The following is a 72089-nucleotide window of genomic DNA, read 5'->3' as shown; positions in this document are numbered from 1 at the left end:
CCTAAAGAGAACAGATACAAATATCCAGCGACTTTGAGGATTACATTTTATAAGCACTATTTATTGAAGAAATTTAGAAATATTTTTGCCTAAGCAGTGTTTTGTGACAACTAGTCTGTCGACTATCTGCATCACAATGATCTAGAGTGCTTCGTAAAATTTTATATTTTCTGCTCACAGTGGCTCACACCTGTAATCCCAGCACTTTGGGAGGCTGATGTGGGTAGATTGCTTAAGCTCAGGCATCCAAGACCAGTCTGGGCAACATGGCGAATTCCCACTTCTACAAAAAGATACCAAAATTAGACAGGCATGGTGACACACGCCAGTAGTCCCAGCTCCTCAGGAGGCTGAGGTGGGAGTGAAGCAGGATATTTCCCTGACCCCTTCATGGGCCTCGTGACAGGGGTGCCTTGCTTACTCATTCAGCCCGCAGCACTCCACCATTGCAGGAGGGAACATGCAGGTAAGTGGATGCAGGAGCCAGGATGAGCACTTTTGGGCACCAGCATGAGCGAACTCTGTGTGGGACCTTGCAGTAGCATATAGTGGGGTGACCACTTCCCCTGAAGCCCCAGAGGGAGTGTTACAGCCAGTGCTTTTTTACCTCTGCCATCCGTGGACAGCTTAAGTGATAATAGCTCAGTGGGCCCTCTTGTATCCACATTCATGGCTCCAAACTCTTGTCCAGCATCCAGGAAAAATGACGTCACATGAACAAATTGAATATGGTAAATGGGGGAGAGTTTATTGAGGATGCAAGTGGCTCTCAGTGGGATGGGGATTTGAAAAGGGGATGGGGCAGGAAAGCAATCCTCCCCTGAAGTCCAGTCATTCCCTGTCAGACTCCTCTTCAAAGCTATGCTGTCAGGCTGTCCCTCTGAAGTCAAGCTGCTTCTCTCTGACATCTAATCATAGTCTCTGACTTCCAACTGCTTCTCCCCTCTCTGCAAGCTGAACCTGAGGTTTTTATGGGCACAGGATTGGGGGCAGGATGAACCATGGATGGTTTTGGAAAAGGCAACATTTGAGAGGGAAAGCAGGGTTGTATATTCTCACTCTGGGTCGTGGTATCAGGCTTTTCAGCTTGAGGGTGGGGCCCTCACTGGGAACCTGCCCTCTTCTGCCCCGAATTTTACTGCCTCCTGACCCTATCAGGAGGATTGCTTGAGCCCAGGAGTTTGAGGCTGCAGAAAGCTGTGTTCACACCACTGCACTCCAGCCTGGAAGACCCTATCTCAAAAAAAAAAAAAAAAAAAAAAAGTGTTTTTATAGGATTCGTAACAGACCTATTGAATGTGAGTCTTGGAAGATGGGACCAGGAAATCATGTCTCACCTGCTCCCTAGGCAATTCCATTGCGAATGAAAGCTTGAGAACTAAAGTTTTCAGAAGTACCTGACAACATCCTTCAAATATTTGGAAGTATTCTTATATGTAAAAATGAAAAAATTCATTTTGTGTGGCTCCACACTTGATCTTAGCCAAAAAGCCGAGAAGTGATTCGTTTTGTGTTGCTCATAAAAACAACATAGATAAAAGAAAGAAGGCATAGGAATGGATGAAATCTATAGCAGGAAAGTGTTCGAGTATGGGAAAGATAAAATAATAGATATAGCCATCAACGGGATTGTTTTGCAAAATAATGTGTCCTTAAAAGTGTTCACATAGAGAGGATGGGGGCTCTGATTAAGGGATGAGATAGCAGGGATTCTAACAATGAGTGGGAGATTGAACAAAGGGACTTCTCTAGTCCCTTCAAGCTCATGCATTTGATGAGTTTATACTAAAAGTTTCACATTAGTCTGATTATGCCATGGTCTCCGAAGTTGATAATCCTTGTCTCTTTGTCTTTCCTTTAATTAGCATACATTTGTAAGCAACTACTTTGTACTAGACACTGTGCTATGGTGGAGGAATACAATGGTCAGCAGGCAACAGTGTTCCTGCCTTCATGAAATTTATAGCATAAAGAGGGAAATAGGTAAAGTACAAGGTTAGAGTGCTAGGTGCTGTGGTGAAGGAAATAAAAGATGTGAAGGGAACATAGAGAAGAGATACCTTATCAGACTTGGAAGTCAGGAAAAGCTTTCTGGAGTGGGTAATATCTAAACTGAGAACTAAGGGATTACCAGGAGCTATAAAGAGAGGGAGAAGCCCTTGCAAAGTCTGGGAGGAAAGGTATAGCATGCCCATTCATGCAAATGAAAGTGGTTTGAATGGCTTAGAACAGAAGTGTCAGGAGACATAAAATGAGACCAAAATGGTATATATGATCAAAATCTCTCTGAGTCTTAGATTTTATCCCAAGGACAATGTGGAGTTATTGAAGGGTTTTAAGAAAGGAAACAGGTCAGGCGCAATGGCTCATGCCTGTAATCCCAGAACTTTGGGAGGCCAAAGCGGGCAGATCATCTGAGGTCAGGAGTTCAAGACCAGCCTGGTCAATGTAGCGAAACCCCGTCTCTATTAAAAATACAAAAAAATAGCCGGGAGTGATGCTGGGTGCCTATAATCCCAGCAACTTGGGAGGCTGAGGCAGGAGAATTGCTTGAACCCGGGAGGCCCAGGTTGCAGTGAGCAGACATCACGCCATTGTACTCCAGCCTGGGTGACAGAGCAAGACTCTATCTCAAAAAAAAAAAAAGAGGAAATAAATTGATCAAATTTTCAGTGTACAAAAACCATTCTTCAGTGAGGAGAAAGTATTGGAGAGGAGGTGAGACTAGAGGGCCAAAGACAGATACGAAAGGCCTTTTTCAGTAGTTCAAAGGAAAGACAGTATTGCTAAGATGAGTGAAAGGGTATTGGAGATGGTGAGAAGTAAATTATCTGATAAATAGTTAAAAGCAATTATTGATGGGACTTGGTGACAGAATGTAAGGGCTAAAGGGAAAAAGGAGTCAAAATGACTCTCAGGTTTATGGCTTGAGCAGTTGGCCAGATGGTGGCACCACTGAGAGGGTGAACCAGGAGTAGGAGGCTTTATGCAGGGAAAATGGTCGTGATGAGTTAGATTTTTAATATAGAGAATTTGAGCAGCCTATAAGACATCCAGATTCTTCCTAGGCAATAGAAAGAAGCTGGGTATGTAAACAAGAGAGGGATCTGAGCCAGAGATGTAGGTTTTAGAGTCATCAGCTTTTGGAACTATGTGAGTGGATAGGCTCACCCAGGGAAAATGTATTAACTGAGAGGGGAGTCTAGGACACTTCTCTTTGAAAACAATTAAGCTACCAGATAAGAAAGGAGAGCATGCCTAGAATGTCCAGATTTTTTTTTTACTAATTCGTTTGTATTGTTATATCTCTTTCTGTGAGTCACTGAACTCTAATTACACGGTATATATTAGAATGCACTCTTTGTCCCATTTGACTAGTTGCTTTTATGATAATTTCCTTCATGCACATAACAATCTCTTGCTCTGACTTTCACCAGCAGTGTTCTGGAATTCTACCTGCTTATCTAATACCTGAGTGTAATGCCTGGAACTAGTGAGGGTCCTCAAATGGTGGCTGTCTACTATCATGATGCCTTGTTTCTCTTGGTTCTGATATGCCACTTTACCTCTCAACTTTTATGTCGTTTTCAGTCCTGGATGAACACCACTGACCCTGGGTTTTCTCCTCCTTTGCATAATGAAATTTCCATTTGCCTCAGTGCTTGGTAATGGTTTCAATATTCCTTGTAATTCTAATTCTGTGATTATAGTTTCATCCAAACCCAGAAGATTAATACAACATAATTTTAAAAATTCTAAAGTTAGGCCAGGTATGGTGGCTCATGCCTATTATCCTAGCACTTTGGGAGGCAGAGGTGGGAGGATTTCTTTAACCCAGGAGCTCAAGACCAGCCTGGGAAACATGAGACTTTATCTCGACAAAAATAAAAAATGTAAAAAGTAGCTGGGCATAGTGGTGCACACTTGTAGTCCTAGCTACTCAGGAGGCTGAGGTGGAAGTATCACTTGAGGCCAGGAGTTGAAGGCTGCAGCAAACTATGATCATGCCACTGCACTTCGGCCTGGGTGACAGAGTGAGATCCTGTCTTTAAAAATAAAAACTCTAAAATTGTATTGATATTAAATGCAGAAAATGTATAATTCAGGATATTAGGAAATACATTGCGTACAACCTTCATAATAAAAGTCTTTGAAATTTAAGTTCTAATTAAAAATAAAAGGAAGGTGAAACATCATAAACAAGAATACATTTTAATGCATTTTAAGTGTTTTCATCACCAGAAAATAACATGAGCTAATAGATATGTTAATGAGCTTAATTTAGCCATTCCACAGTGTAGATGTATATCAAAACATCATGTTATATACCGTCAATATATATTTTTTTATTTATTAGTTATACAAACTTCTTTAAAAGTTCAACAACTAAAAAAAAAAAAGAACGAATACTACAAAATTTAGTAAAAGGAAAGAAATCCTGTTAACTAGTATTAAAACTGATGGAGTACAAGTTTGGGTTCAGTTTCTTTTGTACATTAGATATACCAAAATCTTTACAGGGCAAAAGCAGAAGATTTGGAAATTATGATGATGTGAAATGAATGAGGGAAAGATGGATTTGGTGAATTGCTTTGTTATCCTTGAGGCAGTGAATGAGTCTATTTACCAGCTGTCCACCTATTTTCCTAATGTATCTGTTGGGCATTTGCTGTAAAGATGAAAACAAATAATCGTCTTACCAATGCAGGTGAAATTCTGAATAAATGGCCTAAATAAAAGTAATTAATATGGGAAGACAATTAATAATGTTACGTAACACTTTGCTGAATTGTGTATATTTAATGATTTAATCTCTAAAGAGAGACATAGAGCAGTTCATAGACAGAGGATTTAAATTTGCACAGACCTAATACTAATAAAATTTTTAATTTGACCAAAGGTAAAAATAATTGAAATAATTAGAATCAGAAAAAGACATAAAGGTTTGACAGTCCATTGGTTAGCTCAACGTCATAGATCAGCTTTAGAATACTATTGCAGATGCAAAATCATAATACGTGAATATAGATTTATGTAAATATTTGAGAAGTGTTGGATAATATATAAGAATATCTAATTGTATAATTATGACTATTATATAATAAGTAAAGAATTAATCCTATTTTTGTCCTCAGCTTAGAACTGAATTCATTCCATAACCTTTAATTAAAATAGTCTTTGAAAGATAAAAATACATGTTATGGTAAAAATAATAGCATAATTACATTAGCCTAATATTATCAAACCTCTTCATAGAATAGGTTTCACCGGTCTATCAACTGAATTACACAATGAATCCCTAACAAAGAAGATCCTCCCAAGAGCATAAATAGATTTTAAATTCATTGTTTTAGAGTATAGCAATGACCACAAAGTACAAGAAGATCGCATGAAGGATCACACTTACCAAATGAAAGGGTGTAGGCAGAAATAAGTCTTTCTCCCCAAGATTTAATATGTCTTCCTGAGAAGAAGAAAAACTAAGCAAGTCTCCCTTTTCCTTATCTGTCATTTCAATCTCGAATATAGGCCTTATTGTCAGGACTAACTAACAACCAACTAACATGTAGTATGTCTGCACTATAAGATCTTTAACAAAGATGACATAGCAACTGCGGCAGAGTGTAGAAGATAATGAAACAAAAATGTGTAGCTGAAATGCTGCCAGAAAATCTTTGATAAATTAAGCTTAAATCCCATTTACCTGTAACAGAACTAGTTCTGGAAGTCTGCAGATACGTGAAATATATTTTTAAAATTATGTTCTTCTAGCCATCTGATTTGGCAATGCAGTGTCCATGGTAACTCTCATAGAGTGGTTTAGAGATTCACCATTAAAAGGCTTGCACATTGAAATATAATGGTGGGTCAGCCACAATACTTAGTTTCTGATAGTTTCTGTAGTTCAGTTTCCGATCTTCAAATCAAGCTTAAACCATTCTACATCCTTAGAAACATACTGTCAGAGGAACGTATGGAACTAGTGAGCCACAAATAGTAGCTGTCTTTATTATCATGATGCGTTGTTGATATATATAAATTTTGATTTAATCCACAGCAATATAAATTTTCTATTATTACAAAGCATAGCCAGTGGTTAAGGGGTAGAAAAAGTAAAAACATGAAAGCATTTTAAAATCTAAAATGATCTCACAAAATGTCAGTATATATAATGTTGTTATCATAAAATGCAAATTTTAAAAATGGGAATTTCTATTCATATCCTCAAATGGCCATTTTGGTTTTTTGTTCTTGATTTTAAAGGAATATAATGTGGTTGTATTTTTAACTTCAAAACTGCTAACGTTTTTTGGTTATCCTTTCAGCAGTAAGAAGATAACTAAATTGAAGTAAGACAATATTTAATTTACTGGGTTGAACCTAAAGAAATCTGTCATGGTTCCTGCTTATAATCCTTCCTTGGCAGGCTGTGTATGATAATTTGAGAAAGTGATTAAATGCATGAAAAATATCTCATTGGTTCATTGGTCATTTAAAAGCAACTGACCTTTACTTGGCCTTTAATCAGTGAGTGAATTCAGTGAGATGTGACTAATCCCAGAGGAACAGCTTTTGAATATACCTTAGTGTGGGTAAGAGCTGGCAGAAACTCAGGATACATTTAGCTAAAATTAAGAATATGAAAGTCTTAATCCTTTAGTAGTTTAAATGCATTATATACATTTTAAAAGAATAGATGTCTTCCATGTGAATTTTATTAGTCAACAGAACTGTAGGCTAGAAATACAATACACCCCCAGAATTGTTAGACAAGGTCAAGCAATGTTACAGTCTGAACTGCAAATTTGAAAGAACCAACACCAAATGGATAACATTAACCACCTGGGCAAATATTCTCAGAAAAATAGCCCATATAAGAGACAATCTCTGAGCATGTTGCCAGTTTGATTAGGGGTTCTGAGTCAGAACCACCTCCTTTAAAAGAAAATGTTGATTTCAAACATAACAATGGCTTATAATCAGTCTATCAGGAAGAAGGATTGAAGTGGGAGTGGGAAAAAAGTTTTGATGACTGACAGAGCAATACATTAAAATAAGGGATTCAGATTATAACAATATGTCCATTTCTCCAGTACTGTGCAAGAAAGGAGATTCCATTCTTGGCAACACCATCCCTATAGAGGCAATGGATGCAACTGATGATCATAGTTGCTTTATAGTAGCCCATTGAGATAATTCAGTTCTTCCTGCTATCTCTAAAGGAGAATTTTATTTTGCAGGGAGGCTGAGGCAGGAGAATCACTTGAACCCAGAAGGTAGAGGTTGCAGTGAACTGAGATCATGCCACTGCACCCAGCTTAGGGCAATAGAGTGAGACTTCGTCCCAAAAAAAAAAAAAAAAAAAAAAAAAATGCTTTTCATTGTGAACATTGCCTCCCAAGTCTTTGATGGGTAGACTGTATGCAGTGTGACTCCCTCCCCCATACATATTAACACTCTGTAAGACACAACCTAAGCAGCTACCAAGGCTCTTTCTGTACCATCCTATGTAAAATATGGATATACTTGAACTGCTGCCCTGCCATAGAGAATAGATATCTATAATTCCATTCAAGGGAAATGTTTCTGATCTACAAAAGGATCTATGTTTTATGTAAAATTACGTGTATCCTGCTTTTAGAAAACTCAGTAACATATATAAGCAATGACACCAAAAACAGAAATTAGAGAATGGGTAAATTATTTATTTTAAAAGTCGTTCTCTTATGGTTTCACTGTGTGTTTCTCTTAAATAAGAAATTACTCTGATAGGTTTCAAATATGAGTCAGTTACAACTTTTTAGACATGTTTCTTATACATACTGTATGTAAAGTGAGATATAAGTTGAAAATATGTAGAACATTTGACAATCTTAATATCTTTATTTTTCTCACATTCTGCATCTATTTGTGCTCCTTCAAAATTTATTCCAAATCTAACCACGTCCCACTACCCTGTTACAAACTACCATTATCTCTCACCTAGACTCTTGTAATAGCATAAGCAGATCTATTTCCTGCTTCCACTCTTGCCCCCTAGAGTCTGTTCTCAATGCAGCAGTCAGAATGACTCATTTACAACAGAAGTCAAAGTATTACACTCCTCGGTTCAAAACCCTACGATAGCTTCCTGTCACAGTCACATAAAAAGCCAAAAACTGTATGATGGTTCGAACCTTCACCGCTGTAAGAAATGTTCTCCTTTCCCTCTTACTATTCTGACCCCATGTCCCTCTACTTTCTCCTCCCTCACACTCTACTCAAGCTACTTTAACCTGTCCCCCTAACACACCAGCCACTCACCCAACCTCAGGGCCTTTGCATGTGGCTATTCCTTTTCCCTGCGAAACTCTTCCGCTAGATTTCTCCATAGCTGACGCCCTCATCTGCTTCAGACCTTTGGACAAATGACACTTAGCATCAAGGTCTTTCCTGACCCTGCTATTTAATCTAACAACTTTCCCACATACACTTCTTATCTGCCTTCATTATCTCTCCATCTCCCCTCACTAGAATGTAAGCTGCACAAGGGCAGGGATTTTTTTGTTCTTTGATCACTGCTGTATCCACAAAACCTAGAACACTATCTGACTCAATAAGTATTTGTTAAATGAATGAGCAAAGTACATGAGATGATGCTTCCAGCTGAGAGAGTTCCTTCTACATATGCTATATATGTTAATGTGCTAAATAATTCACTGTGTTAATACGGAGATAACATTTGCTAGGTTATTCTTTCAACCTCTACCACTAGACATTATTCTTAAGCATATTCTACCAGTGATTTCTTTCTTATTGCGAAGTGTGCACACTCCGAGAGCCTGCTCTCTATTGCTTCTGCATTGCAGAGCAGTGGTAAGGGCTGAGAGCCAAATTCATGTTCATGGAGAGCAATTCTAAAACTGAATTTGTTTTTTCATTTTTCACTGAAAAACTTGGTCTACACATAATGACTGTGTTTGTGTATTGAGGATAGATATCTCTCATTTGAACACAAAATGTTTAAATAAATATTTATGTAATGTATATTTCAAATTAAGCATATGGTTCACAAAAAGGAGTCAAACTCACATAGAGTTAACTATACTCCTCATTCTCCCACACAAACTTAACGAAGGTAGCTATAAACAATCCACCAGTTTTTAGAGAAAAAGGGGAAGCCTATAGGAAACCTTTCCAGGTGAGTGGAGTTAGTAACCAGTTTGCTGTGTTTGAGTAAAAATATACTTGTTTATTAGCTAGTATAGACAGTATAACTTAAAGTATGCATTGATGGCATTGCACATGCTACAGCAGATTTATTAGTCACAAAACTAAAGCAGTAACAACATCTAAAACACAAGTATTGGCTCTTATCAAAACCAAAGAATAGATCCAAGGGAGTTTAAAACCAAAAGCTAAAGCTAAAGATGAAGGCATTTATTTGTTATCTTTTAAAGGTGTTTCAGTTCATTTACTTTTACTTGCTTCCGTGTTCTGAAATATGAAAAGCAGCAGATGCTGCATCTATTTTAAAGCATCGGGTTAGTATGTAAGGCTGCTATTATGGTAAACTCTTTTTGTATTGAAAAATCAGGACAATGGTGAACGAAACTTAACAAAAGCACTTGAGCATGAATTAATACTTTCAGTGGGATACCTAAGGAAAGAAAAAAGAACATTGTTATTATTATTATACGGTACTTTTTATACTAGCGGAGAAACCACAAAATGTTCCCTCCTGTCCTTTGCAGAAGGTTCTTAACAAAGAGCTCATATACTCCTAAAAAAAATCTCGGATTTCCCGAACATGCCTAGATGTACAGCAGGTAATGCTTCACCAAGCTTATGAAAGTAGATAATTTATCTGAATATCTGAATGCAGAAGTACAATGGACAGGATTCAGCTCAAAAAAGGAAGCAGTCACATTAATAAAATGTGTAGCTCTCCTACCGAATGTAACTTTTTACCCAGTATACATAGGATATTTGCTATAACAACTATGGAAAAGTATGATGGAACTGAACAATATGTTTCCTATTTTTTTTAATGTCTGTTTCTTCAAATTTAATAAAAATAGGATTGTTTAAATACCATGTCTGAAACATGACTTTAGGGATAGATACTAAATTATGAAATTTGAACAAAATGTTTAGGTAACAGGATGTCTTGGCCAAATAGATTTTCTGATTAAATGTAGGCTGAACTAAATTCAGTTCTCTTCAAATCTTTGATAAATAAAAATATTCTAAATAATATTTTTCTTTGTTGAATTAATTCGTGCACCAAAACTTAAACTTTTTTAATGTTTGAACATGTGATACATTTTAGAATCATGTCGGTCAGCAATCACTTTTCAGTAGTCTAGATACAGAAGATGAAAGAATGATTGCTTACAGTGTCAACAAATCGAAAAAAAAATCTCTGACAACAGGTTTATGGTGATATTTCACTTTCTTTCCCAAGTGAAAGATAGCAAAGTACCCTGATTAAGTAATTGGAAGTTATAATTAAGTGTATAATTGGACTGTAAGATTTTCCATATATAAAGAAAATGAATTGAATGAAAGGAATTCGAATATTTCACAGTTAGGCATTTTAATCTTTTTTTTTTCTCACTCTCCAAATTCAGGTTTGTGAATTTTCTGCATACAGCTAAAACAGAAGCTATGTGCCTGGCCGCAGCTCTGCAGTTCCGGATGTTGGTCCAAGTCAGGCTACATGCTGAGTGCCAAACAATTCACCAGCTGTGTATCAGAGTGTATGAGCACAGGAGAATCTGCCACAAACTGTTCCTATTCATTGCATGGGAAAGATAAGGGGGAAAAAAAAAACAGAGAGAGAGAAAGAAAGAAGGAAATGCATTTTTTTTTTTTTTTTCTGGTCTCTATCAACTCTTTAGGAAGGACCTCAATGGCATCTCTTCTCTCTGTCTGAGCTTAAATAATGGAACCCATGAAGCTGGCAACTCTAATGAGAAAAAAAAAGGCTGGGGGGTAAAGAGAAGGAGTGAAGGAAGGCACCTTATCAAATGTAGTGTAAAGAGAAAAGAAGCAAAGACAATCGCTGTAGACGGAGGAGAATATGTGAAGCATTTTTCTCTTGAAAAACCTTACCATGAATCCATGATGATTTGTGAATTGATTTAATAAATATAGAAATGCATATTTTAATGTGATGGAAAAAAGTACAAAGAATAAAAAAGGGGCAGGCTCAGGTCATTACTTGCCCAATTTCATGTTTTCGATGCATTTATTTTTACTTCCCGTTTATTTGAAGGTAGGTAGTTCAAAATGGTAGCAAAATGTTCATCCCAAACCGAAACTTCTTAGCTAAGTTTTCTAAATGTTAAGATGTTCTAGGTACGTTTTGACAATGAAAGAATTAAAATGTCCCATAACCATGTTTTTCTCCTAAGATTTCCTTGATGGACAATGTAATGTGACTCAGAACATCAGTTTTTTAGTCCTGTTCCAGCAATTCCTAGTTGGGTGTCATGGGGAAAATAACAGATTTCTCAGTAGCTAAGTGTTCTTTGTCCCTAAAATGACAGGGTTGGACTGGACCACCCTCAAGTTTATCTTTTCCAGTGTAAAATTCTGTACTATTTTAGAATTATTATTCCTATTTTTAAGTTGGGCCTACTTGATATAGAACAAGAGAGGGAACTGGAAGAACATGAGTTAGAAAACCAAAGCCAGTTTAGGCTGGGAGAAAAAAGTGTGGGCTTCAATTATCCAAATGTACACAAATTAAGAGATATAATTTCTGAAATTTCCCTTCATTTTATAGTGTACAATTGTACTACTTTGTAATGTAGATAATAATATTCAGAATGTCACCATTTAGAGGAAGCTCAATTTAAAATCTTTTACCTGAAGATTTAAAAGTACAAAATAACATTAAATATACTCAGAAAGCAAATGTTATGTTAATTGGTAGCACCATTCAAGGCAGACTTGCTTTCCCAGAATTTTAGCATAAGAGCATTTTCAAAGTCACACAAACCTAGGATGTTTCACACTCTTCACTTGTGATATTTAGTTACTATGATAGGACGTATTTTTTAAATGTCTTAGTTATTATGATGTCTAACATGCTTGATGCAACTTGAATTCCAGGTTTAAAACTAAATGTTCCTTTGTCATTATGAAAATGAATAATGCCAAAAGGAATAAATTTAATAAATAACTTTTTCTGACATCAAATTTAAGATAATAAAAGTAACACGTCTTATTGAAAATAATAAACTAAATTCTTTTTGAGACTTAGTGAATTTTGTCTTTGTAAAAATAGACAAAGTAACATAAATATCTCACTAGAGGGTGTTACTGTCTAAAAATTAAATATTAAAATATGTTGCTTTCAATACAAATGGCATTACGTAAAATAAAATACAGCATCACCTCTCAAGCCTTATGTTTACTCTTCTGCACACAGAATAGGTCATTATGTCTATTTATAAAAATTATCTGAGTGAGCCAAAAAATGACATTATGCATATTGGTCAAGAAAATTATATTTCAGAAATAGTTACCAGTCTCAAGTGTGTTAAACCTCAATGTTATAACTCATATACAAAGATCCCATTTTGTTTTTTGTTTTCTTTTTTACTTTTTGTTTTTAATTTTTGTAGGTACATGAGATGTTTTGATACAAGCATGCAACATCAAATAATTTTATCATAGAGAATGGGGTATCCATTCCCTCAAGCATTTATCCTTTCTGTAAAGGTGTAATTTTATAAACTTGCATTTATAAATTAATATTTATAACTTTATTTTCTTCAATAACATCTTAATGCCTTGTATATTTATTTTCAGGAAGAATCTTTATTTTTCTTTTTTTTTTCTTATTTAAGTTGTTTATTGTAAGATAATTTACAAATATCTTGTCTTCGGTAATTCAACAATGGAGAAACAGTTTTTTTTCGGACAGACTGAATCTTTATTTTTCTAATGTTGTTTCAAATTTTCAATAATGGAAATTATTCATGTGGAAATTAGGCATATTTTGATAAAACCCCTAAGGATAAATAAAATTGTTAAGTAGGGAAATACTATTTGTTGTATTTTTTAATATGCTACTGTAAGAGTGTAGATTTGTTGTACAACAATGTGAATATGTACAACACTGCTGAACTGTACACTTAAAAATAGTTAACTGTACACTCAACTATTTTTGTTGTTGCCTCTAAATCCCATGTTGAAATGTAATGCCCATTGTTGGAAGTGGAGCCTGGTGGGAGGTGTTTGAGTCATGAGGGAGGTACATTAAGAGGATAATTTTTTTTTTTTTTTTTTTTTGCAGTGACTTTATTTTAATGGGTTTTCAGGTGTACAGAAAGGGGTCCTTTAGATGGGGTTGTGTCACTAGTCAACCATCTTCAGTGTGGAGTCCTAGTCACTATGAGTTTGTAGATCATGAGAATTCATTCAAATTGTCTCAAGAGGATAACTTTTATGTTATATGTTTTACCACAATTTTTAAAATAAATAAAAATAAACAGTTTACATTTCTAAATCAATCGATGTTTTTATAATGTTCTCTTCATATTAAATGAAGTATGGGATAATCTCAAATTTTATTTTTTTCTATAAAAAGTATATGGCATTATGTCAATCTTTAAACAATTATTCTAACTAAGGAGAAAAAAAGCATTGCACATTTAACTTTGTGTATGTGTAACCCCTTGAAAATCTGGAAACAAATAAGGTAATACTGCTCATTTAGGAGGTAAACTAGCCCAAATTGAGAAAGATCTGGTGATCTGGTAGGGAGACAGCTTTGATTTTGAATTTGGATATTGTATAAAATTTGTGTAATAAAGGCGAATGTTAGTTTAAATTCAAACAGCTTCCGATGTGTATCAGAAAAATCACAGACTTTCCATCAAAATCTTCTTGCCATGTCATAAATATTTGTGTGAGAAGGGGATGCTAAAAGACATATATAAGGAATAGGGAATATAATGTAGGTTCCATCTTATAGGCAAATGTGTATAAAAGGATTTCCAATCATGTGGTAGACCAAAGGCTAATATCCACAGGATTTAAAGAGCTCCTAAAGTCAAGGAAATCTAAATATCCCAGTTGAAAAATGGGTGTAGCATGTAAAATGTATTTTGCAAAAGGAAAAACAGCAAATAGCCAGTAGACATGAAATTAAAAAGTCAGCCTCCACTGGGCAGGGTGTCTCACGCCTATCGTGTTGTCACTTTGAGGGGCTGAGGCTGGAGGATTACTTGAGCCTGGGAGTTCGAGATCAGCTTGGGCAACATAATGACACCACGCTGCTAATTTATTTTTTTAATTACCCAGGCATGGCGGTTGATACAGTTTGGATGTTGTTGATGCATGTTGAAATGTAATGCCCAATGTTGCAAGTGGAGCCTGGTGGGAAGTGTTTCGGTCATGAGGGAGGATCCCTCACAGCTTGACGCCATCTTCACAAAAGTGAATGAGTTCTCAAGAAATCTGGTTGTTTAAAAGTGTGTGGCACTTACATACCCTCTTGCTCCTGCTCTCACCATGTGACACCCTGCTGTAAAAAAAAAAAATGTAAGAAAAGTAGTCAGGTGTCATGGCATGTATCGGTAGTCCCAGCTATTCAAGAGGCTTAGGTGGGAGGATAACTTGAGCACAGGAGTTCAAAGCTGCAGTGAGCTATGATCCTGCCACTGCACCCCAGCCTAGGCAACAGAGCAAGACCCCATCCATAAAAAATAAAAATAAAAAATAGAAATTAAACAGGTATGTTGATATATAATTTACATACGGTACAGATCACCTACTATATACACTATACCCATTACTGAAAGTCTCCAACTATTATCATTGAATTTTCTTTCTCCCTTCAATTCAGTCAGTTTTTGTTTCATGTATTTGGGGCACTGTTGTTATGTGCATACATGCTTGTGATTGTTTCTCTACACCTTTATACTATAAGAGAGAATTTTTATTCTACTCTCTGATTCTATAGCATATTGGTCATCAGTCTATTATATGACTTTTCACAATTCTCTGTTATTTTAGGATTTTGTATTTGTTGCTCTCCCTACTGTGTCTCAGTTGTCTCTGCACTAAAGAATCTTGTGTGATCTAAGAGACCAAAATAGACGCCCCTTTGTCAACTAAGATGCACCCAAAGGTTAAGGAAACAAAGTTATAGGTCAAAGGTTCAGGGCCTGGTTGGAATGGCAGATTTCTAAATTCCTACAGCTAAACTCCCCAACAATAGGAGCTATCAGCTACAACTCTGATTGGACACAGAACCAGCCATACAGACATTTCTTTTCTGATAAGCTAATAGAAACCTTAGGCCAGTTTCAGCCCTACTATAGAGGCTGAACACATACTGCTTTTTGTGTCTTAGAGTTCACCTTTCCATGTAAAGAAAGCCCTGCCCCAAAGTGAACGTGGGATGTATGTTTACACAATCCACATGTACTTGGCTCCCCTCATAAATATGTAAAGCTTTCCCTTCAAACCTACTGAATATGAATGATACTCTGAATATGTATGAGGCTCTGTTAGGCATAAAATCCAATCTGTCCTTCTCTTCTCCAAAGAGTGAGCACCTTCAGTGCACGATGGGGATGTTCTCTTTCCAGCTTGCAAACCGGCATTACCAATGAAGCTCTCCTTTCTACTATTTAGCCGTCCTGGCAGCCTTTTGGATGACACTAGCAAACCATCAAGGAGATAATCGGTAGTCAATCCATGTTTGTGAAATGACTGGATGAATGCCATTGTTTTATATTTAGCCTCAAAGATATTCTTGCCGTGTTTAGCATTTTGAGTTCAATATTCTAACACCCTACTGTCTTAGTCTGTTTGTTTTGCTGTAACAGAATACCTGAGGCTGGATAATTTATAAAGAAGATAAATTTATTTGGCTCCTGGTTCTGCACTCTGTACAAAAAGCATGGCCCTGGCATCTGCTCAACTTCTGGTGAGGGCTTTCGTGCTGCATGAAAACATGGTGGAGAAGGTCAAAGGGAAGGCAGGCACATGAGAAAAGAGGGAAAACTGAGGGGTGTCTTAGCTTTATAACAACCAACTCTGCAGGAAGTAATCCATTCCCATGAGAACAAATTCAGTCTGGAGAAAGTGAGAACTCTAGAATAACACCCAAGCCACTCATGAGGGATCCACCCCATTGCCTTAAAACCTCCCACTATGCCCTACCTTCTTCTCCCAACACTGCCACATTGGTAATCAAATTTTGACATAAGCTTTGGTGAGGAAAAACAAACCATTGCCAAATCAGAGCACCAACTTTCTCAAAGGCAACTTAAAAAATGCAACCAACCATTGAAAATGTCAAGTAGAAGCCCAGCAAGGTGGCTCACACCTGTAATCTCAGCACTTTGGGAGGCAGAGGAGGGTGGATCACTTGAGTTCAGGAGTTTGAGACCAGCCTGGCCAACATGGCAAAACCCTGTCTCTACCAAAAATACAAAAATTAGCTGGGCATGTTAGCACGCACCTGTAATCTCAGCTACTTGGGAGGAGGAGACAGGAAAATCGCTTGAACCTAGGAGGTGGAGGATGCAGTGAGCTGAGATCATGCCACTGCACTCCAGCCTGGGCAACAGAGGGAGACTCCATCAAAAAAAAAAAAAAAAAAAAAAAAGGAAATGTCAAGTAGAATTTGGATAAAACTTCCCCCCAAATTTCCTTCATACATTTCATTATATCCCATATGCAATTCATTTGTGTGAGAGGATTAGCGTAGTTCCAAAGGGAGAGTTCTGCTCCTTTCTAACTTCTTGTATATAGTTACAACATTTTTACATAAATGATTTCATTTCTCTTGGTGTGTTTAAAACACTTCATTTATTTTATTCATTTATAAGTAAAATTGTACATATTTATGGTGTGCAACATGATGTTTTGGGTTTTTGCTCAGAATCACTTGCTTCCAGTTATGTTTGTTTTTTTTTGTATTTTTTGTTTTTTTAAATAATATTTTTTATTGATGCATAATAGTTGGACATAGTTTTAGGATGCATGTGATCATTTAATACATTCATATAATTTGTAAATATCAAATCAGTGTTACTTGAAATATCCATCAACTTAAATATTTGTCTTTTCTTTGTGTCAGAAACATTTTAATTATTCTCCTCTAGCTGTTTTGAAATGCACAACAGATCATTGTAAACTGTAGTCACACTACTGATATATCAAACTTTTATCAAAGGTCTTAAGTCTTCTATCAAACCATATGTTTGACATGATGCTTTTATATATTATTTACCTGATTTTAAATTTCAACACCACTCATGAGTTCAGTGAGATGTCAGGAGTAAGAAACTGGAACAGAAAAAAATACATAGCAGCATTAAATATTTGCTCCACTTATATCTATTCTATTTGCTATCTACCATTAGCCAGGTTTGTAATCTAGAATCGCAGGATAAGAGAAATAATAGATGCTTTACTCTCTAGAAAAATACTTATGCAATTTTGAGAAATGTGAACATGAGCTTTGACAAAAGTTCAGAGTTTGCTCCCTTTAAAAGTTATATAATCATCTCTTTATATGATTGTATATGTATACTGCTAAATATTTGGAAACTTGTTTGGCTACCTAATAAGCAGCAGAAATTAATACATAGAACATGTTTGTTTAAAAATCACCTTAAATAAATAATGCAGGCTGGGTGCAGTGGCTCATGCCTGTAATCCCAGTCTTTTGGGAGGCCAAGGTAGGATGATCCTTTGAACCCAGGAGTTTGAGACCAGCCTAGGCAACATAGTGAGAACCTGTCTCTGCAAAAAACAAAAAGTTAACTATAGGCATGGCAGTGTACACTTGTAGTCCCAGTTACCTAGAAGACAGAAGCAAGAGGATTGCTTGCTGTGGTGAATCATGATCACACGACTGCACTCCAGCCAGGGTGATAGAGTGAGACACTATCTCATATATATATATATGTGTGTGTGTGTGTGTGTGTGTGTGTGTGTGTATGTGTGTGTGTGTGTGTGTGTTTAAAAACAAAAGGAAATACAGCATCTTGAAAAGAGTTTTTTTAATCTAATAGTATAACTAATAATCTTGTTTAAAATATTAACCTTTAAAAGAAAGTTTCTTTAGAAACCTTATGTTTGAAACATATACAAATATTTCTACAAGATCACAATCCACATTTTTTCTTGCGGAAAATTCAGCAACTAAGTTCTAATAAAATATTTCCAAGAAAGCAAGATGTCTGGACTGCATGCTATTAAATTAGGAGATTCAAAAATCAGTTAAGGTAATCAATCATATCAACAGGCTTAAGAAGATCATATGAGTACATGCAGAAAAAGCATTCAACAAAATCCAACACTGATTCATAATAAAAACGCTTAAAAAACTAGTGATAGAGAAGAACTGCCTCAACTTGATGAAGAATAGCTACAAAAAACCCACAACTATTAAAGTGGGTGGGGAAAGAGGGAGAAGGCAAATTTGCCTGGTTCAATTCCCTGTATAACATCGTTTCTTTCCTTCATTTTCCTTTTCCTCTCCTCTCCTCCCTTCCCCTCCCCTCCCTTTCCCTCCCCTCTTTCTTTTCTCTTTCTTTCTCTCTTTCTTTCCTCTCTCTGTTTCTTTTCTTTCTTTCTTTCTTTTTCTTTCTCTTTCTTTCTCCTTCCTTCCTTCCTTCCTTCCTTCCTTCCTTCCTTCCTTTCTTTTTTCTTTCTTTCTTGTTGGTATCTTGCTCTGTAGCCCAGGCTAGAGTACAGGGGTGCCATCGTAGCCACTGTAGCCTTGAATTCCTGAGCTCAGGCCATTCTCCCAATTCAGCCTCCTAAAGTGCTGGGATTAAAACAGCATTTCTAATGTGATCCTACCACACATTTCAACTATCCAAAGATAGAGGTGCAATGTGTGATTATATAACAAAACTGATCACAAGTATAAACACATATTCCAAACACTCTTTCTTCTTTTGCCCATCAAACATCAGAATGCTGACTATGTGTCAAATGCCATGCTGGAAATATTGGTGACATAAAGATGAGTAAGACTTAATTCCCCACCATTGAAGAAGTCACAACTTAGTAGGAGTTGAGGGGATAGATTCATTTATTTATCATTCACTTACTCATGTGTGCATTCTGAGTTTAAATCCTGGCATTGTCACTTACTAGCTTTGTGACCTCAAAGAAGATAGTTAACTTCTCTATCTCTCAATTTCCTCATATGTAAAATGGAAGTAAAAATAATATTCAAGGCCAGATGCTTCTTAACAGTATGTGCAGCTGGGTATAGTGGCTCATGCCTGTAATCCTAGTACTTTGGGAAGCCGAGGCAGGTGGATTGCTTGAGCCCAAGAGTTCAAGACCAGTCTAGGTAACATGGTGAAATCCAATCTCTACAAAAAATATAATAATAAAATTATCAGCCAGGCATGGTGGTGCATGCCTGTGGTCCCAGCTACACGCGGGGCTGAGGTAGGAGGATTGCTTTAGCCCAGGAGGACAAGGCTTCAGCAAGCTGTGTTTGTGCCACCGCACTCCAGCCCGGGTGACAGAGTGAGACCCTGCCTCAAAAATAAATACATAAATAAATGAATAAATAAATAAAAATATCCATTTAATAAAGCTGTTTACAGAAAGTATGTTCTTAACAAATACTACTTACTATTATTGTCATCAGAGTACTAGGTGCTGGTTATTATTATCATTAAACTACTAGGTTAATCCTTGACTTTTGGAGTTGCAGTCTAGTGGGGGCAATGCACAACTGACAAATTAATATGAAATACAAGTTGTGATACAATGAAGGTAAATATGCAAATAATTCGTATACAACATGACATATGCTATAGTATAAAAGGGATGCATAAAGTGCAACAGGAGTTCAGAGGAGGTAAAAATTTTCTTTGTCAGAAGAGATTTGGTAAGGCTTTACAGAGGGGGTGACATGTGAGATAGGATCAGAAGAATAAATAAGTAGGGGCTTAAGTTGGAGAGAATGTTTGAGAGCATTCCAATTAAGGGGACAGTTTGCGAATGTGTTCAGAAAACAGTATTACTTTTTATGCGGATAAAGCATGATCATGAAAACATCATGCTCTTACATGGTTGGGGTGGTAGGGAGCGGCAGGAGAAGCTCTGAGGGACAATGAAAAAAATATTATGGGTCATGTTGTCAAAGAGTCCTAGGTTGTTATGCTGGTATTGTTACTTACAAGGGATAAAACCTTGCACAACTTACTTACACTTCCTCATTCTTGGTTTTCTCATTTTAAACATAGGGTTAGCTGCCCTGCAACCTGTTGCTTGGCTATCAGTCCCCAATCGCCCATTATGCAGTATTCAGAGCTGAGCCCAATCTCTCTCCCCCACTGGCTTTTAGGCTTTTAGCAGCCTGAAGCCATAGTTTGTAGTTTCTGTTTCCAGTAATAAGCAGAAAAGAGGGATGAGGAAGGAGTTTTACTGGCTCAACCAGAAACAGAAACTAAGAGCCCATGACTATCTACATTCTCTCCCTTGGACACCCCTGCAAAGGCACTAGGAAAGAATTCATCCTTGACTCTTCCTAGCTCCTGGTGGTTGTCAGCAATCACTGGTGTTCCTTGGCTTGTAGCTGCATCTCTTCAATTGCTTCCTCCATCATCGCATGGCCTTCTTCCCTGTGTGGCTATGTCTCTTTTACGGCTTTCTGACCAAGACAGCAGTAATTGAATTTAGGACCCACCCTAATCTAGTATGACCTCATCCTAACTAAGTACATTTATAAAGGCCTTATTTTCAAATTAGATCACATTTTGAGGCTCTGAGTTGACGTGAATTTTGGGGGGACCCAATTTAACCTAGTACATCATGGAACTGGAAAGCTCAATTGCGATCACATTGTGAGGGGACTCTTGCATGTTTGGTTAAATGTTTTTTACTTTTGTTATGCAATAGGAAACTATCAAATGCTTTGAAACAGTGGGACGACCATGTCAGACCTTTACATTTAAAACATAATCCTGAAGTGTTAAGATGGCTAAATGATCTAAAGTACCAGAATTGTAGAAATGCAGTGGGGAAATAATAGTCTTTTTTTTTTTTCAACAAATGCTGACTCAATTGGAAATCCACATAGATAGAAATGAAATTTTACTCCTACTTATTTCGTATAAATAATCAATTCTAGGCAGATCGTTTTTCACATGTGAAAGGTAAAACAATAAATTTTTTAGAACAAAACATAGGATATTACCATCATGATCTAAGGGATAGGCAAAAATTTCTTATCAAATAAAAAAGACCTAGCTGCAAATGCAAAATTGATAAATTGAATTTCACTAAAATTAAGAACTTCTGTTCAGCAAATGAAAGCATTAAGAGAGTAAAAAGGCAGGCTACAGCCTGGGAGAAGATATTTGCCACATGCACAGCACTCATGCGGAAGATATCAAGAATGCCTACAAGCCAGTAAGAAGAAGACAAAACCCAATACAATATGTGCAGAGAATTGAGCAAGTACTTCACAGAAGAGGCTATTCAAATGCCCAATAAGAGCATGAAAAGATGTTTATTTAACATTACTACTTATCAGAGAAATATAAATTTAATTCATGAAATGATATTATTACATACCCACCAGAATACACTAGAAAGAAGGGAAGAAAGATTGACAATACCAAATGTTGGGGAAAATGTGGAGAAATTTGCAATTTCATACATTGGATATGAGAGTGTAAGTTGGTATAATCATTTTGGAAAACTAATAGTATCTACTGATGCTAAACATACATGTAACTGATGGCCCAGCTATCTGTCAGTTCATCAATCTACCTATCCACCCACTGAGGAGAGAAATTAATGCATATATTCCCCCAAAAGACTTCTTGTACACAAATATTCATAATAGCCATTGATATCATAAAAATAGATAAGATTGCTCAGGAGGAATACAATGAAGCTGCTGCTAGTAATAATAATAATAAAAGTGATCATTCGTATTTACTGAGTACCTTCTATGTGCTAGATGCTTTATATCCCTTAACTTTAATCCTAATAACCCTTCAGGATAGATAATAATCCTGTTTTACAGATGAAGAAATTAAGACTCAGAGGTGACCTAGGCCCTGCAAATTATAAGTGGGCAGAGCTTGGAATTAAATTTAGTTATCTTAAGTCCCTTATTCATTCTAGCATATCATACTACCTCCCCAATTTAAAGGTCTGATATAATCATGACAGATTTATTTACTTCTTTAATAAGGCTTTATTTTATTTGTTCTTATGATATAAGCAATTAAAATCAAGAAGTCTGAAAATACCAGAAAATAGAAACAAAAGTAATAACGCCTCAGTTCATGAACCCAAAACATTTGTTACCATTTGATGTATTTGTAAATCTCTTTTTTCTGTAAATGTCTAAATATAATTGTAAATAAGGTATTTTGTATTTAGCTCTTCACTTAAAATATAAGCATTTTCATTGTTGTTGCAAACCTTTCATAAGCATTATTTTTAATTAGCCATTTTGCAAAGGATCCCAAAATTCACATTATATGGTACTGTATTTTGAAATTTTACTTAACAATATAAAGTTCATGTTAAAATTGGGGTTCTTTGGCTGTGAATTAAGCCTATCACATTTTGCTGTGGCATTGAGGTTGGCTACAGTATTCCTCATCTGTTAACAATAACCTTTCATAACATCGTTTTTTAAAATCTGGATAAAATTACCCCCAAGTCAATGTCAACTACTAGGGCTGTAGTGATAATCATGAAATTAGGGAGGTATACTTTATATTTAAGTAACAACAACATTAGGTAGGTATTTAAAGCCATGCATTAAAGTTTTTTTTTTAGTTACATAACCAGACACTTACAAATCTGAGGCAGAAAAGCAAGAAAAAAAATTATACATACACACACACACACACACACACACACACTTTTGTTACAATTTGATGTATTTGTAAATCTCTTTTTTCTATAAATGTCTAAATATAATCGTATATGGAGTATTTTTTATTTAGCTCTTCACTTTTTTGCTATGTATGGATTTTAACCTTTATTTTTTATTGATCTATAGTAGTTGGGGGTACATGTGATTTTGGGGGTACATGTGATAACATTGATCTTTTCTTTGTGTTGGGAACATTACAAACCTTCCCATCCAGCTATTTTGACATATAAAAAATTATTGTTGCTGGACCCGGTGATTCACGCCTGTAATCCCAGCCCTTTGGGAGGCCAAGGCGAGTGGATCATGAGGTCAAGAGATTGAGACCATCCTGGTCAACATGGTGAAACCCTGTCTCTACTAAAAAAAAAAAAATTAGCTGGGCATGGTGGCGCGTGCCTGTAATCCCAGCTACTTGGGAGGCTGAGGCAGGAGAATTGCCTGAACCCAGGAGGCAAAGGTTTCGGTCAGCCGAGATCATGCCATTGCACTCCAGCCCGGGTAACAAGAGCGAAACTCCGTCTCAAAAAAAAAAAAAAAATTATTGTTAACTATAACTTTCTACTGTACTATCAAATGCTAGATTCAAATTTTTTAATGTAGAAGTGTGGCTAGAAGGAAATAAATGAAATGTTTAAAATAATTTTCGAATGTTTGATTTTATTTAGTTTTTGTTTTGAGCTGGAGTCTCACTCTGTAACCCAGGCTGGAGTGCAGTGGTACAATCTCAGCTCACTGCAGCCTCCGACTCCTGGGTTCCAGCGATTCTGCCTCAGCTTCCCAAGTAGCTAGGATTACCGGTGTGTGCCACCACGCCTGGGCTAATGTTTGTATTTTTAGTAGAGACAGGGTTTCATTGGCCAGGGTGGCCTTGAACTCCTGACCTCAGGTCATCTGCCCGCCTCGGCCTCCCAAAGTGCTAGGATTACAGATGTGAGCTACCATGCCCAGCCTATTTATTTACTTTTTTATATGTTCCAGAGTGCCTACAAAAATATCAATAAAACTGATCATTTAAATTTATAATTTAAAAATTCAGGTATTTTTGAAAAAGGAAGAAATAGGAGTTTTCCTTAAATATCATTGGAACATGTATTTATGTAGGGATCAACTGATTACCAACAGAAGAATAAATTAAGCTTATCTTAAAAAACACACAACCAACAGTAGAAATTATTTTATTCCTAAAAAGTGTTAGCCAAAAACAATGTAACCAAGCTCTTTCTCAAAAGAACTGAACCTTGGCCAGGTGTGGTGGCCCATGCCTGTAATCCCAACACTTTGGGAGGCCTAGGTGATTGGATTGCTTGAGGTCAAGAGTTTGAGACCAGCCTGGGCAACATGGTGAAACCCCGCCTCTATAAATAGAAAAATTAGCAAAGTGTGGTGGCACACACCTGTGGGCCTGGTTTTGCAAAGGAAATCTGCCTAAGAATTGCTAGTTAAGGCCAGGCACGGTGGCTCATGCCTGTAAATCCCAGCACTTTGGGAGGCCGAGGAGGGCAGAACACCTGAGCCCAGGTGTTCAAGACCAGCTGGGGTAACATAGGGAGATCCCTATCTCTACAAAAAAATTGAAAAAATAGTGAGTTTAGTTTTTTACTGAAATATCATAGTGTTTAATCTCCATTCTAGGTACTTAAAATCGTTTATGTTGCTATTGCCTCTCTCTAGTGCAATGGTTAACTATGTGTTCCTTTATTATGATGTTCATTTGTATTTTAAAAACATAAGAAACTGAGAATAGTCTTAAGCCATGTGATTGAAATAACTAGCCAGAGAAGTCTCTGTGTGCCTGTTTCTTCTGCAATATCAGATTAAAAGAAAGCTCAATAACCACTGAACCTAACCCATTGAAGTAGGCAGTAGTCTAGCTTCTGCTTTAATATACACAGTGTCAAGAATGTCAATTCAATGCAGCTTCTCCCATTGTAGTTTTGTCCCATTGTTTTAGTTTTAATTATTAGAAAGTTTGTCTCTATATAGTGCAGAAATCTGTTTTCCTGTAATTTGGGTCCACTTGGGGTAATGCTGCCCTTTTCTGCCAGACCAAATAATAAATTCACTCCTTTTTCCATAAAATTACTTGAAGACAGTTATTATGGTCCCCTGAGATTTCTGTTCTATGAGCAAAATTTCTTCAACCATGCTTCAGATGATACGATTTAAATCTCCTCACAAACCTGGTTGATTTTCTTTGGTTTCGCTGTAGTTTGTCCGGTAACAAATGGTGCCCAAAACTGAAGCAAAAACCAGTGAAGTATCTCCTTCATATTTCTTTTGATGCCAGTAGAAACGGGGTTCTTAGTTGAATGTGACAAATCCTAGCTGCTTTAAACACAGAAGAAATGTATTGAAAGTCTGTTATGTTACATATCTCAGGGAATAGCCAGGATCTCTAAAGAATCAAGCTTAGGAAAAAGGGCAGGAACCAAGAGAGGCGAGAAATTTATAGTTTCAGCTAAAATCACACCTTAAAACGAACCTGAGGAGGCGACCACTGCCAGACACTAGATACTGTGATTTGCAACACTGCCACTGCTGCCTGAAGAAACTGGCTTTTGCTGCTGCCACTGCTGTTGCCAGAATGAATTTCACACTGCCCCTGCTTCTTTTCGTTTTGTTTTGTTTTATTTTGAGACAGGGTCTTGCTCTGTCTCTCAGATTGGAGTGCAATGGTAAGATAATGGCTCACTGCAACCTCTGCCTCCCCGGCTCAAGCGATCCTCCCACCTCAGCCTCTGGAGTAGCTAGAACCACAGATAGGCACCATTATGCCCGGCTAATTTTTGAAATTTTTTTTTAGAGACGGAGTCTCACTTTGTTGACACTTTGTTGGCTGTCCTCGAACTCCAGGACTCAAGGAATCCTCCTGTCTCAACCTCTCAAAGTGCTGAGATTGCAGTCTTGCACCACGCCAAGACTGATGTTTTAAAGGGCTCACTTTGATTTCTGTGTGGTTTTGCAAGTCTGTCCCTAGATGCTAGATTTGTGCTCGGGCTCTTCAAATTTGAGAGGACCTATATGAATGAAGGCAAAGAAGTCCAACTAAGAGAAGTGAAAGTTATGCAAGACCAAATTAATCAAATAACAAGCAATCTCAAGCAAAGCATGATGTCTTTCAAAGTTATCTCCTGGCCCCATCTCTACTATGGCTCAATTCTGAAACCTAGGGAGAAAGGAAATTCATTATTTCCTTACGCCCTTTTCTTTATTTTTATTTATTTGTTTCAGACAGAGTCTGGCTCTGATGCTCGGGCTAGAGTGTGGTGACGCCATCTCAGTTCGCTACCATCTCTGCCTCCCGGGTTTAAGCAATTCTCTTGCCTCAGCTTCCCAAGTAGCTGAGATTACAGGTACGCGACACCGTGCCCAGCTAAGGTTTGTATTTTTAGTGCAGATGGGGTTTCACGATGTTGGCCAGGCTGGTATGGAACTCCTGACCTCAAGTGATCCGCCTGTCTCAGCTTCCCAAAGTGCTGAGATTACAGGTGTGAACCATTGTGCTGGTTTCCCTTTACTTCATTTTTAATGTGTCTCTGTTTGCTAGTTCCTTTCTCATGACCTATAAGCATCTCTACCATCAAAAAAACCAAAAAACAAAAAAACAAACCACCCTATGCTACCTTGGGTAAAGGTAGAAGTTACAAGCCTGATTTTTAGAGCCAGACTGCATGGGTTTGAATGTAATTCCAACATTTACTACCTCTGTGTCCTTGGGAAATTTTTTAAATGTCTTTGTGCCTTCGTATCCTTGCCTGTAAGAAGGAGATAATGCTATTTCCCATGGGGTTATTGTGAAGATTACATTATTGAATATTTGTAAATCTCTCAGAACAATGCCTGGCAGATAATAAATGCCATATGTGTTTGTCAAATAAAAATTAGTTATTTTTCAGGTTATATCCTGCTATAACTCTGCCGAAAGTAGGCACCAAACCTCATAATTACTAAATTTAGTGAATTAGTCAGTTCTTAGCTCATTTGACCTTCTATCAACCTTGACAAGATGGACATGTTGGTTCCTCCTGGAGTTCTCCCTTAGTAAATGAATACCTCTTTCCTGGTTCTACCCATATCTCTTTGATTCTTTTTTTTTTTTTAGATGGAGTTTTGCTCTTGTTGCACAGGCTGGAGTGCAATGGCACATGATGTCGGCTCACTGCAACCTCCACCTCCCAGGTTCAAGCAATTCTCCTGACTCAGCCTCCTGAGTAGCTGGGATTACAGGCATGCACCACTACGCCAGGCTAATTATTGTATTTTTAGCAGAGACCTGGGATTACAGGCGTGAGCCACTGCACCTGGCCGTCTCTGATATTTTCTACTCTATGTTCTTTTTAATTTTCTTGGAGTTCTATCTTTGATCCTCTTTCATCCTCACATAATACCTGACAGAAAAATAAATCTGACAGAAAAAAAAAAGCCCCTAACCATTAGCATAATATATTTTAAAAGTCACTCCACTAATCTCTGTTGATCTCTTTAGACTCATCTCTCAATACCCACCACACGCAATTAATAGAACTTTCTGGAGTGTGTTAGTAGTGCTGCTTCCTCTGCCAAGAAATACCATTCCCAGCCCTACAATTATTCCCTAATTTTTCAGGATTTAAATACATTTTTCTTGATTCCTTAGGTGAATTTTCTCCTTTGAACCCCAAATATATTTTGTACATACCTGTGTCTCAGAACCTAACACAATAGGACCTCAGTATTTGTTAACAGACTAAATTACAGCACCTACATTAATATTTTGCATTAATTTATTGTCTTCAGGCAATTGTATATGCATGGAGAAAAAGATTTATTTATTAATCATTAGGTCTCAGGTGCTAAGCATTTACTTAAATGCAATAAATAGTTAAATTTACATTTCAAAATCTCTTCAGACATTTATTTATGCTGTGACTTCTGTAACAGCTTGAACATGTTTTCAGCTTTGAAAATGTATCAATTTGATGTTTATTTCTGTTGAAGAGCACGAGGCAAGAGTTCTCTAACATTTAAAATGGTGTTGATTGAGCAGTATCAGGTGGTAAGAGGAACACTTACATTTTTCCTAAGAAATGTGATAGACACATCTTTAAGGTCATCGAACAGCATGTGGCAGCCTGGGCATGGTGGTGCATGCCTGTAATCCCAGCACTTTGGGAGGCCAAGGTAGGAGGATCACTTGAGGGCAGGAGTTTGAGATCAGCCTGGCCAACATGGCAAGACCCCCCATCTCTACAGCCTGAGAGGAGTCTGGGAGGTTGAGGCTGCAGTAAGCCATAATGGCATGCCAACCTGGGCAACAGATTGAGGAAAGAAAGAAAGAAAAAGAAAGGAAGGAAAGAAAGAAAGAGAAAGAAGGAAGGAAAGAAAGAAGAAATAAAAAGAAAGAAAGGAAAGAGAAAAAGAAAGAAGCAAAGAGAAAGAAAAGAAAGAAAGAGAAAGAAAGAGGACGGAGGGAAGGAAGGAAGGAAAAAAAGAAAAGAAAGGAAAAAGCCAGGTGTAGTGAGGGAGGGAGGCTGCCGCACGTGGAAAGAAAACAGGAAGGAAGGGAGGGAGGGAGAAAGGAAGGAATGAAGAAAGGAAGGAAGGGAGGAAGGAAGGAAGGGAGGAAGGAAAGAAGGAGAAGGCAGGCAGGCATGTAAGCATGGGTGCAGTGGTATGAGGGAAGCTGAGGCAGGTGGATCACTTGAGCTCTGGAGACCGGTCTAGGCAACATGGTGAAACCCCGTCTCTACGAAAAATACAAAAATTAGCCAGGAATGGTGGTGCGCGCCTGTAATCTCTGCTACTCGGGAGGCTTAGGTAGGAGATTCACTAGAACGAAGGAAATGGAGGTTGCCGTCAGCCGAGACGGCACTACTGCACTCCAGCCTGGGAGACAGAGGGAGATTCCATCTCGAAAAGAAAAGAAAAGAAAAGAAAAGAAAGCGTATGGCATTGCAAGCCTGTGAATTATCGCTAGATGCTAAATTTGGGCTCGCTCCCGGAATTTGAGAGAAGTAAAGCACCCCTTCCCCCCTTAAGTCAAGAATATAAGGTTTTATTCTCCAAGAATGGCAACAACAAAGAAGAGAAATGGGTTCTAGGAACTGTGAGAGGCAAGGGTTGGAACACCACATACGCTAGAAACTCGTGGCCAACTGGATAGTGCTCTGGGTCGGGACTATATTTTTAGAAAGGGGGGATGGGGTGGGAGATGAGCAGGTCTTTTCTCTTTTTTTATTTTTTCTAGTGAGTCAAGCTCCTGATAGGAGATTCAGTGAGGGTTATACTCCAAGCTCCACCCCTTGGGCCTTAGCAACAGCGAAGGAAGAGGCTGCGATTGGAGGACCAGGTTAGCCCAAGATCCTGCCCCTTCCCGCGCCGTGTGGGGGCGGTACACGCGCGATAGTTCCGAGTGTGGACACCGAGGAGATGACTTCGCTTCAGAAGCGAACACTTTCTGAAAAAATGCCGGCAAAGCTTCCCAGTCGGAAAAAGGTTAACTTCCTAGATATGTCTCTAGGTATGTAGATCTCGGATTCCACTCCCCACTAGTTTGGGCTCGCTGGTCTTGAGCGCAAGACGTCGGCATAGCGCTGACTAGCAACGGCGGCGTCGGAGGAACACATCCATTTGAGGAGAGGCTTCCCCCTCAGGGCACCCCGCACCTCCCCCACCCTGAAAAACCTTGGAACTGCTTGGCCCCATCCCTCCTCTTCTCTCCTTCTTCTCACCTCCAGGCCTCTCCTTTCAAGTGGGGAACGCTGAGGGAGGCTGACAAAAAGCGTGTAGGGTGTAAGGATTGCTGAAAGGTGCAGGCGGGGAAAATATAAAGACCGCTATTTCCTTGTGTTTTACTCTCCGAAGAACTCATCTACTGGCCGCCTTCAAACCAAGTGCTCTTCTCAGTCCAAGCGGATGTCATAAATCACTAGATTGCAGGGCCAGGAGGAGCAAGCCTTAGGCTATTTTACTTGGGATCCCGGTTTGGGCGTGCCAAGAGCTGGTGGGTTGGTGTATCTGCTTTGTTGGCTGGTGGTTATTCGAAGGGGTGGTTGGTGCGTTTATTTGCTTGTTGGCTGGTGATTATTCGAAGGGGTGGTTGGTGTGTTTAATTGTTGGCTGGTGGTTATTTGGTCTGGATTGCCTTTCTTTGCTGGCTCTCTCTAGTCTCTAACCTCAGACCTCTACACGGAGAGTGGAGCCTTCAAAAAAAAAAAATAAACCCTTTGTCAAGGCCCCTAACCTCCTCCCTTCGCACCAAACCCAGAAAGAGTGGATTTTGCTTGGACCAGTTTCTCTGCTATCATCCATCTTAGAAATGGGGGAGGTAGGGACGGAAGAGACATTCCAAGCAAGAAGGGAAGTGAGAGTCAGCTGGGTGTGGTGGCTCACTCCTGTAATCCCAGCTATTTGGGAGGCCGAGGTGGCAGCTCACTTGAGACCGGGAGTTCGAGACCACCTGGCCAACATGGTGAAACCGCATCTTTACTAAAAGTACAAAAATTAGCTCGGCATGGTGGTGCGTGCCTATAGTCCCAGCTATGCGGGAGGCTGAGGCAGAAGAAGTGCTTCAATCTGGAGGTGGAGGCTGCAGTGAGTGGAGATCACGACACTGCACTCCAGCCTGGGTGCCAGAGTGAGACTCCATCTCAAAAAAAACAAAAACAAAAACAAAAAGGAATGAAACAAAGAGGGGCGCGGTGGCTCACACCTGTAATCCCAGGAGGAGGAGGTCAGGCTGGTCTTGAACTCCCGACCTCAAGTGATATGCCTCTCACATCTCAGCCTCCCACAGTGCTAGGATTACAGGCTTGAGCTACCGCGCCCAACCCAAACTTTCTTTATAGTGTCCTTTGAAGTCCCGAACTTTCAAATTTTGAAAAAATACAGTTTATCTGTTTTTTGCTGCTGTTCATGCTTTGCTGTCATATCTAGAAAATCATGAAGATATACTTTTGTTTTCTTCTGAGAGTTTTTTAGTTTTAACTCTTAAATTTACATCTTTGATCCATTTTGAGATATGGGGTGAGTTAAGAGCCAACTTCATTCTATTGCATTTTAGCATATAATTGTTCCAACACTACTTGTTAAAAAGACAAATTTTCCTCCCATTGAAAGTTCTTGATTTCAATTGCTTTCTTAATTTCAGTTTTGGATGGTTCATTGCTGGTATATATAAATAGAATTAATTTTTGCATATAGATCTTATATCCTGCAACCTTGTTGAACATGTTCATTAGCGCTATCTCCCTCCCTTTCTCTCTCTCTTTCTCTCTCTCTCTCTTTCTGTGTGTGTGTGTGTGTGTGTGTGTGTGTGTGTGTGTGTGTATCTTTAGGAATTTCTGCATGCAAGATCATGACATCTGAGAACAGAGATAGTTTTACTTTAATCTACTTGCCTTTTATTTCTTTTTCTTGACTAATTGCTCTGGATACAATTTCTAGCAAAAAGTTAATTAGATACGGTGAGATTGGACATCCTTGACTTGTTTCTGATCTTAAGGAGAAAACCGTTAATCATCATTTCACCTTTGGTTGGGTTTTTGTAGATACCCTTATGAGGTTGAGGAATTTACCTGCCTCTCACTTTACCTCTGAAGGGGAATGGCCATGAAAAGTAATTAAGTCTTTTTTGTTGTTGTTGTCTTTAAGGTGTTCTTAGCACTCTATTTCAAGATTGGTATCAACAGTCTTTCCTCTCCTAAGACATGGTCCCTGTTGATCCCATACTGCTACTTCCACCCACCCCAACTTCGTCACAATTTCTGAAATATTTTGTGGAATTAAAATAACTTTAAAAAAATAATATTTTGTCACTGGCCAGGGCTGGGACTAGGGTGAGGTAAATGAGGCACTTGGTTCTAGTATAAAGTTCAAGGAGTCACAAACAGTTTGTTAATAGGGATAATTAATATTTTAATGAAATACTTGAAAAATTAAATGGACAAACTGTAGCCATTTGTCTGGCCACCTGTTTTTGTAAATAAAGTTTTCTTGACCTAAGAACTAGAGTGAAGCAAGTGAAGGAGGGCTGTGCAAGTACAGAGTCTGATATGATCCTTTTTTTTTTTTACAATGGGGTCTCACTGTCACCCAGGCTAGAGCATAGTGGCACGATCACAGCTCACTGCACCCTTGACTTCCTGAGCTCAGGCAATCCTCCCACCTCAGCCTCCCAAGTAGCTGGATTACAGGTGTGTGCCACCATGTCCAGCTAATTTTTTGTATTTTTGTAGAGACGAGTTCTCACTATGTTGCCCGCATGGGTCTCGACTTCTTGGCTCCAGAGATCCACCCACCTTGACCTCCCAAAGTGCTAGCATTACAAGCCTGTGCCACCACGTCAGGCCTTTGAGCCTATCTTTTTAAAAAAAACGTTTGATATCTTGTTCATCATGGATTGGTTTTGCATTGATTTTCATTTTTGAAAATATTGTGAGGTCAGGCTCCGTGGCTCATGGCACTTTGGGAGGCCAAGGCAGATGGATCAACTGAAGTGAGGAGTTAGAGACCAGCCTGGCCAACATGGTGAAACCCCGTTGCTACTAAAACTACAAAAATTGGCTGGGCATGGCGGCGGGCCCAGGAGGCGGAGGTTGCAGTGAGCCGACATCGTGCCTGGGCAACAGAACTAGACGCAGTCTCGAAAAAAAAAAAAAAAAAAAAAAAAAAAGATAAAAAAATGAAAATATTGTGTTAAGATACTTTAATCTTGATTACTGAGCTTTGGGGGGCCTCCTTGAATTTTGTACGTGAAGTGAATTCCTCACTTACCTGCCTTGTCACTGTGACCTAGAAGGGAGAAAAACCCAGAACTGAAGGAAATTTATAGCACTGTGGTAAAATTTCATCTTCCTGCACTTTGTGTTGATTTCACTGATGTTTTGCAAATGTTAACAGAAAAGAAAAAGCAAAACTGCTAAATACCTAAAGCAATGGGTTTATCTCAAAATTCAGAGAAATAAGGGCCATAGTTGCAGAGTGGCCTGGTCCCAAAAATGTAGTAGTTGCGTGACCTTGTGCAAGTTGCTGTATCTCTTGAGGCCTGAGTTTCCTGATCTGAATAAAAACTACATCATAGAGTGGTTGAAGATTAAATGAGATAATATAGGTAATGTTCACAAAGTATGGTGCCTGATGTGGAAAAAGCTGAGTAAATATTTGCTATATTTGCCCCAGAAAGTGGGCCTAAATCCTCACTTTTGGGTAGCCAGCAATTTGGCAAGCTGGAGAAGTTACCTCAGGATTTTGAAGTTATCAAACTTCAGAGATGTGATAGACTTGAGAGAGATTAAAAACCATCCAGGCGACAGATGGTGTTTAAACAGCTCACGTCAGTTTCTGGGAGACTGAGGGAGATGGTAGTTTGGTGTAACTTGAATAATAGTGAAGTCAACGGACTTAGGAGGCACTTACATTTTAATAAATGGTTACAGCTGGAAGGATCCTGGAGCATCTGCTTTAGGAAGGATTGGTTTAGTTATTTGAAAGGCTAAAGAAAGATGTTGAGTTGCATATGGTAGATTAGTTGGACTGTGAGATCTCATAGTCATCGAGTTGTAAAAAATCAGGTCACTGCGTTATCCTTTTAAATGTTGGTTCTCTATATCCATATTTATACCTTTTTTAGACAGATGAGAATCCCAGTTTTGATCATGTCAGGAGGAACGGCAAAACTTTTGACTAGTTATCACAGGCTCTTGCAGTTTATTTGTTTATTTTATTTTTATTTATTGTTTTGAGATAGTGTCTCTGTCGCTGAGGCTGGAGTGCCGTGGCACAATCATGGCTCACTGAAGCCTGGACCTCCCAGGCTCAAGCGAACCTCCACCTTTGCACCAGAGTAGTTGGGACTCTAGGTGTGCGCCACCACACCCGTCTCATTTTTGTATTTTCTTTGGTAGAGATGGAGTTTTGTCATGTTGCCCAGGCTGGTCTCCAACTCCTGGGCTCGAGCTATCCTCTCACCTTGGCCTCCCAAAGTGCTGGGATTTTGTGAGCCACCGAGCCAGGCCAAGGGCCTTGTAGTTTGAAGGCAAGAAAAATACATCATAAACAGCAGCAAATACATGTTGCTTTCTATGATGTAATGAGAAAGCCATACTTTTTCCTGATGAATTTCCCCATGTTTTTCTCAGTGAAAATAATACTTTGTAACAATGCATATCTTTGATTTTAGGTAACTAAACATATGCTTTAGAAAGCAGTATTATATTGGATGCAAGGTTATTACTTCCATTGTAATAACATGCTAAAGTGGGAAAAGGCTCTATAGATTTATTTTTGTTTTTGTCATCAGTAAACATACCCAAAGGTATTTTTTGTACAAATAAAAAAAAATTAGAGTCTTTGTTTTTTTACAAATAAAATGCAAAAATAAGACCAAAATTCAAACTAGTAACAGTAAAACTTAATAGGAACTGCACTCCTCTGTTCATTGCGTTTACCTAAAAGAGACTGAGGCAAAAGTGCTGGAGTTAGAAAGAAAAGAAGTCTTTCTGCCTGCTAGATATATTGGACCATGAAGCCGCAAATATGGAATATCCACTCTGTATTCTGTGCTAGGCACTTAGTACACTGATAAATAAACAGTGGTCTCTTCTCAAGTACCTCATTATCTAGTTGGAGAGACAGCTAAGTAAGTATGTGCAATTATATATTGTTTTAAGTATTCTGGAAGTATGTATAGTCAGAATCTTTCAGAAATTGAGAGGAACTTAAGTCACTGACATTTTTTGAGGTTTCCAGTGTTTTAAATATTTTAAAAATGGCAAAACAAAAATTGTGGTGTATTTTACATGTTTATAAATATAAAATAGTGCCTCCAACCCACTGTAAAATAAAATGCAATATGCTTTTCACAAGAAAATTAATTACGTAATTTAAATAAAAGTGTAATTATTCATGTGGCCCCTCAAGCAGTGTGATCAATTTTAAACTGTTTGAGGAATACTGTCTTTCTACAGTCCTGACAATTTATTTCTGAGACTAAGTATATCAAGAATTTGAATTTAAGGCTCTTTGTTGAGGCCTGGATCAAATGGCTCTCCATGAGAGATTGGCTAAGTGTTCTCTAGGTGGATTCAGTGGAGAATATAATTACAGACAGCAGAATGAACAAACCCCATGTCTCTATAATGGTATATTCTGAGAACAACAGAAAAGGACATGAGACTCTGGAAAAATACTGTAGTATTAAGGACGCTTTCTTCATAACCTCATAGCCCGTGTTGGAAGGGCACTTAGACAGCTTACCCAGGTTCATAGGCATTTGCTTTCTCTTCCATATGAACAGACTGAGCAGCAATTTGATTTCATCTCTAAATCGTAGCTGGTGAGATCTACCCAATTCCATTACAATCCAACAAATCAAATGGTGGACTCTGGAATTACAAAGTCTAAGGATTAAAATAATATATGATTTCACTTTAAAAAAAAAAACCCTGCAACACATTCCAGGGTATGGATAATTAGATAACATTTTTAAAAATAAGTTTTAGACCAGACATGGTGGTTCACACCTGTAATCCAAGGAGATGTCAGCTATTTCAAAGAAAATCAGAATCAGATTTTTTTCTTATTATTTTAATTTTTTATTATTTATTTGTAATTTTTGTGGGTACATAGTAAATGTATATATTTATGGGGTACATGAGATGTTTTGATACAGGCATGCATGCAGTTGCAGTGTAAAATAAGCACATCGTGGAGACTAGGATATCCATCCTCTCAGGCATTCATCCTTTGAGTTCCAAACCATCCAATTACACTCCGTATTTAAAAATACATGGTTATTATTGACCGGAGTCGCCCCGTTGTGCAATCAAATAGTAGGCCTTATTCATTCTTTCTATTTTTATCTTATTGTACTGACTATATATTGAAAAGTTGTTGTAGTTATTATTTTTTATTGGTTCATCGTTTAGCCTTTCTACTTAGGATGAGAGTAGTTTATACACCACAGTTACAATGTTACAATATTTTGTGATTTTCTGTGTATTTACTGTTACCAGTGAGTTTTATACCTTCAGATGATTACTTATTACTCGTTAATGTCTTTACTTTCTGGCTGAAGCACTCTCTTTAAGATTTCTTGTAGGACACATCTGGTGTTGATGAAATCCCTCAGCTTTTGTTTGTCTGGGAAACTTGTTATTTCTCCTTCATGTTTGAAGGATATTTTCACTGGATATGCTATTTTAGGGTAAAGTCTTTCCCTTCAGGACTTTAAATATATCAACCCACTCTCTCCTGCCTGTAAGGTTTCCACTGAAGGGGCTGCTGCCAGACATATTAGAGCTCTGTTCTTCGTTAGTTGTTTCTTTTGCTGCTTTTAAAAAGGATCCTTTCTTTATCCTTGACCTTTGGGAGTTTGATTATTAAATGCCTTCAGGTGGTCTTCTTTGGGTTAAATCTGCTTGGTGCTCTATAACCTTCTTATACTTGGATATTGATATCTTCCTCTAGGTTTGAGAACTTTTTTTTTTTTTCTTTGAGACGGAGTCTGGCTCTGTAACCCAGGTTGGAGTGCAGTGGTGTGATCTCGGTTCACTGCAACCTCCACCTCCCAGATCCCAATTAAGCAATTCTCCTGCCTCAGCCTCCTGAGTAGCTGGGATTACAGGCATGCACCACCATGTCCAGCTAATTTTTATATTTTTAGTAGAGATGGGGTCTCACCATGTTGTTCAGGCTGGTCTTGAACTCCTGACCTCCTGATCCGCCTGCCTTGGGAACTTCTCTTTTATTATCCCTTTGAATAAACTTGCTTTGAAGCTCAGGCTGGAGTTTAGTGGCACCCTCGGCTAAGTGCAACCTCCGCCTTTTGGGTTGAAACAATTCTCCTACCTCAACCTCCCAAGTAGCTGGGACTCCAGGTGCACACCACCATGCCCGGCTAATTTTTGTGTTTTTAGTAGAGATGGGGTTTCACCATGTTGGCCAGACTGGTCTCAAACTCCTGATGTAAGTGATATACCAACCTCGGCCTCCCAAAGTGCTGGAATTACAGGCATGAGCTGCCACTCCCAGCCCCTTTGAGTAAACTTTCTGCCCTTATCTCTTTCTCGATATCCTCTTTAAAGCCAATAACTCTCAGATTTGCCCCTTTGAGGCTATCTTCTAGATCCTGTAGGTGTGTTTCATTGTTTTTTATTATTTTTTTCTTTTGTATCCTGACTGTATATTTTCAAATAGCCTTTCTTCAAGCTCACTAATTCTTTTGCTAGATTCATTCTGCTATTAAAGGACTCTGATGCATTCTTCAGTATGCCACTTTCATTTTTCCAGTTCCAGAATTTCTGCTTGACTCTTTCTAATTATTTCCATCTCTTTGTTAAATTTATCTGATAGAATTCTTAATTCCTTCTGTGTTTGCTTGAATTTATTTGAGTTTCCTCAACACAGCTATTTGGAATTCTCTGTCTGAAAGGTCACATATTTCTTATTTTTCCGAGACTTGTCCTTAGTGCCTTAGTTAGTTCATTTGGTGAGGTCATGTTTTCCTGGATATTGTTGATATTAGTAGATGTTCTTCAGAGTCTGGGCATTGAAGGGTTAGGTATTTATTGTAGCCTTCACTGTCTGGGCTTCTTTGTACTCATCCTTTTTGGGGAGGCTTTCCAGATATTTGAAAGGACTTCAGTGTTGTGGTCTAAGCAGTTTCTACTTTAGGGGATGTTGGAAATAGATGCTCAGTGCCGCAAAGAAAATCAGCACTGAGACAAAGGATCTTTCAGCAACGCAATTTTTACTTCCTGGACTGCAGGAAGGGTACCCTTGTTACCTATCATGCCACAAAAGTAAAACGAACAAAGGAAAACACACAGATCTATCCCTTATGCATTTGGGGTCATCCTTACTGCTGTGTTTGATCTCCCCTGGCTGCAGACAGACCTCACATTTAAACTAAAACCAGATTGACTAACAACTTAAAACTTTTTTAAACAGATAAAAGCAGTGGAGAGCTGGGATATACCTGTGAGCACGTCTAGCACAAATATTTTGGTTAAAGTACAAGGACATAGACTGTACTACATGCCTGTAAGCATGGCACGTTTAACAGCTACATAGGATAGGGCTTAACAAAGTTATTAGCACACTTATTCTTTAATAAGAAAGGAAACTTTAAGAAGGAAATTTTCTACTTCCCACAGGGGACATCCCAAGCCCAATAACGCTGTGATTCTTGCAGACTCATAGAGGTACTGCCTTGATGGTTTTGGACAGGATCTGGAAGAATTCTCTGGATCACCAGGCAGAGACTCTTGTTCTTTTCCCTTATTTTCTCCTAAACAGAGTGTCTCTGTTCTGAGCCACCTAAAGCTGGGGTGAAATGACACAAGCACCCCTGTGGCCGCCACCAATACGACTGTGTTGGATCAGACCCAAAGCCAGAACAGCTCTGGGTTTCACCCAAGGTCTGCTGCAAATACTCCTGGCTACTGCGTAGCTGATCAAGGCCCTGGAGCTCTACAATCAGGCACTGGCAAAACCATCCAAGCCTGTGTCCTTTCCTTCAGGGTGGCAAGGTCCTGCAAGCCTGAGGTGGGTCCAGAAGTGACATCTAGGACTCACGACCTAGAGTCAAAAACCTTAGAAGTCTACCTGTATGCCAAATTATTGTATTATGGCTGAACTGGCACTCAAACCACAGGATGCAGTCCTTGCCACTCTTCCCTTTCCAAAGGCAGAGGAGCCTCACCCCATAGACAGTCACCCTAGGCCAGGAAGAGTACTGCTGGACTACCATAGATGTTCCCTTAAGGCCCAGGAGCTCTTAAATCAGCTTGGGATTAATGCTGCCTGGTCTGAGACTCACCCTTCAGAGCAGTGAGCTCCCCTCAACTCAGGGCAGATCCAGAAGTGTTATCCAAGAGTCAAATCCTGGAATCAGGGATACCAGGAGTCCACTGGGTGCTCTACCCTTCTGTGACCATGCTGGTACCTGAAGCCAGCAGGTCTCAGAGGCTCGCCCAAGGCCCTCAACATAGTACTTGGGTATTGCTAATAGTTATTCAGGGCCCAAGGGCTTTTCGGTTAATAGTTGATGAATTCTGCCAGGACTGAGTCCTTTCCTTCAAGGCAGTCAGTTCCCTTCTGGCCTAGGGTGTGTCTAGAAATGAGGTCCAGGAGCTAGACCCTGAAACAGGAACCTCATAACTCTAACCAGTGCCCTATGCTGCTGTGGCTAAGCTTGTATCCAAGATGTAAGACAAAGTCCTCCCCCTCTTCTCTCTCTTCTCAAGTGGCAGAAAAAGGTCTCTTGTGGAGCTGTGAACTGTGCAGCCTGAGGTTAGGGGAGGGGTGATGCTATCACTCCCTTGGCTGCCCCAGCTGGTGTCTCAGTATGTCGTGTGCCCCCCCCTCCCCAGTCCACATTCTGTTGGCCAAGTTCAGCACTAAGGCTTGCCTAAGAGTTACAGTCCTTAAGGCCTAGACCAGGTGTTGCCAATCTTTTGGCTTCCCTGGGCCACACTGGAAGAATAATTGTCTTGGGCCACACATAAAATACACCAACAATAGCTGATGAGCTAAAAAAATAATTGCAAAAAGAATTTATGTTTTAAGAAAGTTTACAAATGTCTGTTGGGCTGCAGTCAAAACCATCCTAGGCTGTGTGCTGCCTGCAAGCCGCAGGTTAGAAAACTTGGCCTAGACTGCGTTTCAAGTTTACTTGGAGATCCAGAACACTGTAGCCCTTGGTGGAGAGGTTTGTGGGAACTCATGATGGGTGATTCTTCTCTGGCTGGGGGTGCTTTAAATGTTCCCTCCATGGGAAGGTGTCAGATGAGTTTAGTCCAGTTTTCCTTTCTGCTGTAACAGGACATCACTAAATTCAATGCCTCACAATTGCTGTGTTCTTCCATCCCCAGTTCCCAGAGATGCTCTTGGGAACACCATACCATTGCTGCCGGGAGCAGGGGACGGGTGGCAATGGCGATTCAGGACTGTTTTTTCTATCTCTTAAGTGCCTTTTTCAGTGATACAAAGTTAAAACCAATTACTATGGTTAGTCACCTGATTTTTGTTTTTTATGAAGGTGTTTTCCTGTGTAGATAGTTGTTAAATTTGTGTCCTGGTGTGGGGAGAGAGGGAACGATCGGTGGTCTTCTATTCCACCATCTTGCTCCCTATCCCAGAATCAGATATTTAGAGACCTAAGGCAGAACTAGTACTAAGCAAAATAATAAAGGAGTGGTTAATCTGTGTCACCCAACTGCCTCTTTTTTACCCTTTTCAGCTCCTCTTTAATTTTAGAATTTCCAGTTTTTTCCAAATACCTAGCCTGTGCTTTTTTCTTTTTCTCTCTTTTTTTTTCCCCCCTTCTTCCTGAGTGTAGCTTCCAGAAGCTCTGGGAGCTTGTGCTTGTTTTTTTGTTTGTTTGTTTGTTTGTTTGTTTGTTTTTTTGAGACGGAGTTTCGCTCTTGTTACCCAGGCTGGAGTGCAATGGCGCAATCTCGGCTCACCGCAACCTCCGCCTCCTGGATTCAAGCAATTCTCCTGCCTCAGCCTCCTGAGTAACTGGGATTACAGGCATGCGCCACCATGCCCAGCTAATTTTTTGTATTTTTAGTAGAGACGGGGTTTCACCATGTTGACCAGGATGGTCTCGATCTCTTGACCTCATGATCCACCCGCTTCGGCCTCCCAAAGTGCTGGGATTACAGGCTTGAGCCACCGCGCCCGGCCCGTGCTTATTTTTAAAGATGCCTTGACATAAGTAAAGTTTTATTCACTGATAGAACATCCCACCTGTAGACTCTTCCATTCTAGATGTTAGGAGAGATATTTTAGAGCAAGTTGGACCTGTTCCCCATTCTTTAAATTGTGCCATGTAAGTGCTCTCTGCCTGAGTACTTAAGTACGTGCCTGACTACAAAGTAAAGTCAGATTGCTTTCTCCTAATACAATAATCTAGGTTCCTCACTTCTGTGGTGTCTCCTATGAACTTCCATCACCACTTTCTTACTTTTGTCACTTCCTTTTTCTTTGTTAGTTTTTGATAAAATGCAAGTAACTAATTGTCTGTCACACTTAGATAGACATTTAATGGTCTATCACTTTACATTTAATTGCTGATTTGCATTTACTTAGCTGAGAACTGTGCTATAATGACTCTATTGCTCTGTATTTCTGTGACCCTGAAATAACATTTAGTAAAATCATTTATTTAGACTATCTCCACCACCCCCAGCTATTGCACTGTGGAAGTATTTTGCTTTTGAATAAATGAAGTTACCATAAATCCAACAGGAATTTTTCTTTCTTGTTCCAGCAAACCCTAAAATGTCTGTATTGTTTGACCTTTGTTACAGTTTAACAGATTCATTATTATTATATTATCTTGTTTTAGGGCTATCAGTTTTTTCGTATTCAACAATATAAGCTAGGATATAGATTATTCACTTGAGACGTTGTAATTTGGCTTTTGCCATTTTATTCCTTTTTTATGTATTTTCTAATACAGATGACATTGTAATCTGTAAAAAGTTTAAAAAGACAAATGCTGAAATAGAAAAAAGTGAAAGACAGATTCATAGTAAAAAGGATTCGCCTTCAAGACAGCAATCAAATGATCATGGACATCGCCATCAGAAAGGTAAAGTATGCTAAAAATAGTCACGCATGGTAAAAAGAGTTTGAAATATTTGTGAATAACTAGGTAAGCAAAACCAAGAATTCACAATACTGTTCTAAAGTTACATTATGTTGCTTGTTTTATTTTTTCTAGGCGTGGACCCATACAGGGTTGGTGCCATGCCATATGAATAAAAATTTATTTTAATGTATATGAATTACTTCCCTAATGGAGAATGGGATAAGAAAATTAGCCATATGAGCTGAGAGATATTTTGTCCTTGCTTACAAGCCTCGGTTGGTTGGTCCAGTTCTACTTTTAGGAGGCAGTACAGGAGGGTTAAGAGCATAGTCAAGAATCTGAACACTATGGCATCCACATTTTGAAAATACAAATGTTGTAGGACAAGAAGAGTAGGGTAGAACATGACAGATGTTCTCTGTATTCCTAACCTCACTGGTAAGTGCAGTACTGTATGTGTTTTTTTTAAATGAATATGCTACAGATTGCCATAATACAAGAAGTCTTTTCAACAATTAAAGGTCTTCATAGTCTAGTCAACAGATTGGAACCATTTTGACATTGTAATTACTTTAAGCCCCTAACGGTTGCCTATGCAGCTTCGTTTAAGTTCTTGTGTAAATCTTCAGTGGCTCAGCATGTTCTGAAAAAAGAAGCAATGGTAGTTATAATAGGGGCAGAGCAGCCAAGAAGGGTGACATGGCCCATTCTTATGTGCCTAACCAGTCATTGCAAAATTGATCTTCTTTGTGAGCCTTTTGGAGATCTATATTATTTGATGGTTTCTTAAACTGCCTTTATACCCAAACAAAGCAGACACTTTCTCTGTATCTCTCCTTTTTCGATTGGAGTATTCTTTCAATTAATTTCAGATAGTATGTCCCAACTTTGGTGGCATATGAAACCAAAATTGAGATATTATATACGGAGACTATCCTATTAAGGTATGTAAATTGAAATAGTATGGCAAAGACTTATAGAATTCAGTGAGACTCCCAGATGATATCAAAGTAATGAAATATCAAAAGTTTTGCAAAATCCAGTGCATAGCTTTTTTAAAAAAATGAGATCAGAGATGATACTTCTGAAAGATACGTTGAATTTACTACTTGAAAGTACAGAAAATGCTTATTTTTCAAAGGCTACTCAGGATTCAGAAGCAACTCTGAGGAAGGAAATCATGATAAACAACCATCCCAAGAACCTTCTGGATTGAAGTCTGGACAACACCCTTTAAATAGGCAGCCTTTATTTGAGCAGGTAAGTAAAAACCAAGAATTAACCAATATAAAAAGTCCTATATTTAATATATTTTTTAATATTAATGATTTACTTTAAACTCTATTGAAAGCAGGGATTGTTTCTTGGTATTCCTCCAGGATGCCTTGAACATAATTTAAATTCAATGTTTGGTAGTTGATTTTTCCCCTGCAACTATTTTTTTATGATTTTATTATTATTATTATTGTACTTTAGGTTCTGGGGTACATGTGCAGATCCTGCAGGATTGTTGCATAGGTACACACATGGCATTGTGGTGTGCTGCCTCCATCCCCGCCGTCACCTACATCTGGCATTTCTCCCATGTTATCCCTCCCTGACCTCCCCACCCCCTTGCTGTCCCTCCCTTGGCCACCATCCAACAGACCCCAGTGTGTGATGCTCCCCTTCCGGGGTCCATGTGTTCTCATTGTTCAACACCCGCCTATGAGTGAGAACATGCAGTGTGTGATTTTCTGTTCTTGTGTCAGTTTGCTGAGAATTATGCTTTCCAGATTCATCCATGTCCCTACAAAGGACACAAACTCATCATTTTTTATGGCTGCATAGTATTCCATGGTGTATATGTGCCACATTCTCATTGTCCAGTATATCATCAATGGGCATTTGGGTTTGTTCCAGGTCTTTGCTATTGTAAACAGTGCTGCTGTGAACATACTTGTACATTTTTTTTATAATAGAATGATGTATAATCGTTTGGGTATATACCCAGTAATGGGATTGCTGGGTCAAATGGAATTTCTATTTCTGTATCCTTGAAGAAGTGCCACACTGTCTTCCACAATGGTTGAACTAGTTTATACTCCCACCAACAGTGTAAAAGTGTTCCTATTTCTCCACATCCTCTCCAGCATTTGTTGTCTCCAGATTTTTTAATGATCGCCATTCTAACTGGAATGAGGTGGCATCTCAATGTGGTTTTGATTTACATTTCTCTAATAATTAATGATGATGAACATTTTTTCATGTTTGTTGGCCTCATACATATCTTCTTTTGAAAAGTGTCTGTTCATATCCTTTGCCCACTTTTGGATGGGGTTATGTGTTTTTTTCTTGTAAATCTGTTATAGTTCTTTGTAGATTCTGGATATTAGCCCTTTGACAGGTGGGTAGATTGCCAAATTTTTTTCCCATTCTGTTGGTTGCCGGTTCACTCTAATGATTGTTTCTTTTGCTGTACAGAAGCTTTGGAGTTTAATTAGGTCCCCTTTATCTATTTTGGATTCCATTGCCAATGCTTTTGGTGTTTTAGTCATGAAGTCCTTGCCTATGCCTATGTCCTGAATGGTATTGCCTAGGTTTTCTTCTAGGGTTTTTATGCTGTTATGTCTTATGTTTAAGTCTTTAATCCATCTGGAGTTAATTTTAGTGTAAGGTGTCAGGAAGGGGTGCAGTTTCTGCTTCCTGCACACTGCTAGCCAGTTTTCCCAATACTATTTATTAAACAGGGAATCCTTTCCCTATTGCTTGTTTTTGTCAGGTTTGTCAAAGATCAGATAGTTGTAGATGTATGGCATTGCTTCCAGGGCCTCTGTTCTGTTCCATTGGTCTATATCTCTGTTTTGGTACCAGTACCATGCTGTTTTGATTACTGTAGCCTTGTAGTATAGTTTGAAATCAGGTAGTGTGATGCCTCTGGCTTTGTTCTTTTTGCTTAGGATTATCTTGGCTATGCTGACTCTCTTTTGGTTCCATATGAAGTTTAAGGTGTTGTTTTCCAGTTATGTGAAGAAGGTCATTGGTAGCTTGATGGAGATAGCATTGAATCTATAAATTACTTTGGGCAGTATGGCCATTTTCATGATATTGATTCTTCCCAACCATGAGCATGGAATGTTTCTCCATCTATTTGTGTCCTCTCTTATTTTGTTGAGCAATGGTTTGTAGTTCTTGAAGAGGTCCTTTACATCCTTTGTTAGTTGTATTCCTAAGTATTTTATTCTCTTTGTAGCAATTGTGAATGGGAGTTCGCTCATGATTTGGCTCTCTGTTAGTCTTTTATTGGTGTATAGAAATGCTTGTGGTTTCTGCTCATTGATTTTGTATCCTGAGACTTTGCTGAAGTTGCTTATCCGTTTAAGGAGATTTGGGGCTGAGATGATGGGGTCTTCTAAATATACAATCATGCCATCTGCAAATAGAGACAATTTGACTTCCTCTTTTCCTAATTGAATACCCTTTATTTTTTTTTTTCTTGCCTAATTGCTCTGGCTAGAACTTCCAATACTATATTGAATAGGTGATGAGAGAGGGCATGCTTGTCTACTGCTGGATTTCAAAGGGAATGCTTCCAGTTTTTCCCCATTCAGTATGATATTGGCTGTAGGTTTGTGGCAAACAGCTTTTATTGTTTTGAGATCTGTTCTTTCAATACCTAGTTTATTGATAGTTTTTAGCATAAAGGACTGTTGAATTTTGTCAAAGGCCATCTCTGCATCTATTGAGGTAATCATGTGGTTTTGGTCTTTGGTTCTGTTTATGTGGTGGATTACAGTTATAGACTTGGGTGTTTTGAACCAGCCTTGCATCCCTGGAATGAAGCCTACTTGATAGTGATGGATAAGCTTTTTGATGTGCTGTTGCAATTGGTTTGCCAGTATTTTATTGAAGATTTTTGCATCTATGTTCATCATGGATATGGGCCTGAAGTTGTTTGTTGTTGTTGAGTCTCTGCAGGGTTTTGGTATCAAGATGATTTTGGTCTCATAAAATGATTTGGAAAAGATTCCCTCTTTTTGTATTGTTTGAAATAGTTTCTGAAGGAATAGTACCAGCTCCTCTCTGTGTGTCTGGTATAATTCAGCTGTGAAACCATCTGGACCTGGACTTCTTTTGGTTGGTAGGCTCTTAATTGCTGCCTCAACTTCAGCCCTTGTTATTGGTCTATTCAAGATATCAACTTCTTCCTGGTTTAGGCTTGGGAGGGTGCGAGTGTCCAGGAATTTATCCATTTCTTTCAGATTTACTGGTTTATGTGCATAGAGTTGTTTGTAGTAATCTCTGATGGTAGTTTACATTTCTGTGGAATCAGTGGTGATATCTCCTTTATCATTTTTTATTGCATCTATTTGATTCTTCTCCCTTTACACTTTTATTAATCTGGCTAGCAGTCTGTCTATTTTGTTGATCTTTTAGAAAAACCAGCTCCTGGATTTATTGATTTTTTGAAGGGTTTTTTGTGTCTCTACCTCCTTCAGTTCTGCTCTGATCTTAGTTATTTCTTGTCTTCTGCTAGGTTTTGAGTTTTTTTGATCTTGCTCCTCTAGCTCTTTGAATTTTGACAATAGAGTGGTGATTTTAGATCTTTCCTTGCTTCTCGTGTGGGCATTTATTGCTATAAATTTCCCCCTGGACACTGCTTTAAATATGTCCCAGAGATTCTGGTACGTTGTGTCTTCATTCTCACTGGTTTCAAAGAACATCTTTATTTCTGCCTTCATTTCATAGTTTATCCAGTTGGCATTCAGGAGCCAGTTGTTCAGTTTCCATGAAGCTGTGTGGTTCTGATCTAGTTTCTTAATTCTGAGTTCTAATTTGATTGCCCTTTGGTCTGAGAGACTGTTTGTTATGATTTCCATTTTTTTGCATTTGCTGAGGAGTGATTTACTTCCAATTATGGGGTCATTTTTAGAGTAGATGCTAGGCAGTGCTGAGAAGAATGTATGTTCTGTGGATTTAGGGTGGAGATTTCTGTAAATGTCTATTAGATCTGCTTGGTCCGGGTCTGAGTTCAAGTCCTGGATATCCTTGTTAATTTTCTGTCTCGTCGATCTGTCTAATATTGACAGTGGAGTGTTAAAGTCTCCCACTATTATTGTGTGGGAGTTTAAGTCTCTTTGTAGGTTGTTAAGAACTTGTTTTATGTACCTGGGTGCTCCTGTATTGGGTGTGTATATATTTAGAATCATTACCTCTTCTTGATGCTTTGATCCTTTTACCATTATGTGGTGCCCTTCTTTGTCTCTTTTGATCTTTATTGGTTTAAAGTCCATTTTATCAGAGTCTAGGATTGCCACTCCTGCTTTTTTTTTTGCACTCCATTTGCTTGATAAATCTTCCTCCAGCCCTTTTTTTTCAGCCTCTATGTGTTCTTGCAAGTGAGATGTGTTTCCTCAATATAGCACACTGATGGGTCTAGGCTTTTTATCCAATTTGCCAGTCTGTCTTTTGATTGGGGCATTTAGCCCATTTATATTGAAGGTTAATATTGTTACATGTGAATTTGATCCTGCCATTTTGATGCTAGCTGGGCTTTGCCTGTTAGTTGACACATTTTTTTTCATTGTGTCGATGGTCTTTACCATTTGGTATGTTTTTGGAGTGGCTGGTACTGGTTATTCCTTTCCTTATTTAGTGCTTCTTTCAGGAGCTCTTATAAGGTAGGACTGGTGGTGATGAAATCTCTCAGCAATTGCTTGTCCATAAAGGATTTTCTTTCTTCTTCACTTATGAAGCTTAGTTTGGCTGGATATGAAAATCTAGGTTGAAAGTTGTTTTCTTTAAGGATGTCGAATATTGGCCCCCACTCTCTTCTGGCTTGTAGGGTTTCTGCCAAGAGATCCACTGTGAGTCTGGTGGGCTTCCCTTATGTGGGTAACCCAACCTTTCTCTCTGGCTGCCCTTAGCATTTTTTCCTTCATTTCAACCCTGGTGAATCTGGTTATTATGTGCCTTGGGGTTGCTCTTCTTGAGGAATATCTTTGTGGTGCTCTCTGTATTTCCTGGACTTGAATGGTGGCCTGGCCTGCTGGGTTGGGGAAGTTGTCCTGGATAATATCCCGAAGAGTGTTTTCCAGCTTAGATTCATTCTCTCTGTTACATTCAGATACACCTATCAAACGTAGATTAGGTCTTTTGACATAATCCCATATTTCTTGGAGGCTTTGTTCATTTCTTTTCACTCTTTTTTTCTCTATTCTTGCCTTCCCATTTTATTTCATTGAGTTGATCTTCAATCTCTGATATCCTTTATTCTGCTTGGTCGATTCAGCTACTGAAACTTGTGTATGCTTCGCGAAGTTCTCATGCTGTGTTTTTCAGCTCTATCAATGCGTTTATATTTTTCTCTAAGCTGTTTATTTTAGCCTTTTTTTAGGTTCTTAGTTTCTTTGCATTGGGTTAGCACATGTTCTTTTAGCTCAGATAAGTTTGTTATTACCCACCTTCTGAAGCGTGTTTCTGTCAATTCATCAGATTCATTCTCCATCCATCTTTGATCCCTAGTTGGTAAGGAGTTGTGATCCTTTGGAGGAGGAGAGGCATTATGGTTTTTGGTGTTTTCATCCTTTTTGCACTGGTTTCTTCCCATCTTAATGGCTTTATCTACCTGTGGTCTTTGTAGTTGGTAACTTTCGGATGGGGTCTCTGCTTGTTGATGATGAAGTTATTTCTTTCTGTTTCTTAGTTTTCCTTCTAATAGTCAGGCCCCTCTGCTGCAGGACTGCTGGAGGTCCACTCTAGACCCTGCCTGCCTGAGGATCACCCGTGGAGGCTGCAGAACAGTAAGGGTTGCTGCCGGTTTCTTCTTCTGTTATCTTCATCCAAGAAAGATACTGGTCAGATGACGGCCTGACCTCTCCTTTATGAGGTGTCTCTTTGGGTATATGGGGGTCAGGGAGCTGCTTGAGTAGACAGTCTATCCCTTATAAGTGCTCAAGTGCTGTGCTGGGAGCACCGTTGTTCCATGCAGAGCTGCTGGGTAGGTACTTTTAAGTCTGCTGCAGCGGAACTCATAACTGCCTCTTTTCCCAGGTGCCCTGTCCTAGGAAGGTCAGCTTTATTTATAAGTTCCTGTTGTGCTGCTGCCTTTTCTCATAGATGCCCTGCCATGCGTGGAGTAGTCTAGTCACAGTCTGCCAGCAGAGGTTATTGGTTATTGTCATTCAGCCTTTGTAATCATTTTTATTTGTCCTCATACAGAGGCTTTGAGCTTAAGTTATAATATAAAAACAGTTTCACTATCTTTGTGAATGAGCTGCAAAAGCCAGAAGTCAGATTATATCAGATACGAAATATACTCTTGGAAGCAACAGGTGGCACAGACTATACCTATACAAATCCATTTCCTCTAAACACATATAGGTGAGCCAGTCACTAGACAGGAATTTGAGAGGTGCTCAGATCCAGATTCATAAGCTAACATTGGTGATAATGTTTCAGCCTGGCTTGTAAACTGATTCTTATTAAGGTGTTATGTAGTCATTTGGCAAAAATGGTGGTTCTGGGAGCTTTAATCATTTTTGCCAAATTATGTAAATGCAAATCTTTATTTATTTGCTTGTTCATTTATTTATTTTGGAGAAAAATATGTTGCATTTTCAAGTATTTAAAGGATTATTTTAAATTGTGCAAATGATGATTCAATGCCTACACTATGCAGGCACTATAATACCAGAACAGCCAGTTTCAAATAGTCTGTATGATGGTGGAAGAGAAATATAAGAAAGAAATGTAATGCCAGACAGGATGCAGTATGTGCATTATAGGGCACAAGTTATATATTATGGGGATGTAGTAATTCATTCTGATTGGGGTACTTGAGAAATTTTGATGGAAAAGATGGCATATATCTATGCCTTGTAGGATGAGGAGGTTTTTTGATAAAGTTTGGAAAGAAGAACATGAGCTTCCTTCTGAGACAGTCTAAGATGCATAAATAAACTGAGAATAAATACTAAACAGTATTTTCAGATTGAAAGTATCCTTGTCCTTTTGTTTGGTTTTGTTGTTGAGACAGGGTCTCATTCTGTTGCCCAAGCTGGAATTCAGTGGTGTGATCTTGGCTCACTTTCCCTTCTACCTCCTGGGATCAAGCAATCCTCCCACTTCAGTCTCCCAAGTAGCTGGGACTGCAGGCACATGCCACCATGCCCTCCTAATGTTTTTTCTTTTCTGTAGTGCCACCATGCCTTGCTAATTTTTTTTTTTCTTTTCTGTGCAGCAGGAGGTCTCACTATGTTGCCCAGGCTGGGAAAGCATCCTTCTATTATTCATATTTTTGAAACTTTTGAGACTATCATAGCCGAACTCACTAGAAAGAAAAAATATCCTGCAATGAAGAAAAGTATTAAAATTTAAGCATAATTATTTTACCAATAAATTGAATAATTCGTTTTCAACAATAGTTTACAATTCTAATATGTTATTTTGTACTTAGCAAGATTTAGTCTTATTATCAGTGAAACACAGCTGTGTTTATTCAACACAACCTTTTGATAGAAGGTTTCACTTGTTTATAAGGAAAGAAACTAATGTGCATTTTGTTTTTTAAAGGTAGGAAATATATAGTACACAAGTTGATTAAAATGTTTCTTATATAAACATTCATAAAAGGGACTGCAAGTTCCTTTGGGAAGGTACTTGGATACATATGGGTCTTTAGAAGATGGAGCTCAATTCTATCTTTCCTACCAACCCACTGTGTTCCCAACACCGGTCACTTAGAAAAGACAAAAGATACATGTGCATTTCACCCAATCTCCTTATTTAGGTTTTTCAGTATAAAAGCTGGAGACCTATAGCTTTATGTTTTAGCAAAACAACTATTTTTTTTCAAATTTTTTATTTTAAATCAAGTTTTCTATACATAATATTCTTGTGCTGGTACCTCCCCTGCTGTTTAGCAGTTGCTTCCAGCTTCTGGTAGTTTTAAACTAGAAAGTCATAATGCCAAATCTAGGGCATGTTGTGTTTGTCAGGCAACATTTACTAGTACAAAGCTTGATTTCTCAGCATAGTCCATATGATTCTATCAACTTACATTTATGTAGCATCAGAGTTTCATCAAAGGTTTCATTATTTCCATTTGGCTGATTCATTCCACTGTCTTTTTGGCTTAAAAATTGGGGGGGAAAAAGCCGGGTGTGGTGGCTCACACCTGTAATCCCTGCATTTTGGGAGGCCAAGGTGGGTGGATCATGAGGTCAAGAGATTGAGACCATCCTGGCCAACATGGTGAAACCCTGTCTCTACTAAAATACAAAAATTAGCTGGGGTGGCACATGGCCTGTAGCCCCAGCTACTCGGGAGGCTGAGGCAGGAGAATTGCTTGAACCCAGGAGGCAGAGGTTGCAGTGAGCCGAGATCGTGCCACTGCACTCCGGCCTGGCGCCTGGTGACAGAGTGAGACTCTGTCTCAAAAAAGAAAAAATTGGAAAAAGAAGTAGAAAGGCTGTATTATTACCAGGCTAATTTACTTGAATAGTATTAAGCCAACCTTCTGCTTCCCTTACAGCTTCCTTTCCCCTCACTTACTTCATCTTTCTCTCTAGAATTAAGTATTAATTTATAATGAAAAGACAGTTTCTTTTTAATGATCATTGAGTAGGCAAAAAGTAAACAATATGATTTTGAACACTTTCCTTTTGATCTTAAGGACTTATACTACAAAATAGTCTATCTTTCCTCAACTAAAAAGTCACAGAATCTGTTATTTCTTTAGTAAAACATAGATCCAGAAATTGGTAGGTAGAACATGACATTAGAGTATAGTCAAACTCACAAAGTAACTAACTTTCCATATTTTTTATTTTATTGAAGTTTTAGTTGCATAGCATTTTTGTGCCAGTGACATGATACAAAGGAGCTATTCTGTAAGTTATTTCTAAAACTTGGTTGATAAATAAAAGTTGGCACAGTGGAATTCTAAAAGAAATAGTTGCCCATAAAAATGGTCTTGAGAATATATTATTATGACTAAATCAAATCATGGAGTATATATTTCATTTGTTTTGCATAATTGGTATTCTTTTCAGGAGAAGTACGATGACAATTATAAGGCCCATGCAGAGAAGAATCAAGGCCAGTCAGAGGGGAACCTGCATCAATCAGAAGGAAATCTGGACAAATCAGAAGGATCTCAGGGCCAACAAGAAGAAAATCATCATTCTGAGCAATCCCGATACCACTTAAAGAGATCTCATTGTCAATCAGAGAAATCTCAAGGGCAACTAAAGAGATCTCATAGCCAATCTGGGAGATCTCATGGCCAATCTAAGAGATCTCATGGTCATACAGAGAGATCTCATAGCCACTCAGAGAGATCTCGTGGCCAATTAGAGAGATCTCATGGTCACTCAGAGAGATCTCATGGTCACTTGAAGAGATCTCATAGCCACTCAGAGAGATTTCATGGTCACTCAGAGAGATCTCATGGCCAATCAGAGAGATCTCATGGTCACTCAGAGAGATTTCATGGTCACCCAGAGAGATCTCATTGTCACTCAGAGAGATCTCATAGACACTCAGAGAGATCTCATAGACACTCAGAGAGATCTCATGGTCACTCACAGAGATTTTATGGTTACTCAAAGAGAGCTAATAGCCACTCAGAGAGATCTCGTGGCCAATTAGAAAGATCTCATGGTCACTCAGAGAGATCTCATGGTCACTTGAAGAGATCTCATAGCCACTCAGAGAGATTTCATGGTCACTCAGAGAGATCTCATGGCCAATCAGAGAGATCTAATGGTCACTCAAAGAGATATCATAGCCACTCAGAGAAATCTTGTGACCAATCAAAAAGATCTCATAGTCACTCAGAGAGATCTCATGGCCAATCAGAGAGATCTCATGGTTACTCAAAGAGATCTAGCCACTCAGAGAGATCTCATGGCCAATCAGAGAGATCTCATGGTCACTCAAAGAGATTTCATAGCCACTCAGAGAGACCTCATGGTCACTCAGAGAGATCTCATAGTCACTGAGAGAGATCTCGTGGCCAATCAGAGAGATCTCATAGTTGCTCAAAGATATCTCATATCCACTCAGAGAGACCTCATGGTCACTCAGAGTGATCTCGCAGTCACTAAGAGAGCTCTCATAGTCGCTCAAAGATATCTTACAGCCACTCAGAGAGATTTTGTGCTTGTTTACTCAGGGAGATCTCGTAGCCCCTCAGAAGAATCTTGTGATCAATCAGAGAAATCTCATGGTTGCTCAGAGAGATCTCATAGCCACTCAGAGAGATCCCGTGGTCTCTCAGAGAGATCTCATGGTCACTCAGAAAGATCTCGTAGCTACTCACAGAGCTCTCATAGCCACTCAGAGAGATCTCGTAGCCACTCAGAGATCTCATAGTCACCTTAGAGAGATCTCATGGCCACCCAGAGAAATTTCATGGTCACCCAAATCTCATGGCCACTCAGGGAGATCTCATGGTTAATCAGAAAGATATCAGAGATACTCACCAGGTAAATATACGATGACTTCTTAATCATCAGAACAATGTGTCAAATGATGTGGAAATAGAAAAGCATGTATCTATATTCTAATGGTTATGTATTTGTTGAAACAGACATATTTTGGGACAAAGACATTATTATAATGGAGGTAATATGTACATGCTGTCAATGTTCTTTCAACTTGATGTCCTCTAAACTATCATCCAGTTACCAAAGATGTCCCATTAAGTTGTCCTTAGCAGACAAATGATAGACGTATCTTTGGGCAGCTGACCTTTCTGCTTTCCTCAAATCAGACCATAGGAGAGGATATATTCTAGGCATAGATATATTGCTAACCTTCTGAGTATATTTTGAATACATTTATATATTCATTGTTGCCTTATAAAACTGCTAGAGTAGGTCTGTCTACCCTAGCAAAAGAAACAGAAATTTAAATATACTGTGAGTTGAGTTTTTAAAACCACAAGATATGTTTATTGCAGTTTGTTTGGTTATTCAATAAAAGTTTTGGTTTGAATTTCTCAATGATTGCCTTGTTTGTATTGACTATGAATGTCTAGTCAAGTATTTTGGGTTCATATTAACTGCTGCACAGAATTGCTTACTTCAGCTAAAAAAAAAATTATTTCTGGCCGGGCACAGTGGCTCATGCCTATAAGCCCAGCATTTTGGGAGGCAGAGACGTGTGGATCACTTGAGGTCAGAAGTTCAAAACCAGCCCAGCCAACATGGTGAAATCCTGTCTCTACTAAAAAAGCAAAAGTTAGTCAGGCATGGTGGTAAGCACCTGTAATCCCAGCTACGCGGGAGGCTGAGGCAGGAGAATTGCTTGAACCCGGAAGGCACAAGTTGCAATGAGTGGAGATTGTGCCGCTGTACTCTACACTGGGTGACAGAGCAAGACTCTGTCTCGAAAAAAAAAATATTTCAAAGATATGTGTATGAATTGTTGTGTATGTAGACAATGTCTGATGCAGGCATCATTTTAATGCAAAAGGTCCCATCCTACTTATATTAGCAGTATACACATAATTTGCTATAAAAATTAAAATATTTAACACTGATGACAAGTAATTCATATTTCTGCAATTATTAGGGATTTGTACACATTTTACTTAATTTTACATATCAGTTTTTGTTTGTCAAGTAGTATAATACTTCCATTAAGGCACTGAAAATTCTATTTAAGTTATTGTCCAATTGACATATTCCTATTGTTTTGCAAATACATTTTAAAATATAAGGAACAAGTCCATTTGGTTTTCTTTGTTTATGTTCTATTACAATTTTTTGTTATTCTCAGCACAAGTAGGCACCACCTGAATGGTTAAGGTTAAATTAATCACATGTAGAGTTATTACTAAAGAATACATAAATTACAGAAAAATAACATGCATTAATTGATCTTTTGGAGACTAAATATTCTGCTCCGTAACTTTCCATTCTAATATGTATTAGAATAACAATAAGTTGACCAGATGGGTTTAATAGCATCCTTTAGAATTGGAATTTGCTTCTATGCCAAGTATAAAATAAAGACTTCAGTAATTTCATGATCCCACTCAAAATCTTCTCCTCAGGCCAGCTTCGCCAGAAGGTGTAAACATACTGGAGAGGCTGTATTTCTACTTTAAACAAACAGGTTAATATAGAAGGTCAATGTGGCCTTAATACATAGCTGGGCAAACACCTCAAATAAAATATGATAGCATATACAGAATATTATTTATTTGTGAAGTTTAGAATAAGTATTTTCATTTTTGAAAACTGATATGACTCCCAAAAACCTCTAGACAGGATTTATGCAACCAAGGTGTAAATTTGAATTTTTAACTCCCTTAAAATACCCGATAATTTCAGGTTTTTCTCTTCTTTCCTTATATGGTAATAATACTCATAGGCAAATGCCTTCCTTCCTTGGCTGGATTGATAGGTAAATCGAGAGGGATAGCAGAATAAAAACTGTCTTTTGTACCCCACTAGGTAACATACATGAAATGTGTGGCAAAACATGTATATCTTTACATTAGTTGGGCTGTCCACCTGTTTAAAGCTTTTCTAAACATAGATAATAGCTTCAGAAGAAATTAGGTGGCTAATATGGTAGTGCTTACTATTGTAACTGCAGTTGTAGAGTGACAACTAATATCTCAGCTCTCTTTGAATTTGAATACTAGATAGTATTCCAAGTAATTCTTAAAATAGATTCAGGCTTGATTATAATTGACAATCAGACCTTTGGGTTTCAAATCCCTAATACACTGTATATCATTCTGAAGACCGAAGTTTTTTTCTGATATTTTATTTTCCCATTTTTATTCCCAAATTCTTCACTTTTCCCTAGCCCCATTTGTTGCCCAGTTGTTCGTATTTTTCTTATTTCTTGGAAGAAGATGCCAGTGAGAATCTGGTTTGCATTTTTCTAAGGAATTGGCCTCTAATGGGGCATGAGTAGCGTAAGTGGAAGTAACATAAGAATAAGAAGACATGTCCCCATGTCCCAAATCTGTCAAAGTATATGACATTGGACAAATTAATAACTATGCATCTCAGTTTCCTAATATGTGAAAGGAGGAGTTTGGACTACATGACTTTAAAGACCTATACCAACTAAAAACATTGTATGAGTTCATGGAAAAGGAATGATTTATTCATTTTTTCATTCAAAAAACTGGTTAAAAAGATACAAAATTTACCATCTTAACCATTTTTAAATGTAATTCAATAGTAAATACATTCACATTATTATGCAGCAAATCTCTAGAACTTTTTCATCTTGTGGATCTTAATTATATACCCCTTAAACAACTCCCCTTTTCCCATTTCCCTCAGCATTCCCTACCATTTATTTTTTCCTATGATTTTGACTAATTCGTAGACTTCATATAAATGGAGTCATTCAAGATTTGTCTTTTTGTGACTGTTTCATTTCACTTAGCATCATGTCATCAGCATTCATCTATATTGTAGCATGTGAGAAGATTTCTTTCATCTATTAGGCTGGATGATATTCCATGGTATGTATATACCACATTTTCTTTATCTGCTCATCCCTTTATAAGCATTTGGGTTGCTTCCACAACTTAACTATTATAAACAGTACTGCTACAAGCATGGATGTGTAAATCTCTTTGAGACTACCCTTTCTGTCTTTTGGGAATATACCCAGAGGTAGGAATAGTAGATCATATGGTAGTTCTATTTTGAATTTTCTGAAGAACGGCCATACCATTTCTATACCAGTTGAACCATTTTACAATCTCAACAGCACACAATTGTTCCAATTTCTCCATATGCTCAGCAATACTTGTTCTTTTCCATTTTTCTGGTAATAGACAACCTAATGTATATGAAATGATATCTCATGTGGCTTTGATTTTGATTTCTCTGATGATTAGTGGTGTTGAACATCTTTTCATATCCTTGTTGTGCATTTCTGTATCATCTTTGGAGAAATGTCTGTTCAAGTACTTTCCTTGTCTTTTAAATTGGGTTATTTGAGTTTTTGATGTTGTAGGAGTTCTTTATGTATTCTGGATATTAACCCTTTATTGATATTTAATTTGCAAATATTTCTCCCATTCCATGGGTTGTCATTTCACCCTGTCGATTGTGTCTTCTGATGCACAAAAGTTCTTAACTTTAATAGTCTTATTTGCATACATTTTGTTTTTGTTGTTTGTACATTTGATGTCCTATCCAAGAAATTATTGCTAATTCCAGCATTATGAAGCTTTCCCCTATGTTTTCTTTAGGAGTTTTGCTTTAGATCTTTAATTGATTTTTAGTTAATTTTTGGATATGATATATGGTAAAGGTCAAACTCCATTCTTTTGCATGTGGATATCCAGTTTTCCTAATACCATTTGTTGAAGAGACTGTCTTTTCGTCACCTTGGCACCCTTGTTGAAGATCATTTGATCATATAAGCAAGGCTTTATTTCTGGGCTTTTTATTCTATTCTGGTGTTCTGTCTGTCTTTATGCCAGCATGATGCTATTTCTTTTGGTAGGAAAAACAAAATTCCTGGTGCCACTTGCATGTTTGCTTTCCAGAGGTGATGGCCTCCTATAAGCTTTCCTTTTGTCCCTGGATGAAGGCTTTTTAATTTGGTAAGACCACATTTTCCCATGCTTCCTGTTCATCACTAAAGTGATAGCTATGAACCTTAATAATAGGAAACTGGAGGCTAGGTGGGTTTCTTTTGTCCTTATGAAAGAATTTAGCATAAGAAAAGAAGGTTTAAGTTAACCTTAAAAGAGTGAGTTTGCTCCCAGCTATGCCACATGTAGGGATCAGGGACCACAATGGGAAAAGTTAGAAAAGAGTAAAGAAGGAGAGGAAAAAAAAGGAAAAAAAAAAAAACCCAGGTCCTTTACCCAAACCTGGTGCTTAGGCACCTCCACATGGACACCCCTTAGTTTCACTGGCCATGGCCAGAAACCTCTAGTTGCCTCCATGTTTAGCTGCTGCTCACCAAGGGTCCTAAGCTGGAAAGGAAAAGAGAGAAAGAGAGAGATTTCCCCATATGAAGCAGAAAGGAAAAGGAGAAAATTAAATCCCAAACTTTGGGCTTACCTCCTGGCTGGCTCACCAAAATATGTTACCAGTAGAGGGTGTCCAGGTTCTTGTCATCTAGAATAAAGAATTGGACAAAATGCTCAAACAAAGCAAGAAAAGAAAGAAGCAACAGAAGCAAAGATTTATTGAAAACGAGAATGCACTCCACAGTATGGGAGAGGTCCTGAGCATAGGAACTCAAGAACCCTGTTTCAGAATTTTCTGGGATTTACGCTCTAGAGGTTTCCACTGATTGCTTGGTGTAAGCCCTATATAAATGAAGAGGATGAAGTAAAGTTATGAAGTAATTTACTTAGTGTACACCCTATGTAAATGGAGAGGATATCTCCTGTCATAACTGAAGTATTTCCATATGATTTAGTTCTAGGAAGTAAGGGTGAATTGGCCTTATGTTCCCTGCCTCCAGACCCTATTCTAGTGCCTAATATCCACTTATTTGTGTATTCTTTAATTCTTTTCAGTGATGTTTTTAGTGGACAAGTCTTTAGCCTTTTTGGTTAGGTTTATTCCTAAATATTTTGTTCTTTTTGATACTATTATAAAGGGAATTATTTTCTTAATTTCCTTTTTGGATTGTTAATTCTTAGTCTTTAGAAATCAAGCTGGTTTTGAGTGTTGATTTTGTGTTCTGCAACTTTGTTGACTTTGTTTGTTAGTTCTAACAGTTTTTCAATGCATCTTTAAGGCTTTCCACATATTAAATCATGTCATCAGCAAACATAATTTTACTTCTTCCTTTCCAATTTGGATGCCTTTTATTTCTTTTTCTTGCTTAATTGTTCTGGCTAGTATGTCCAACACTATGTTGAATAGAAGTAGTAAAAGTAGGCATTCATGTCTCATCTAGAGCAGTCAGTCAAGAGAAAAATATAAAGGGCATCCGAATTGGAAAAGAAGAAGTAAAATTATCTTTGCTTGCATATTATGTGATCTTATATTTGGAAAAACCCTAAAGATTCCACAAGAAAACCATTATAACTGATTTTAAAAATTTACTGTGGTCACAGAACACAAAAACAACATAGAAAAATTGGTAGTATTTCTATATGTCAATAGTGAACAATGTGGAGAAAGGAATTTTAAAAAGTAATCCCATATTTAATAGGTACACATAAAATGAAATGCCTAGGAATTAACCAAAGAAGTGAAAGAGATCTACAGTGCAAACTATAAAACACTGATAAAGGAAATTGAAGAGGACACCAGAAAATGGAAAAAATATTCCATGTTCATGGGTTGACTCAGCTATTGTTACAGGCAAATACTACTAAGTTAGAGTTTCAATTTTGTCTACTTACTAAGTTAGGTTTATCTACCGGACCTAAAAATAGAAGGACAGAGCCCATCTCAGGCCATATTTACTTTGCTTTAACAATGGGAATGTAAATTAATACAACCACTGTGGAGAACAGCTTGAAGATTCCCCAAAAAAGTCAAAATAGAACTGCCATATGATTCAGCAATCCTACTACTGGTTATGTATCCACAGGAAATTAAATCAGTACGTCAAAGAGATACCTGTATTCCCATGTTTGTTGCAGCTGTATTCACAATTGCCAAAATTTGGAAGCAACCTAAGCGTTCATCAATAGATAAATGGATTTTTAAAATGGTACTTATACACAATGGACCACTGTTTAGCCATAAAAAATAAGATCCATTCATTTGCAACAATATGGATGGAACCGGAGGACATTATGTTAAGTGAAATAAGCCAGGCGTAGAAAGACAAACATTGCATGTTCTTACTTATTTGTGGGATATAAAACTCAAAACTATTGAACTCTTGGGCATAGAGAGTAGAAGGATGGTTACCAGAGGATGGGAAGGGTAGTGGGGGGCTTGGGGAGAAGTGGAGATGGTTAATGGGCACAAAAAAATAGAAAGAATAAATAAAACCTACTATTTCATAGCACAATAGGATGACTTATGGTCAAGAATAACTTAATTGCACACTTCAGCTTAAAAAGTGTAATTAGATTGTTAGCAATTCAAAGGATGAATGCTTGAAGGAATCGATACCCCATTCTCCATAATGTGTTTATTTCACATTGAATGCTTGTATCAAAACAGCTCTTGTATCCCATAAATACATACAGCTACTATTTACCACCCAAATTTGAAAAGAAAAAAATTTTAATAATAATACAGAGTAAATAAAGTATTGGGATAATATAGCTTTTTATCTCACTTAGCTATTATGAATACAGTCAAAGTCACAGGCCTAGTATATATAAAGATTTTCAGGGCAATATTTGTAGATTTTATCTCCAACTATATCTTCTCTAGATCTAGAAAAACAGTGTTTGGATCCAGGCCCCATCGAGATCTTAAGACAGTTTGCCTCTAGGTCACTACTAGCTATAAGGCCTTCAGGACATCTTTTGCCTCTTCTGAATCCCAGTTTCCTTATCTCTTAAGTGAAGAGGTTGGTCTGCTTGATCTCTAAGGGTTCACTGGCTTTGACATTTTGGCATCTGGGAATAGTGGCAAAAACTCTGAAATTGAATGTCAGACTGAGGATCAGGCAAAGAGAATATTGTCACTGAAAATGCTGAGTCCATTTTAAATATAGACAATAAACACCTTGCGCTGAGTAAGGATGGCTTTCATATGATTTGTTTCAACTTTTCTCATTTAGATAACACGAGAAAATGAGTGCAATTCCTATGAAAATCATAGAAGACGGAAAAGTAATTGCAGGCAGACATCTGTACAACTATATTTAATTATTCTAAGGGAACAATATGAAACAAATGTAATTTCCAGGAGGGAGCTTCTAAAATCTAACTGAACAGTTCATAACAACTTCTGTAAACAATCCTAATGCAGAACCAGAAAATTCTTAAGTAAAACTACCTGGCTTGGTTTTATTTTTACATTTGAGATTTCCATGCATTAATTTTCTGTGGTGATTATAAATGTATTGATGTTGGACCCTTTCTGCTTAAAGCATGCAGGCAATGCCATATTGAAGAATTCAGTGCTGTGAAGATATTTCCTCATTTTCAATCTTAAGATTTAAAACTCTTCTGCTGTAATAATACAAACATACTAGACATGCTAAATAAATTTCAGTATTCCAAATGCTATTGGCTCCAACAGCAGAGGACTTTGCCTAGTGATAATGTAAGGGGGAAAAAAATAATTTTTCCTCTACCTTTTCTGAGTTAGTTGAGACAGACCCCTGTAACAAAAGACAGATTAACAAGAGAAAAATAATTAGAAGTTTATTTGCATGTACAGGCATACCACAGAGATACTGCAGGTTTAGTTCCAGACCACCACAATAAAGTGAATATCTCAATAAAGTGAATATAGCAATAAAGCTGTTGCACAAATTTTTTGGATTTCCAGTGCATGTACAAGTGAGAGAGAAGAAAGGAAAAAAACCTAGTCAGACAGGCAGTTAAGGTGGGTCCTGAGTTTTACCCTTTTGAACAAAAGAACAGCCTGCGGGCACTGATAAGGGAACTTGCACAGGAGGGCTTGCTGAAGATATGCCCACAGCTGCACAGGTAAGAGAAGCTACACAGGTGACTTGCCCAGACATGCCTGCAATAGAAAATTCTGTTCCCTGACACATGCACAGTGAAGGGAACAAAGCAATATGCAGTAACTCAAGTTAAGGACCATCATGTGCATTAGGAGGACAGGGTGGAGCTACCAGAAATTCATGCTTTATGCAAACGAGATGGCCAGCCCTCATTGGTTTCCTATAAAAACCTTTGCTTTCAACTGTAAAAATGGCGACCCACTTCCCGGCCCCCTCTCTGTAGCAAAGAGCTTTCATTTTTGCTTATTAAACTTTCACTCCAACCTCATCCCTTGTATCCATGCTCCTTAATTCTCTCAGTCATGAGACAAAGAACATCAGGTAATACCTCACAATAAGAGACTGCTACCTTGTGGTGCATTGGCAAGAATGTGACACAAGTTTTACGTGTATTATCCTATAGTCTACTAAGTGTGCAATAGCATTATGTCTAGGAAGACAATGCATGTGTCTTATCTTAAAAATACTTTATTGTGAGAGAATGGAATCATGTCCTTTGCAGCAATATAGATGCAGCTGGAGGTCATTATCCTGAGCAATTTAACACAGGAACGGAAAACCAGATACTGCATTATCTCATTTATTTAAGTGGAAGCTAAACATTGAGTACAAATGGACACAAAAAAGGGAAGAACAGACACTGGAGCCTAGTGGGAGGAGGGTGAGAGTTGAACAATTACCTATCAGGTAATATGCTTATTATCTTGGTGATGAAATAATTTATATACCAAACCCCACAGGTACAAGTAAAGAAGTTAATTTTTTAAAACCTAATGTATTAGTTTTCTATTGCTTTTTAAACAGATTACCACAGGCCAGATGGGGTGGCTCACACCTGTAACCCAAGCAGTTTGGGAGGATGAGGTGGGTGGATCATGAGGTCAGGAGTTCAAGACCAGCCTGGCCAACACGGTGAAACTTCATGTCTATCAAAAATTACAAAAATCAGATGGGTGTGGTGATTTTTGTCCCAGCTACTCAGGAGGCTGAGAGGGTAAAATCACTCAAACCCTGGAGGTAGCGGTTGCAGTGAGCTGAGATCACGCCACAGCACTCCAGCCTGCGCTAACAGAGTGAGACCCTATCTCAAAAACAAAACAAAACAAAACAAAAAAAAAAATAAATTACCACAAAAAGCAGCTTAAAACAGTACCCATTCATTATCTCACAGTTCTGTAGATCAGAAGTCCGGTCATGCTTGGCTGGTTCTCTCCGTAGGGTTTCATAGAGCTGAAATTGTTACCGGAAAGGGGTCTCAATCAAGACCCCAAGAGAGGGTTCTTGGGTCTCACGCAAGAAAGAATTGGAGACAAATTCATAGAGTAAAGTGAAAGCAAGTTTATTAAGAAAGTAAAGGAATAAGGAAAGACTACTACATAGGCAGAGCAGATCTGAGGGCTGCTGATTGCCCATTATTATGGTTATTTCTTGATTATACACTAAACAATGGGTGTAATATTCTTACCTCCCCTTTTTAGATCATATAGGGTATTTTTTGACATTGCCATGGCATTTGTAAACTGTCATGGATCTGGTGGGATTGTAGCAGTGATGACGACCAGAGGTCACTCTTGTCGCCATCTTGGTTTTGGTGGGTTTTGGCCTGCTGCTTTACTGCAAACTATTTTATCACAGCAAGGTCTTTTTGATCTGTATCTTGTGCCAACCTCCTATCTCATCCTGTGACTTTGAATGCCTTACCATGTGGGAATGCAGCCCAGGTAGGTCTCAGCCTTATTTTACTCAACCCCTATTCAAAATGGTTCAAATGCCTCTGACAAAATCAAGGTGCTGACCAGGCTTCCCTGTAACTTGGAAGTTCTGGGGGAAAAAATCTGCTTCCAAGTTCATTCTAGTTGTTAGCAGATTTCAGTTCCTTGGGGTTGTGAGAATGAGATTCCCATTTCCTTGCTGGCTTTGAGCCAGGGTCACTCTGCTTCTAGAGGCAGCTTGAATTCCCTCCATCTTTAAACCAGCAACAGAAAGTTGTGTCCTTCTCACTCTTTGAATCATTCTGACTTCCTCTTTGCTCCCTTTTGCTTTTATCATATGATTAGATTAGGCTGACCTGGATGCATGTTGTTAAAGAAAAGGAAGGCAAAATTACAACTGAAAAGCAACTAGGAAACTAACATATATTTAATTACTCAATGCATTCTCTCCCTTTCCAAAATAAACAGTTTTTGGTCCAGCTGGGTCATAGATCACAGCAGGAAAAAATTTATAACCAGACCAAAAAAAAAAAAAAAAAAAAACACTGTGAAAAAAATAACTGATATATTTGGAAATACTAACTACAGCAACTCAATGGACAACGTCAGAATCCCCACATAGCATTTGGGCTTTTGTTGTATTTAACCAGTAATACAATGTGACTACATACGATAAACATATTCCTTTGAAATTTCTAACTACCCATTAAAAAAACAAAGGGTCTTCAGTCAGGTGCTATGGCACATTCCTGTAATCACAACACTTTGTGAGCCCAAGGTAGGCTGATTTCTTATGCCCAGGAGTTTGAGACCAGCCCGGCAACATGGCAAAAGCTGTCTCTAATAAAAATACAAAAAATTTAGCTGGACTGTGGTGGTGCATGCCTGTAGTCCCAGCTATTTGGGAGGCAGAGGTGGGAAAATCACCTGAGCCAGGGAAGGTGAGGATGCAATAAGCCATGATCCTGGGGGACTGGAATGAGACCTTGTCTTAATGTCTCAAAAAAAAAAAAGAAAAGAAAAGAAAGAAAAGAAAAAAAGAAAAGAAAAGAAAACTCTTCTATATTGTTTATTACATGAAGAGCTGTTTTAGTAAGACAAAGCAAGAACCAGATCCACTAGTGGTCTTTCAGGAATCCTCGATGTGGTAGAATGAAATTTTGGATAACTGAGCTGCTTTTCATAATAACTCGCATGTATCCATGTGCTCCAGCTACTTTTTTTGGTAACAACTTTATTGAGATATAATTCTCATACTATAAGTTTTCACCAAGTTGAAGTATACAGTTCAGTGGCTTTAGTATATTAAGAGAGTATGCAACCATTGCTATAATCTAATTTTAGAACATTTTCAATGTCCCTCAAAGAAACTCTGTATCCATTAGCAGTCACTCCCCCTTTCTCTCCTTTTCTCTCCTTCTTGCAGCCCAAGGCAGCCATGAATCCATTTTTTCTCTATATGAAGACTCTGGCTGTTTTTGTTCCAAAATGCATATAGATATAAGCATACTTTAAAAATAGTGGGCCTGCTTTGGCAATTAAACAGTAGAATCTGGGCACAGTGGCTCACACCTATTATCCTAGTAGTTTCGGAGGACAAAGTGGGCTGATCACTTGAACCCAGGAGTCCAGCCTGGGCAACAGAGTGAGATCCTGTCTCTCTCTCTCTCTCTCTCTATATATATATATATATATATATATATATATATATATATATACATATATATATATGTGTGTGTGTGTGTGTGTGTGTGTGTGTGTGTGTGTGTGTGTGTATATAAAATTAACTGGATGAGGTGTCACTTGCCTGTGGTACCAGCTACTCGGAAGGCTAAGGTGGGAGGATCACCTGAGCCCAGGAAGAAGAAATTTTTAAAAATAAACAGTAGAAAAACTCATCTAGGGATTTTGAAGTAACAATATAAAAAAGACTAGATTCATGCATGCATGTAATTTTTTAAAAAGATAAACAGTGGAAAAATTCATCTAGATATTTTGATGTAATACGAAAAGACTAGATTAATGCATGCATGCAATCCTTCTGAATGCTGCACTAATACTCCCTGATTCAGAACTTGGAATCTAACTACTAAACAGGAAGCTTAAAGATTCTTGAATATACCTTCTTCATTTTTCAGCTGGAGATGGTGAGACTTATGTGAAGTTGAATCGTCCAACGTTGCTCATCTAATTAGTGACGATCAAATATATTTTTATTAATTATTATCCTTAAATGACACAAATGTGAGAAATGGGGTTAAAACTTTACTCTTAAAGACAAAATATACTACAACCAAGAATTTTCTGCACCAGCTCAGAGGAATATACTTGAAATTCAACTTTCAAGCAATGGGTAATCAGGTAAATGTAATAGAATTGCACAATAAGCTTGTTTACATGATGTTAAAGAATTCATGTGTATTTTAGGACTATTTGATGTATAAAAAAGGTATCTTTTATGTATCAGAAAAAAATGCAGTTAACTAGACTCTATCTGGAGCACATAATTCACAAGGAGTCTCTTCCCTGTACTGCACCTTCATGAAAAATACAAAGGTCAAAGAAAAGCCAATTTCAATTATTTATTTTTAAAACAAACTTCAAGTTGAATATGGATTTAGTCCAATCTACTACAGTTGTTCCTCGGTATCTCTGGGGGATTAGCTCCCGGACCCCAGTGGATACCAAAACCATGGGTCCTCAGGTACCTGATATGAAATAGCATAGTAATTGCATATAACCTATACACATCCTCCTATATTATGAAATAGCATAGTAATTGCATATAACCTATACACATCCTCATATATATATATATATATATATATATATATATATATATATATTTGAGACATGGTCTTACTCTGTTGTCCAATATGCCTGAAGCTTCCTAATGTAATTTGTGGCAAGTGATTTGGAGAGAGAATGTTTCTTCAAATCACAAAAATAATACACGTTAATTGCAGAAATTTTTGAAAATACATCCAGTTCCCCATTGCTGGACTGTTAGGTACTTTTCAGTTTAAGATTTTGTAAATTATGCTTGTGGTGAGGTTTCATGTACTTCTATCTTTGCAGTACGTCTTGAATTCATTACGCATAATAATTTTCCAGAAGTAAAATTGCTAGATCAAATAGTACATATTCGGAATACTACACAGATTAAGAAGTTGCTGTACAGAAAGGTTGTACCATTTGACATCCCCAATACCAGAATATGTAAAAGCTTGTCTTCTCATAATCTCATTGACAAAAATATGGGATAGATACACTATTTTCAATGTCTTGCTTGCTAATGGGTAATTATGAGTAAAGAGCAACAGTATGGCCAGGCACAGTGGCTCATACCCGTAATCCCAGCACTTTGGGAGGCCAAGGCAAGTAGAATGCTTGAGCCGAGGAGGTCCAGACCAGCCTGGGCAACATGGAGATATCTTGTCTCTACAGAAAAAAATAGCCAAGTGGGGTGGTGTGCATCTCTCATCCCAGATACTCTGGAGGCTGAAATGGGAAAATCACCTGAGCCCCGGAAGTGGAGGCTGCAGTGAGTGGTGATTGCTCCACTGCATTCCAGTCTGGGCGACAGAGCGAGACACTGTCTCAAAAGAAAAACAAAAACAAGAAGCAAAAGCAACAGCTTAAGGCAATGAACCTAGCAATATTTCCCAAGTTTCAAATGGTTTTCTTCCCCTTGTATTAAGCAGCAGCTGTAGAAATCACAAACCTCTCCCGCTCTACCTTGAATAACATCAGAAGTACAAGAGCGCAAACAATCAGTTGGGACAATGCCAACAGATGTGCAGTCAAGCTGTTTGGCAGTACATGAACCAAGAAACAGGCTGACTGAATTTTCCATTTTTGTCTCTTTCGGAACCAATCGTAGCATGAATTTTCTGAGTGTGGTCTTCAAACCAGCATTCTCAGCCTCACCTGGGAACTTGCAAACTCTCAGGCTTCACGTCAGACCTATTGAATCAAAAACTCTAGGTGTGGGTCCCAAAAATCTGTGTTTTAACAAAAGCTCCAGAAAATTTTGATGTACACTAAAGTTTGAGATCATGCAGGATCCTACTCCTTAGTGGCAGCTAAAACTCCTGCCCAAGATCAGATGAAATTATAGTGCTTACCCCTTGCCTCCATCTCTCCATCCATCCATGTTTCTGCTTCTTTTTAACGTGCCAAACTCCCTCCCTCTCTCCTGTCTACTACATTCCTACTCTAATATTCTATCTGATAATAGTAGTGCATGTTGGGTGACCCTCTGCTTGGCTGGATCTGTAGCGCTCTATCAGTGTAGCCATCCTCGTCTGCTCTTGGTGTTCCCAGAGATAGGGCCTATGATGTAGCAACTGATTACACTCTGTTGGTTCGGGAAAAGGGGATCCTGGTACAACCAGAAGTGGCAGAGCTGGAATCTGAGCTCAGATCTCTCAAGTCCCAGAGCTCATACTCTTAACCGTAAAAGTACTCAATGCTGGCCGGGCGCGGTGGCTCAAGCCTGTAATCCCAGCACTTTGGGAGGCCGAGGCGGGTGGATCAGGAGGTCGAGAGATCGAGACCATCCTTGGTCAACGTGGTGAAACCCCGTCTCTACTAAAAATACAAAAAACTAGCTGGGCGTGGTGGCGCGTGCCTGTAATCCCAGCTACTTAGGAGGCTGAGGCAGGAGAATTGCCTGAACCCAGGAGGCGGAGGTTGCGGTGAGCCGAGATCGCGCCATTGCACTCCAGCCTGGGCAACAAGAGCGAAACTCCGTCTCAAAAAAAAAAAAAAAAAAAAAAAGTACTCAATGCCTTTGCTTCAACATTGTCTCTTTCCAGGATGCCCTTTCCCTCCTTTGCTGACTGTGGATCGTCCCCATCCTTCAAGATACAGCTCTGTTATGTTAAATGGATTTAAATGGGAGAAAAAGTTTGTGCATGGTTTGGCCGTGTTGTGGTTTGATCTCTGGCTGTGCCCTCCTATTTTATTTCCTTCCTGTTTTTATCTCCCACACACCTTTCCAGCCACACCAGCTTCCTTACTGTGCTGCTCACATAGTAAGCATGCTCCTGCCTTCCTGCTTAGAATACTTTTCATACCTAGGGCAGAGGTCTCCAACCGTTTTGGCACTAGGGACAGGTATTGTGGAAAACAATTTTATCATGGACTGGGTGTGGGCGGGAAGGATGGTTTTGGGATGATTCAAGAGCATTACATTTATTGTGCACATTATTTCTGTTATTATTACATTGTAGTATATAATGAACATACTGAATGAATATAATGAATGGAAATGTAATGAAATATACAATTAGAGTAGAATCAGTGGGAGCCCTGAACTTGTTTTTCATGCAACTACATGGCCCCATCTGGATGGAGGTGATGGGAGACAATGACAGATCATCAAGCATTAGATTCTCATAAGTAGTTTGCAACCTAGATCCCACGCATGCACACTTCACAATAGGGTTCATGCTCCTATGAGAATCTAATGCTGACACGGATCTGATAGCAGGCGGAGCTCAGGCGGTAATGCCAGTGATGGAGAGCAGCTGTAAATACAGATGAAGCTCAGCCTCCTCTCACCTCCTGCTATGTGGCCTGGTTCCAAACAGGCCATCGACAGATACCCGTCTGCAGCCTGGGGGTTGGGGACCCCTGTCCTGGGTTGGGGACCCCTGCCCTATGAGACTCTTTCCCTACACATTTACATGGCTTTCTCCTTCTGGTCATTCAGAATGCTGTTCAAATGTTACTTCTTCCACTACCTCAGAGGCACCTCTCATGACCACCCTATCTGAAGTAGCTCTGTAATCATTCTATTTCCTTTTGTCATGCCTTATTTTTCTTCATAGCGTTTCTCATGATTTAACCTTTAATTATGTTTTCATTTGCTTAATGTTGCTCCTAACCATGAATGCAAGCTCTGTGAGGGCATGGGCTATTTAGATTTTTTTCTTTACTATTTTATCTCTAGAGCCTAACAAAGTACCTGGTATATAGAAGGTGCTCAAGAAATATTTTTGAATGAAAGTCAGAGTTCTGAAAAGAAAGTGAATTTTTAATGAAAGGATATTGCAAAAAATGCAATCAACAAAGATTGGGAAAAAATGTACCAAAATGCGTTAGAATTTAAGAACTGTAGGAAATTTGTGTTTTCCCACATTTACTTTAACATATTTTATAAATTCCTGAAATAATCATATTTTACTTATACTAGAAAAAATAAACACATTTGTGGCTAAAGTAATAAGAATTTAAGTTGTTTTTTGATTTGTACATCTCATGCTTCTTTTTCTTTAAGAGATGGGGGAGGCTCTTACTGTGTTGCCCAGCTGGTCTCAAACTCTTGCCTCAGGTAATCCTCCCACCTAGGTCTCCCAAAGTGTTGGAATTACAGGCGTGGGCCACCGCCCTACACCTTATGCCTTTAGTCCTGTGGGGTTTTGTTTTCTGCTATGGGTCTGGTGGAAAGATTTCCCTACTCCAGCTCAGTGCTGCCTGTCAACCGGCAGATGGCAGCATTCAACTTCCAAAAACTGGCCTTTTGCTATCCTCTCCCAAACCACAAAAAGTAAAGAAAGAAAGAAAACCCTTATGGTTAAACCAGTTGTGGAGTTTTTGGATACTTCAGAAAATAGATATTAGTTTGAAGCTGGAAAACATTTTATCCTTAAAGCACAGTTTCCCAGTTTAATTTGGACAGTTGATCTTCAGAGTATTCAAACAACTAATCCTGAAAGTCTACTAGCAGAGAGGAACTATGGCATAATTTTGCCTTTCTCAGAACCACACCTGGCAGTTGTGGTAGTCAAGACCAGCCTTCTGTGGAAATGTTTTGGCATCTGTGTGAAAAGCGTGACTTTTAGACCTCTGAACAATTCCTCTCCCATCCCCACAGCTCTAACTAATGCTCCCCAAATCACTTTCCTTTACCAGATAACTAACCAGGGAACAGTAAATGTCTGTTCCCTTTTTAAATCCAAATATCCCCTGAGGAATTTCAATTGTTATGGGTTTTTGTGTTTTGTTTTGTTTTTAAGACAGGGTCTTGCTCTGTTCCCCAGGCTGGAGTGCACTGGTAAGATCTCAGCTCACTGCAACCTCCGCCTCCCGGGTTCAAGTGATTCTCCTACCTCAACCACCCAGTAGCTGGGAGTACAGGCGTGCACCACAACACCTGGCTAATTTTTGCATGTTTAGTAGAGATCAGGTTTCACCATGCTGGCCAGGCTAGTCTCGAGCTCCTGACCTCAGTCGATCTGCCCGCCTTGGCGCCCCAAAGTGCTGGGATTACAGGCATGAGCCACCACGCTGGGCCATGAGTTGCCATAAAATTTTAATGTTGTAAAGTAATAAAATCTAGTTTTGTTTTGTTTTTAAGGAAAGAAATCTGGGACTAAGGGCTTAAACAACTTTCCCATGATCAGATGGCTAGCTAGTGGCAGAGCTAAGGAAAACAAGGCCTAGTTCTCCTACCTTCAGCCCACTGTAAACTTATGTTTGTTTAGGTTCTGCTATTATATATATCACACTGCTTTTCTTTATGAATATATACCTTGCAATAGTACGCTGTCTGGGACTTGCTTTAAAATATTTTAGAAATCAGTCACCCATTCAGCAAAATATATATGTATAAAGTATGTATAATTTATTATTAAAGATTAGCCAGGGATGATGGCACACACTCATGGTCCCAGCTACTCAGGAAGCTGAGGTGGGAAGATTGCTTGAGCCAGGGAGACAGAGGTGGCAGTGTGCCGAGATCATGCCATGCAGGGAGCCGAGATCATGCCACTGCACCTCAGCCTGAGTTACAGAGTGAGACCCTGTCTCAAAAAAAAAAAAAAAGAAGAAAGAAAGAAAGAGGTGTATAAATAAGTAATATACAGCATATGAAATTGTATAATAAAGGGTTTTTTAAAAGAGTATGTCTTATTAGAGAAACTAAGGAAGGAACATTTTAAAAGACAGAATGGAAAATGGGGAAATTGAGCATGAGGACAAATTTCTTCCGGTTATTTCTTCATTGACTGGTGGTGCTTGACTGAATCAGCTGTGTGATCTTAGAGAATTCATTTCCCCTCTATAAGCTTTTTTCTTCATCTGGGAAGTGAGGTCTTTAGAAACCATGGTCCTAAAACGTGCCGGGAAGCAATATGCATCTCAGCTCCTTGTGAAAACCCTCAAATATTTAAATTCCTTTTTGGATTTTCTGAAAGATGACAAATGAAACCTCAGATCATATAGAGCCCCATGGTTCTAACTAAATCATTTGACAGCTAAGCAGCTCCATGGCCCCACAATTCCTCAGAAGGCTCCAAAGCCACCAGTTCTGAACTGAGACTAAAGTCTTTAGCAAGCAGCCAAACGTAGCGTTGCAGTTTCCCCATGGCTTGAGGGTACCCAAGGAACACGGCCACATACCACTCCTATGGCTGCCCGACGTTTCCATTTGAATGTGAGAACATAGACTGAGGTAGACCACAGTTTAAGTCCCACCTCTGCCACTTCCTAGTCGTGTATGATCTTAGTTATTTCTAGTTCTCAATCTCCCCATAAATAAAACTGTTGAGAGAATTAAGTATTCAATAAAGGTGAGTAAGAAGGTAGAGAGAGAGGTAGACAGAGGTGATGGGATAATATATTTGAGATATTGACTTTTGGCCCTCCAGGGGTTCACCCCTTCCCATTCAAAGTGCTAGTCATTTCAGTACTCATTTCTTCAGTGGTGGCATGTGACTATCATAAGGCATAAGCAGTAAGATCTTTCTGACTTAAGAGGACAAAATCTTCAGGCAGTGGTGTGCTGGAGCCGGCTCCAACTGGCCCCTTGAGCTAAAATTAACCATTTTAAAGTAAACAACTCAGTGGCGCACATCTTGTTCCAAAACATTTCCATCCATCACTATAAAAGAAAACCCCATGCCAATTAAGCAGTTACTCCCCATTCATCCTCCTTTCAGGCTCTCGTAACAACCATTCTACTTTTCATTTCTCTGGATTTTCCTATTCTGGATATTTCCTATAAGTGGAAACATTTGACCATTTGTTCCTGACTTCTTTCACCTAGTGTAACGTTTCCAGAGTTCATCCACCTTGTAGCATATATGAGTACTTCATTCCTTTCCATGGCTGAATGTTCCATTGTATAAATAATACCACCTTTGTTTGTCCATTTATTAATTGATGGACATTTGGATTGTTTCCTCTTTTTAGTTGTTGTGAATAATACTACTGTGAACATTTCTGTATAATTTTTTGTGTGTAAACATATGTTTTAAATTTTCTTGAGTACATACACAGGAGTCGAATTTCTGGG

The 72089-nt window shown here is 38.5% G+C and overlaps 1 protein-coding gene across 1 annotated transcript; it reads left to right on the top strand.

Annotated features, from left to right (window-relative positions):
* Positions 1–29299: 29299 nt before the first annotated feature.
* LUZP4 (leucine zipper protein 4) lies at positions 29300–52914 on the top strand. The gene is made up of 6 exons (XM_039464126.2): positions 29300–29390; positions 41340–41471; positions 42613–42731; positions 51506–51884; positions 52318–52478; positions 52894–52914. The coding sequence occupies exons 1-6, from the start codon at positions 29300–29302 to the stop codon at positions 52912–52914; spliced, it is 903 nt and encodes a 300-aa protein (XP_039320060.1).
* The last annotated feature ends 19175 nt before the right edge of the window (positions 52915–72089 follow it).

The sequence above is a fragment of the Saimiri boliviensis genome, chromosome X (assembly GCF_048565385.1).
Source record: "Saimiri boliviensis isolate mSaiBol1 chromosome X, mSaiBol1.pri, whole genome shotgun sequence".
In the NCBI taxonomy this organism is placed as follows: domain Eukaryota; kingdom Metazoa; phylum Chordata; class Mammalia; order Primates; family Cebidae; genus Saimiri; species Saimiri boliviensis.
The sequence above is the reverse complement of the archived record's forward strand: the minus strand, read 5'-3'. Positions and strand labels throughout refer to the sequence as shown.

Coding starts and splice junctions, on each gene's coding strand:
- LUZP4 (XM_039464126.2), top strand. CDS start 29,300: ATGACTTCGCTTCAGAAGCGAACACTTTCTGAAAAAATGCCGGCAAAG. Junction 29,391..41,339: donor CTTCCTAGATATGTCTCTAG/GTATGTAGATCT, acceptor TTTCTAATACAG/ATGACATTGTAATCTGTAAA. Junction 52,479..52,893: donor GAGATCTCGTGGCCAATCAG/AGAGATCTCATA, acceptor TCTCATGGCCAC/TCAGGGAGATCTCATGGTTA.